The following is a 62,413-nucleotide window of genomic DNA, read 5'->3' on the forward strand; positions in this document are numbered from 1 at the left end:
CAAATCAGATTATCATGTTTTTGCTCAGTTTTATTGCATGAATTTCAGAACCCTAGCTATGTATTTCTTTAGTTCTTAAATTACACATGCTAGGTCAGATATTTCAGTATTCAGTTATACATGTCTCAGTTATTGATGCATCATTATTAGATTAATTGTTGCATTCTTAGTTTGCATGTTCAGTTCGAGCTATCCAGTAACTTACAAAAATTCAGTCATAATGTGTTAATTACTTAATCTATTGGGAGTAGCATAATACCGAGTTGGACTAGGGTTCAGCGTATCCATATAGTCCCAGAACTACGAGCCACGTAGGTGTAAGTCCCCTATGTGGGCAACATAAGTTTAGCTATCACGCCAGCATGCCTCTATACCTCTGGCAGGGTATATTGGGTCCTCTCGATGGGGCGTATACGTTAGACTCCACATTTAGCTCATATGGTTTTATGTCGGTTATTAGTAGCTCCCACAGTTCAGTCAGACTCTATTGCATTGACCATATTTCAGTACAGTCAGTATTCAGTCTCAACATGTTATAAATTTGATCATTGCATCAATTAGCTCAGTATTCAGTATTTTCAGTAGCTATATCATATTCAGATTATTTCATTGTCTAATTGCTTTGTTCAGTTATATGTTATTTCAGCTTTACTCTATCCTGCATGCTCAGTACCTTTCAAGTACTGACGCATACGTGCGCTACATCTTATCGTGATGTAGGTTCATGTTCTCAGCATCCAGATCACGCTTAGATTGATTCCCGATCTTCAGTTCAGCAGCATCAGTGGTGAGTCCTCATTATTCGAGAACTAATGACATGTTTATCTTTATTGCTTTTAGTCTTTAGTTTCAGTTTTACTAGACCTAGTTGGGGCATGTCCCAACATTTCTAGTCAGTTTAGAGGCTTATTTCAGACATAAATAGATTCAGCTTAGTATTGAGTTAATATCTTCCTTGTATTAAACTCATCAGTTTTCATTTATCTTAGTTATAGTATATGGGTATTCCCCATCTTTTCATCTTATTTATGATTTAGCTTCCGCACAGTTTCTATTATTTAGATTATATTTAGTATGCTCATGATCATGCCAGCAGGGTTAGCTTAGGATCACTTGTGGTCCTAGGTCCCTTGTCCGCGTCTCAGGGGTAGCTTGGGGCTTGACATTAACCCTACCTCACAGAGGTAGAGACGTTGTTTCCAAAAGACCCTCGACTCAAATACAACAACTTTATACAAAACGTAAAAAAAGCATAGCAGCTAGTACTTGTTTTGTTTCTGCTTCGTTCTCATTTCTTTTTCGTTTCTGCCCTTTCATTCCCATTGCATTCAAAGCTTCTATAACATCCTTCATCGTTGGCCTTTTGTCTGGACCAAAATCTGTGCAGAGGATCACCAGACGTGTTAAATCAAATGCAGTTAGATGATCAACTTCTTTGAAGCATTCGTGAACCAAATATTTTTTACCATGATTAGCCGCATTTGCAATTAATGTTTTCACATTAACAAAACCATTATGGAAACTAAACTTCATTTTGACCATCAGCTCCAACAGTAGAATACCACAAAAATAAACATCAGATTTATGGTCCTCTCACTTGTGTATAAGAACATATAAGAAACATAACTGTATAAGAGCAAAAAAACCAGATAAATACGAGGATCATGGCAGAGCTAGTTTTTGAGTTGAGGACTTAGTGCACACTAAGAGCATTATAAGTCCTTGACTCATTTGGAGTTTACAATCGTATAATTGCTAACACATAAGAGCTATTTCTATTTTCCACAATTCACTAAGAATATCAACCTTAGCAAGGGAAAAATCGACTTCTCAAATTGTGCTACATGTGTGGTAAAGAAGTTGAGACAGTCAATCATTTATTCGTAAACTGTAGGATCACAAACAAGAAAAAATGGGACATGAATACCAAATTCTTTCGGAGAGTAGCAAACTCTCAAAGAAGAAGTGAACACGCTGATAGAGTGTATGCAAATCCTAACAAATGATGTCAAATTAAGGTTGTTTTTGTAGGATGAGATCGAGTTGCTAATAGATGAAAGAGCAGATTAAGGTTGTTTTTGTAGTATTCCATTCGATTTTCTATAGTTACATTAAGTAGAAGTAGACGATAACACTTAGGTAGACCCTGTCTACCTTCTTGATCAAGTAGGGGTAAGGTCTGCGTAAACTCTACCTTATCTAGACCCCACTCGTGGGATTATAGTACTGAATATGTTGTTATTGTTGTAATTTCTCTACTAAATGTAGTGTTCTATTCTTATATTTTCTGGATGGATACAGGTATACGATCGATGAAATCTGATGTTTATATATTTGGCATTCTACTGCTAAAGTTGATCGCCAAAAATGAGTTTATCTGTGATGGTCCTTATCAGCTGCATTGGATAGTTGTAAAAGAGGATAAGTGTGGAAAAAATATTTGGTTCATGAGTGCTTCAAAGTAGTTGATCATTCAACTGCATTTGAGATCACACTTTTGGCTTTACCAAAGTGGCAATGTACAACTCAAAAAAGGAAATAACAAACGGCTTTATTCCAACTCCGCTGACATGCCTAGTAAATCACTATGCATAATCTCCCTATCTCCTAACCACAATTTGCTAAACTGGATAGTAATTCAGCTAATTCAAACACCTAGCTAGTTTCCCATGCATGCTTGCTCGAACATGAACCTCTTGAATAATCTTTCTCACAATAATATCCTCGCAGCGACATGTATTTTGAAAACTCTATGATTTCCTTCCATCCACAACTCATAAACAGTGGCAGCTAGTGTCATTTTGGAAATAGTAGCAGCATTGCCCTTGTCATTGCACATAGTTTCATATCATTGTATTTCTCCACACAGTTCATTGTTTGTCGATTAATTACTTGCCAATGCTCTTCTCCACACGTAGGAAGCTACAAATCACTCAAAGAATAAGTGTTCTATATTTTTTGATTCAATATCATAGAGAGGACATAAAAGACATACTTGCATTCCCCATTTTAGCATCCTATTAGTATATAGCCTACTATGAATAGTCACGTATAAGATGAACAACCACTTTGATAAGCCTGGATTGTTGCACATTAATCTCCTCCAAGGCACAATAAGTTGGACACCTATCAATTTTTGGTACATCAATTTGATTGAAAACGTGTATATCTATAACAATTCAGTTTCAATCATACCTACCTCCTCAATGTATTTTTTGCGCCTTCAATATCTTATGAACTATCCAACATGCTTGATAAAATTATTACACACATTATTTTTTTAATACTATATTTTATCACAAATAATTAATTTTTCTATATAAAAAAGGAAAAAGGACAAATATACCCCCGAAATATCGTAAACGGTATGCAGATACTCTCCTTCATACTTTTGGGACATTGGTGCCCCTGCCGTCCAAAAACTAGAGCATATATACCCTTTATACTAACGGACATACACGTGTCATAGTCTAATCCATCGACCCGACATTTATTAAATATCGGATCGACGGATAAGATTGCGCTACGTGCCCCTATTTAGTTTTCTGTTAGAGTGAAGGGCATATATGCTCTAATTTTTTGACGACAAGGGCACCAATATAACAAAAATATGACGAAGGATATCTGCATACTATTTACCATAATTCGGTTATATTTATCCTTTTTCCCTATAAAAAATATAATAATTTAGTAAAAATTTGGGTCCTCTTTTTTGGAGGCCTAATGCATATACCTTATTTTGCATAACATAGAGCCGCCCTCCCCAACAGAACGTGCCGCTGTAAAGCAGCCATTAACGGCGAACAGAGGTTTTGTCTCCGGTGAACCAGTGAAGCTTCAAGCTCCGACACGAACCAGCCAGCGAGCTCGAAGCTCGCGCAACCGATAACAACCAAATTTCACCAGTGAACCAGCGACACCAACTCCGGCAAAACAGGTAATCTTCTATATATATATATATATTTAGCTTTGTTTATTCTCTGCGTTTCATATCTGGCTGGAGGAGTTTAAACTCCGGCCATCATTATTGTTATTTTATGTTTTTTTAGTTACTGATATAATTTTCCGATAAAGTTCATCATCTCTGACCAGCTATGTTGAGTTTTTGCCTCAACATTATTTTATTTCGGGTGTTCAAACTGCCATAAGCTTTTCCTGTTACTTGTTGCTTTTTATGGGATTTGGGTGGTTTTTTTTTTTTGTTGTTGTTAGAGATTAATTTGGGCGTTTTTGGTTGGATTTTCCTCAAGTTTTCAGCTGAAAAAAGTGAGCTTGACAATGGAAGAAGATAAGGGGTTGAAGAAAGAGAAGAAAAACATCCCTGTATTGCCATGGATGAGAGACCCAGTTGATATTACTACCTTTGATCAATGTTCTCTAGATCTTTTGCCTTTTATTGATCCCAGGTACTCTTTCCGCATTATTCCCTTGAACCCAAAAATCAACATGATGTTCCGAGTATCTTGAGTTCTCCATTTCAATTTGTTTATGTGGTTTTGACTTGACACGAACTTTAAGAAACTAAAAAAAAAGACAAATTTTGTGGTCAATACATTGAATGTACCAAATGCTCATTAATCTCGTGGTCTTAAACATGACTTGTAGAAAGTTAGAATTAAAGAGTTGACAAATAATTGAAATATTGTATGCTACAAGTGAATATTTGCGCCAAGAAATAATCCAAATTTTAGGATGAAATACCCTTTTAATACAGTTCATGAAGGCTATTGAAGTGCTAATTCCTGGAAATTAAGAGGCGTTAACAACAAAGAAATTGTCAGAGTTATCTTATCAATTCTATCTAGTTCCAATAGGCTTGATGTTGGAAAAATACATTCTTTTTTAAATGGATTAAAAAGGAGATTAAGACAAAGAAGTTGAAATGGAGTGAGTACATCTTTAGAAACTGCATAAAGGTTCTATCTTTTAAAAATATTAGTAACTCGTTCAAACAGTTATATGAATGTTGGCAGAACCAGGTTGTGATCAGAAGATTTAAGATAATTTGGAGGGATCATTTGTGAAGAACTCCATTCTATCTCTTCCTCGTTACGAACAAAAAAATGGAATGAAATCCCAGTTATACACTCCCTTCGTTCTACGAACCCTTGTTGATTCTGAACGAATACCTTTATACATCATGTGGAACATATGGCAAGACATCAATAGGAGATTTATTGTTGATAAAAAGCGTCACATTTCTATTATTATTAAGAATAGATGGTTAGGAAGCTTATACTTTTGGTGTAGGAGTAGTTTGATTTAAATATCCCAGAATTTAGAGATGTTCGAGTTTCTACAAGTTTCTGTAGCTCCTGAAGCTTTTTTGGACTTTGTTAGCTCCTTAATTTTAGATTAGCCTTTTGTAATAGAGCAAACAATGTCTTTTACTTTTCTATGCTCTGTAAATTTTGCATTTTCTTGATAGAAGATGTTTTGAGTTTCTGGGAATGTAGTTTTTGTATGGTTTTCTTGTAATTTTTCAAACCCTGCCTCGGAAGCTTGGTATTTAAGTGGAAAACTATAGAAAAGTGCTACTGCCCTCGTGGTTTCTCAGTTATCATCCTTCTGTCTTGTCATACAATCTATACGACATTCTTTTTGTTTTGGGATGCGGCAAAATCTTTTGGTTCCCTTTTATTAATAATGTTACTTTCTATAGCCTTTTACCAGGTTCAAGTATTCAAATTATTTAACTAATCAAATACTAAATTCTGATGGTATATTGTATGTTCTATTTATCAAACTAACTTTTCAACTTAAAGTACTACTTGTATCCTATACAACATAAACTAACAAGTTAAACTCCATGCACCAAAATGGTGTCCCATAATATGGGAAGGATGGAATACAAACGGGTTGAGAATATTGTGTTGAAAGTATTTTTTCTTAATGGCATCATTTATAATACGATCACTGAGATCTAATACTATCTTACAGCTGAAGAACTATATGACCTGGTGTGGGACGCAATTTCCGAATGTCTTGTTTCCTTCTTGTTGTTATATTTGTACAGACAGATATGAATGTTTCTCATCCATATTCTTCAATCGTTTGTATTGTCTGCTGGTTCCCAATCGATTGCATGGCCAGTTGGCAAACCCCATCTCAAAAGAGAAAAGTTCTCCATTCCTCCAGGATAAGGAATGAACAAAATGGAAATTATTGTTAATGATCACCTCTCAGTTTCGACAATTAATATTTCATTTCTTATCCAAAATATCATCAGTTTATTACTTTGCTTTACTGTTTATAATAAAATTCCTATGATTGCAGTTGAAACATTGTTACACTTATACCTTATGCTTTCTTGACACTTCATACTGAATCTTGTACACTTCCACTCCAACTTACTCTTACCCATACATGTTTCTTCGCTAGGTTAGTGGCGGCTTTGAAGAATATGAGCATCACTTCACTCTTTCCCGTGCAACTTGCTGTCTGGCAAGAGACGATTGGACCTGGCTCTTTTGAACGAGACCTTTGTATAAATTCACCTACAGGGAGCGGGAAAACTCTTGCTTATGCCTTACCAATTGTTCAGATGCTGTCTACACGTGCTGTTAAATGTCTTCGTGCACTTGTGGTCTTGCCTACTAGAGACCTTGCATTGCAGGTTATTCACCGTAGTTTTTTAGTTTTAGTTTTGGAAAATGCACAGTGCATAATTACACAAATTCTCAGTTACCTGTAAATCTTTGGATCAGCTATCTTTCCAACTTTGCCTCCTCCCTTGGCCTTTTCTTTTTTTGATGGACAAGTCAATGATCATCCTAGGTTTTCGTCGCCTTAAAACTATGACTTCATGCTACCTATCACAAAAGAGAAAAAACACTAGAAGTTCATACTTTGGCTGAGTTCTTTTACTTGCAATCTAATAATTGGTGGAGTTTTGTCGTAGTGCCTCAGAGGCTTTTTGTAAGAATACCTCCAACTTCTAAGTGGGTTCTTCACACCAGTGACGTATCTACATTTGCATTTGCACATGCAATTATTTATTTATTTATTAAGGCCTCTCTATTTGCACTTTCACATGCAAAGATAGATAACTAGCTTCTCAGAGGAAGATTATGTTTTTACCATTTGTTTCCGTTCGCAGGTCAAAGAGGTCTTCTCTGCTCTTGCACCTGCAGTAGGCCTGTCTGTCGGCTTGGCAGTAGGTCAGTCATCAATTTCAGATGAAATCTCCGAGCTCATCAAGAAACCCAATGTTGAGTATGGCATATGTTATGATCCTGAAGAATTCTCATACGAGTTACAAAGTGCAGTAGACATATTAGTGGCAACTCCTGGAAGACTGATGGACCACATCAATAACACTGATGGTTTTACGCTTGAGCATCTATCTTATCTTGTAAGCTGCATATATTTAGTTGCTTAGAATTTCTTAGTATGTATATTTACATTAGTCCCCTATTCTTCTGTTCTTTGTTGCGATTAATATCATGGCATAAAGCATTTCTGTCTGAGAATATCTTGATCATCTTAAGAAGCCAAGTGTCCCAGCTAACTTTTTGCTTTTCCTTAGGGTCTGCATGTCTGTTATCTCATTAGTCTATTAGGTCACTAGGAAAACAAAGCGCAGGGAATTACCTTTGATAATTTGAAAGAAGTTTGTTAGAAGTAGGGTGATACCGAGGTAAAACAAACAGACAACTATAGTGCATGTTTTGGCAGCAAATGTGCTGGCTATTTGTCTTTATGTTAATAGATTTCTGATGTCTTTCCACTATCTTCATTTATATCAATGGATTGATCAATCATTAATTACATGAAAGAAATAGTAGAGCTTTTGAAGCAAAAGAGCTGAGTTTTTCATCTAAGGAATCACTTCCTGTTTAATGTATTTTTTGTGCATCCGTGATGTTTCTATTTGCATAGAGTGTGGGTGTCTTTTGTAGAGAATCACATCCTTCTGTAATTACCCTACTTTTTGTATGTGGGAGCTTTCCCATTATCAATAAAATTATATTTACTTGATTAAATTATTAATATATGTTTGTTATTTTATTCACTTCAATACCTTTTTCCTATTTGAAAAGGAAAGCTTGGAATGCTACTATGCTAATAACTCAGACAATTAAGAATTGTTTCAATTTAATCATTAAACTTCAAAGTGGTAGTTGTAGGTCTTGTGAGTGTGAGGTACATATTATGATATTGCTCGTTTTTTCTTCATTATACTTTGTTGAAACCATTTGACTTACATTTTGGTACCGTGTAGGTTGTTGATGAAACTGATAGGTTATTAAGGGAAGCTTATCAGTCCTGGCTTCCTACCGTCATTCAGTTGACCAGCTCTTCTGTTGATGGGAACTTCCCTTCTGCTGCTGATCTTCTTCCTTGCACTTATGGTTCATTGAAGACAATCAGAAGAATGTATGTTGTTATGCCTATCCCCTATTCCTTATGAATTGCTTATATGTGGAATCCTCTTTTGATGCACATCTTTCTCTCAGTCGTAATCTGACATTTTTCTAATCAAGAAGTAATTGTCTGGTTATTCAAGTCTTGTTTGATTCTTTCTTTGACTGTCATATCGTTTTCAATGTTGAGTTGCTTACTCTTTTGATCATGAAAATGTATCTATCCTTGCACCTAAGTGTGTGACCTAGTGGTTGATGAAGTAGGTGGAGAACCATGAGGTCTCAAGTTCAAATTCCAGCAGAGGTAAAAAAATAAAAATCTACTCTAACTTTGATGGGCAGAATTACCCGATACGTGTGGTGACGGGAGGTAGTAGCCTAGCAGGTACCTGGTGGAAAGTCGGGGTGAACACAAGCTGACCCAGACACCACTGCCATCCAAAAAGAAATGCATAACGTATTATTTTGTTAGTGGATCCAACTTTGTTGGAAGGTTTACCTTTAATCAATTGATGGTTCATTGAGTTTGCTCCTTAGGATCGAATAGGTTTAAGTGCACATAGGCATTTCACTGTCTTGTTTTCTTTTTGTCCATTTCACGTGTGGGATTTTCTTAAGCATTGCTTTAAAACTATTGCAGGGGCACTGAAAGAGGGTTCAAGGGAAAAGCCTATCCAAGGCTGGCAAAGATGGTTTTATCAGCCACACTAACACAAGACCCAAGTAAACTTGCTCAGCTTGATTTGCATCATCCTCTTCTTTTGACGACTGGAGAAAGACGTTACAAGCTTCCTGAAGAACTCAAATCATTTAAAGTGGTGGGTCTATACTACTTGAATGAAATATGGTCTATTTATATATTATCTTCTTTTTCCTGATATGCCTGAAAATGCGTTTATTATTGCATGTCATTTATCTTGATGATTGATCTTCTTATTCCAAAAATTATTGTTATTCCATAATATTTAGATGTTGTCTAGGAGGAACTTTGTTTTGTTTTCTGTAGATATGCTCACATAGCAGAAATTACTGCTTCAGTGTGGTCTAAATGTTTGTTAACAGCATATTACTTTATCTAAAAGCATTGGCTTAAACTGTGTTGTGAATCGACCTTGTGGATTGTCTTGAGACATGAGTGTCTCCCCTACATTGCTAAAGTCCAAACCACTGTTATTAGAAACCAGCACTTTGTTGCTGAAAGTGACTGTGCGATGCAAAGTGAGGGTTTGTCTAAAAACCATCACTTCATTGCTTAAAGGGACAAAGTGATGCTGAAGGTTTATCTAAAAACCGATTCAACAGAGCAATGCGAAGTGAAGGTTGTTGCCTCATGAGGAAGCAGTGTTCTTCAGAAAGTAATTTATCTAGTGTGAAGCAGTCGATTATTCAACAGACTTTGAAAGATGAAAAAGAAACCAACCATTCTTTTTTCCTCCTCTTTTTTGCCCAGTTCAAAATAAAATGTGGGGTGGGGTGGGGTGGGGGGAATAGGGATTTTTGCTATTTGAGTATTAGGACTCCTCTCCAAATTACATTTTAATGATGTTTTGTTTGAGCTGTTGAATAAATACTTTCATTGTCGAATTCTGGATGCTGAAGTTTGCAATTCAGTGTTACAAGTACTAAATTCTTTTATACTGGGTAATTTTTGTGCTTTCAATACATTGTGTGCTTCAATTTGAAAAGTTTGCACCTGACGTCTCACTTTTCCCTCCCATTGGATTTGTGCTATTTTGTGCCACACTGTTCCTCACAGGCAGATGATTGATATCAGTGATTTTACCTTCCTTTTGTGTAGCTATGTCAATCAAAGCTTAAGCCACTTTATCTAGTTTCCCTTCTTCAAAGTCTGCAAGGGGAGAAATCAATTGTTTTCACATCATCTGTGGAGTCCACTCATAGATTATGCACCTTGCTCAAGTTTTTCGACAATTTGCAAATTGAGTTCAAGGAGTATTCTCGTCTTCAACGGCAATCTGTAAGAAGGTACTTAGATACATTCGCTTAACAACTTGAGTTTAGCCCTGAGCTGTTACATTATGTAATTTGCTAGAGAAGTTTGCAGTCAACTGTATTATGATGTTTTGCATGAACCCACATTTTACTGAAGCTATCTGAATAGTCATGCGTGGAGCCATCTAGGTTGCCAAAAAGCTGTAATGTACTACTATACTGTTAAAAAATCTGTTTTGTTTAGTTGGTTTCCAAAGTGCTATATTAGAAGTACACAAATATCTGGGGTTCAGATAAAAAGGATAGTTTCCAGTGTTCCAAAATTATGTATCAGAGACAATTTTTGTGATCAAGAAATGCATCAGAGAATCTTTTCTGACCATATGGAATGTCTGCATCCACTGGAAATCTGTCTACCTAATCCAAGTGACCGCTGAAGGCTGTTAACCTTTATAGGTTTTTGGCTTTATCAAAAAAAAACCTTTATAGGTTTCTGGAGAAGAAAGGGCATGTTTGGTATTGTTCTGTCTTGATTGCCATCTTAGTTAGTTTACTAGAGCTTTAGACTTGCAGTTGGATTAATGGAAAAGTTAAAAAAAGAAAACGAAGTACAGAAAAACTAAATATAATTGGTCGTCATATTTATACTTGACGTTGTTGACAGGTGATGTTACGTTTATTTGGGAAACGTTTTGTGGTGAACCACTTGTGTGATTGGTCTTGCATATTTAAGTCTATCATCTTGCAACTTAATATCCTGAACTTTTGCCTTACAGCAAGACGTTGAGGGCTTTCCGGTCAGGGCAAGTGCAAGTGCTTATTTCCTCTGATGCTATGACTCGTGGAATGGATGTTGAAGGAGTGAGAAATGTCATAAACTATGATATGCCTGCATATATAAAAAACATTTATTCATCGGGCAGGCAGAACTGCAAGAGCGGGCCTAAGTGGATGTTGCTTTACGTTAATGCATAAAGATGAGGTGTGTCTTTTTAAATGACGGGGAGCAAATGTTTTAAAGATTCCAACTTTAAATGATCTATTTTTCGTATTGAGACATTAAGTTCTGGCCCCTAAGGAAGCTAAAATTTTGTAAATTACCTGATATAGTAAATCTGACTATAGCATGCTATTAACATAATAAGTACCTTTTTCTTTGGGGTACTTCATTAAATTAAGTTTTGCTCTAACAGTAGAGTAATGACTACTTGAGCTGATTGGTTAAAAAAAACTGACTATTTGAACTGGTTCACTGCCATCAAATGGTCACAAAATTGGGAAAAAAAAAAGGTCAGATCTTGTCGCTCATAAGCTGCCATAAAAGCTAAACACTTCTCCACTCTCAATGTGCTTGTATTCATATTGTTATCCTAACTGTCACAGCACTTGGAGTGTTCAATGTTTTAGGATACTTTGTATGATGTACCAACATACTTGTAAAAATAAATGATCTAATCTCAGACTATTAACTGTGCATACCACCAAGTTTCTCAACCTTTCCGCGATATACTTTTTCGATGGAGGAGTTCGGCTTGGAACTTTGAAGCACTAAACTTTCTTTTGCTTTTGCAGCAAATTCTTGTTTAAATATGAAATTTTCCAATGCTAATTTTTGCAGGTCAAGCGCTTCAAGAAGATGCTACAAAAAGCTGACTGTAACTCTTGCCCTACCTATTCTGCTTCTTCTGAAGTGATAGAGTCACTTCGCTCTGTGTACACCTCAGGTACTTTCTTTTTCCATTTTCAACATGTTTGTAAGTACTTGGCAATCAAAGTGGAGCACTATATGTTGAAATTATGAAGAAACCAGCAGTAGTTCATTTACCTGATCTGATACTTAAACCTTGAGATCTCCTATTAGCCTTTTTTGGAGAAAAATAAAGTATTTGAACTATTTCTGCAATTACTCTTCAGTTATTCTGTGTTTTTAATTGAACCTCTTTTCATTGTTTTCTAGCTTTGGAGAAACTTAGAGAGAATGTTGAATCAGAAAAGTTTAAGAAAAGCAAGATTAGGTTGAAATCTTCAAATGTGAGAAAGGAGAAGTGAAAAGCTGTCCATGGTGATAACTTCCATTTTCCTAGACAGTGTAGTACTCTGTTGCCAACCAGTTTATGATTATATCATGGTGAGTCGCTACATTTTGATATTATTGTGTTATTTTCATTTTTATGTCATTATGTTTCTTGCTGCTTGCCTATAGATTGTTAGCATTGTTCTTGGTTCTCTAGTTGATGCCACACAAAAGAGTACAGAAGAAAGTGTTCCAATGTTGTTTCTCCTGACAGTGGTAATTCATGTTTTTTGTATTATTTTTTTTGCTCTTTTTCTATTGCAGCTATCTTCATCCATTCGATGCAAATATTAAGATAAGGTGGATATCATTCTGCCTTTTGTTTAAAAAGTTGCACTGTTTTTATAAAATTAATTAGAATTTGAAGGTCATATGATTCTAGCGGAACTGCTGGTATTCTATAAGCTGAAAGAGAGGATAAGGGAACTAGACTAGAAAAACTAGGAGTAAGGAGAAGTGGGGAGGGTCGGGTATATTGAAGTTGGAGGGTAAACTGACTCTCCAATTTAGCATATTGTCTCTTTTGAGAGAAAAGCACTAGTTAAGAACAAAGGGAAGCAATGATGTGTGACAACCAGTAGGCAAGTTCTTTTGATGTAAAATTGTTCAGTTGTTCATATAAAGTATGCATGTTTCTACATTCTCGTGTTCTGGTCTAAATGCATGCTGTGGAATAGAATACTTTGTTTATTTATAAAAGAAACAAAAATACTGGCACCCAAGGGTGTGACCTAGTGGTAAATGAAGTGGGAGGAGAACCATGAAGTCTCAAGGTCAACTCCCAACCGAGACAAAATATACTAGGTGATTTCTTCCCATCTACCCAAGTCTTGGTGGGCAGGGGTGCCCCGTAGGTTGGTGGGAGCAGCAGGCACCCAGTGGTATAATCAAGGTGCGCAGAAGTTGGCTTGGACACTGCCGTAAAAAAGAAACAAAGATACTGTGCATAGCAATTTCTTAACTGGACTGAAGTAACTTTGGGAAAATTTAAAGAAGTAGCGATAAGTATTCTGATAGTTCGATAGAGATATTTTCCTTTCTCACATGGTTACATTTAGTCAATATATCTGGCAATAAGAGTTTACAGTCCAATCTTCGCTGACTTTGTAACTAAGAGAAAATTTGCTGAAGGAAAACAGCAAGAATCAGTAGATTGGTCAGGAAATTGAAAATTGAAAGTACTCTCAGGCCTCAGCCAGCCTAAGTAGATACTTTAGCTGCCAAATGCAGAAAGAGGCCTCTGAACTTCTTTGAGAAAAGATTTAGAATTTTTTGCATTTGAAGATAAAGCAGAATAAGTTGAAGATGATGACAGCGAAGAACTCTTCAGTGAGAGTGCCTCACTTGTGCTAGCTTCTCTCTCCTCCTCTTTGATGGTTTCTAGCATTTTTGAGGCTCGGTGTCTCATGACATTTACAAACTGTGGTGGTGCGACCTCTGTAACAAACCTAGCAATACGAGCATTTGCCATCTTCTTAGTAGGTTTTGGTAGAGACTGCAGTTGAGAAAAAAGGTCCAAGATGCTTGGTAGAGCTGTAGAAGTAGTGTTTAAGAAGAAGGTGGGTTGTATGAGTTAAAAACCACCGAAGGGGTGAAATTTATAGGGTTGTGGATTATATTATCCTTCTATGGTCTGGCTTAAATTGAACCAGTCGTCTTAATCGAGGTTTTAATTATTTTTTGCTGTTAGTGCCGTCACTTACTTTTAGTCTTAATTGAACAGATAAAGATGTTATCATCATAGTCATCCTCTTGATGAGACATCCTCATATGGAGCCACGGAATGCAATGTGTCTATGCATGAGTAGAAAAAGCAACACATCTTAAATATGCGGTATTTGTTGCCTTTGAAAGCTTCCAAATTTGAACTTTTCCTTATTGAGCGGGAACCTGCTGATTGAATGCCACATGCCCTTTCTGCATTTAATGATTCACAGCATATGAAAAATTATTGTGATTGGTTCTGTGCATGTAACAAAGGGTTGCACTAGAGACGAGACACATTTTTATCTTTCTAGAATTGCAGTTGGTAACTTGGTTAGCATCACTTAATCCCTCTATGTGGGTTATATACTAGAAACTTGTTCATTATGAAATCTATATTTCAGATACTTACGTATCACCATTCTAACATATATTTCAGATACTTACTTATCACCATTCTAACATATATATTCAGATACGTACTTATCACCATTCTAACATAATGTCAACATCCATGTCTTAACTTGTTTGTGTGAAGAACCTTTAGTTAATGGCATTTTAACCTTAATAATATAGTTCAACTCGTGCTGCTCTGCCTTTTACTTTGGTCAGGCAGGTCCCACTTTCACCATTATTTTGCCCCATCTCTCTCCTGTAATTGTCTTGTTTAATTTCTTGCTTACTTCTCCAGTCTTTCTGTTGGTTTGTAGAATTTTAGCCTCTGTATATCCTTCTATTCTTCTTTTACTTCTTCATTTCTTCTCCTTTACAAACCTACTTTCAAAGTTCAATTTAACTATTTGTTGGTGTTCTGGTTTTAGAGATGTACATTACATTTTTCTGGAGTCTTCTCAATCTCATGGCTTTTGAAGAGGGGTGTGGAATCGCTTAAGAGTTTAAATCAGCCTTTTCATGATATTCTTAAACAAAATCCCAGGACTTCTGGCTTTTCATTCTTTTCGACAAATGATAAATAATTATACGAATATCAATTTTGTTGGGAAAAATTCTCAAATTTGTGGTAAACAAGGAAAATAATCTGATTATCGCTGTTGCTGCTAGTTTTGGAGGAGAAAGCTTTGTGATTCTGTTAACTGTGTTCTTTCTTCTTTCAGTAGATAGGTGATGATGAAAGGTTAGAACAAGAGGAAAATGTGCTAAGAATGGTAGTTGGATCCACTAGTACAGATTAATAATATGAGGATATGTAAAATTTAAACGTTGTTTGATCTGACCTTAAATGAAACAAGACGTGGGACAGGTAGTAAATATAACTCAGAAAAGAAAATGTAACCCAGGATTACGTAAAGCTTTATAACGTCGCTAAAAGAAGAGACACTCACTGTCTTTAGAAAATTTTAGCCGAATGGTAAAACATCACCGCAGAGTATGTTTATGCACGGTAATTTTCACAAATGTCATCAGCAGTTAGCTTTTTGTCAGTCAGAACTTGGAAATAAAATAATCCTTAAAACGTTTCTCCCACGTGTCTTTAGTCTATTTATGAAATTATTTAAAATTTTGTGTTGTTTTTGTTAATTTTCTTTAATGATGTATTATTTAAATGAAAAATTCGGAGGAGGAGGAGGGTGAATTCCTGATAGCAAGGAAACAGAGATAGGAACAGGGGGAACGAGGGAACATTTTATGGAAGGGAGAGTAAGCTTCAAAGGGGTAGACTTTGAGGTAGAAGGGTGAGGGTGGGGTGGGGTGGGAAGGAGAGATAAGGAAGCGGAGAAAAAACTAAAAGTCCAAGTATACTAGACTCACAGAGGAAAACTGCGGGGAGGGGGAAAGTAAGGGAGGATGTTTCTTGTGGTTTGGAGGAAAGCACCTTTTTAGAACAAAAAGGAAGAAGTGCTGGGTGCATGATCAGTTAGTATTATATTCTAGGGAAGGGGGGAGCAATAAGGTTTTTCAAGGTAAAGTTGCTCAATTGTTTGTTTTAGTATGGATGTTACTACATTCTCTCATTCTGCTGTAATTAGATGCATTTGAGTTCACTGTGCTATAGAATGTTATCGTATGCTTGTAAAGCCCTTCCTTAGTGCCTGTTTTGTAGAATAACATATATTAATTATGTATAAAAGAAACAGGATACAAGATGTGCATAACAATTTCATAGCCGTACTGAAGTAAATTTGGTAATATTTACAGAAAGTAGCAACAGAAATTTACTGATAATTCAAAGGAGGAATTTTCATCTTCCCATAGAGGTTACATACAGTCAATACTTATCTAGTCTCAGCAGAGCTTAGACTCTGTCCAAAGCTTTGCGGACTTTAATTTGCTGAAACAAGGAATCAGTAGACTGGTCAAAAATTAAAAGCATTCTTAGCAAGCTAGAGTATATACTTTAGCTGCCAAATACAGAAAACGACCTCTGAACTTCTTTGAGAAAATATTTAGAACTTTTTACATTTGATGATGAAGCAGAATAAGCTGAAGATGATGAAGACGATGAAGGCGAATAACTCTTCAGAGAAAGTGACTCGCTTGTGCTAGCTTCTCTCTCCTCCTCTTTGATGGTTTCTAGCATTTTTGAGGCCCGGTTTCTCATGACATTTACAAATTGTGGTGGTGCTACCTCTGTAACAAACCTAGCAATACGAGCATTTGCCATCTTCTTTTGTAAGTTTTCAAAGAGACTGCAGTTGAGGGGAAAGGTGCAAGATGCTTAGATAGAACTATAGAAGTAGTGTTTTGAGGATAAGGTGGATTGTATGCCTTACAAACACAAATGAGATGATATTTATAGGGGTTTTAATTAGATAATCCTTTATGATTTGGCCTAAAATGAGCCAGTTGTCTCAATCGAAGTTTTAATCATTTTTAGCTGTTAGTGCAGCCACTTACTTTTAGTATTAATTGCAGAGACAAAGATGTCTCTAATCATGGTCATCTTATTGAAGAGATATCCTCCTAGATGGGACCGCAGAATGCAATATGTCTATCCATGAGTAGAAAAAAACAGCATAACTTAAATATGCGGTTTTTGTTTCCATCAATATCTTCCAATATTCAACTTTACCTCATTGAGCTGCAACCTGCCACATGCCCCTTTCTGCATTTCATATCTAAACTGGTTCTTTCGTGCAGATCTGGATGAATCGTGCAGTCGGTGGAGGGTCAAAAAGACTAATCCTGTTTGCGGGATTGTGAAAGCTGGACTTTCCATGAAGGTTCATTGCCAAAATTTGAGTCTCTTACGCTATAACGAGAGAAAAAAAAATCATGTATATAAGCATCCAGGGACGTCGATGGAGACGCCTTTTATTTGGATGGTATGAAAATATTGAATGGCTGGGATTCTTCATTGCTGGTGAAAATTGAAAAAACTGGAGATTCTCATCTTGAACTATGATTATAATGGCAGTCGTTAACTTAAAAAATGACAATACACCAGTTTTTGTTATTTGCTGGAGATCTTTCATACTTCAATTTTATTTATTTATGTTGTATATGGGTGATTCCTCGGGAAACAGCCTCTACCTCCATGAGGTAGGAGCAAGGTCTACGTACACTTTACCTTCTCGAGACTACACTTATGGGATTTCACTTGCTATTTTGTAATGTTTAGATATAGAGCCCTCTTATCGAATTTCACTGGGTATATTGTAATGTTCAAATATTTGCATTTTATCTATTATTAGAGTTGATGGTCAAGAACACACTTAAACTATTATTTTTTCACGAGTTTCACATCCCAACTATTATGTTCTCTTTACCTTACTTAAACTATCATAATCTATGTATTAAATTGTTACGTGATACTTGTAGTGGTGGGAGGTAGCATGTGTCATGTGACATTAGTCGATGTGAGTGTAAATTGGTTCAGACATCACGATGCATGAATTGTTATGCGATGAGTAAGGTTATTTTTCTCACTAGTAATATTATATCTGGTGGCTAGTTAAGACATAAATTATTTATATTTAAAATTGACATGGTGTTTAATTTTGCAATTTAAAAAACTCTATAATTAAATATTTATAAGTTATAAGGAAATTTATTTACTATTTTCTAAGTTATAGTTAAAGATTTAAATTATTTTATATTTCAAACAAAATGGATAAGACTAGAAGTAATTGGGCTCCACAAGTCACGTGTATTTAACATGCACATCCATTTGAAAGGGTACCCTTCTTTGCCACGTTTCACAGGAGATCGGTAAAAAATAATATATGAAATTTATAAAAATAATTTTCGATTTAATAGTTATTTTCTTAACTTAAATTATAAACAGACATAAAAGATTGTTTTTACTTTCAACGCCTATAGGTAAAGAGATATTGTTATTTCAGAAGGATTTTATTAGTGTAACATAATAATGGCCCAAGTGTATAATTATTCGATTGTTTTGGTGCTGCTCCTCAACATCAAATATCGATCACAATGGATTGAATGGTGTGTGACAAATTTGATATCAAAACTTAGTCTTTAGAAATTCGTCACGTGTCTATGGAACCATGTCTAGTGAAGGCTGCACATTTATGAACCACAACATTTTTTATCACGCCAACGGAGCTAAGGTTTCTAAGAACTTTCGAATGTGTTGATTATTCATGCCTTTCAGGAAAATGGCTTCTTACTCGTGTTGATGTTGCTATTCAACTAATGCTAGTGCCTTACACAGTTTCAACTGCACAATCAATCCCACCAACTAATCTTTCGGTTATTCACACCAATGTTGTTATAGAGAATGAAAATAAGACCCAAGTGCCTCCACCAACCCAATCTTCTCCGATTGATCATGTTCCGGAGGTTGGTGATGAATGTTATTCAGTTGCATACCACCTATTATGGTAGTTCAATTTAAACGAGCAAACATTGAAATAACAGTTAAACGTGAACTAGGTTCAAGCATTTCTTGAGCTTGAATCCACATATATTTTTTAGCTCTAAGAACAATGATAAACCTGAAGTACTTTATTGATGGGACTTTCAAGGCTTTTAGGCCTAGTGGGTCTTTTTTGAGTTTTGGTCGAGGTTCCTCTTAGTCGCGAAGCTCTGATTCTGACGAAATCAAATTCTCCTTGATAAGGCCTATCTTTAATGCTTAGAAAAAAATTCTTTATTCACCTCAATCTTCCATTGATTATCACCTATTAATTTCAACGATTTACTACAATTTTTTATTTTTTTTTACTATTTCAATTTTTTCAAATATGTTATGTTTAGTAAAATAAAGAAAAATATATCTATATTTAGTAAGCCCATAAAATTGAATTTATTGGGCTTGGGCCCATTACTCTATTCTAAAGCCCATGAAATTCTATTTTTCCAATTTCTCTCAATTAACCGGTTAAACCCCTGCCGGAAAAAAAGTCTCAACTCTCAAAACCCTACTTCACCGGAGCGACGTTGAATGTAAATGCCGGTTAACTCGTCGTCGGTGACTGCATAGTTTGTCGGAAACCTACTGCGATTGGTAATATGCTCTTACTTTCCCCTTTTTTCGCAGCAATTTTCCATGCAATTGTCTCGGTTTTCGAGGTTTGTATAACGAAATTACTCATACATTTGGTTCATTATTTTGTATATAGGTTGGGAGTTTGAAGATAAATTGAAATTTTGAAGGAGACATTGCTAATTGCAGATCACGAACATGGTAAATATTATTCTGCATTATTTTTCAGTAGCTTGTAAGATTTTAATACATGGGATTCTGAGCATTTTTTGATTTGTGGTAAGCTGAATGTTAATTTTCTCTGTATTGTACTAATTTAAACTTGTCTCAGATTCTATAATGCCTTTACTAAATCAAATTCAATTTTTTTTCTCTCCACCGAACTTAGTCCCCTTGTTAAATTTCTCTGTATTGTGCCAATTTTAAGTTGTCCCAGATTCTAATATGCTTAACTAACCAAAGTTCATCTTTTTATCCACCAAACTAATAGTCTATTTGGCCAAGCTTTTGGGAGGCCAGCAATGGTTATATTTAAGAGGAGGGAGGTGTTTGACCAAATTTTTAGGAGAAAATAAGTGCTTCCAGAGAGTAGTAGAAGTTGTTATTCAGTAGCTAAAAGAAGTTGTAGCTTTTTTCTCCCCAAAAAATACTCCTTTGAAAAGCACTCGTGAGGAACATATACTTAGAAGCACTTCTAAAAAGTTTGGTCAACTACTAATTGCTGCTTAAAAGTGCCGCTCAAACTTATTGGCCAAACTGCTTCTCACCAAAAGTACTTTCTTGAAAAGCACATTTGGAAAAACCACTTTTCATAATAAGTTGATTTTAGAAGTTTGGCCAAACAAACTATTAGGTTTTTTTTTGACATTTTCATAAACTACTTGTGTATTAGAAATGCTAGTATCTTAAACTTCATAGCGAATCATATTTGGGTACTTTGTGCAATTCACTTTTTCCACTATACCTTTTCAAACACATACAGTTGCACACACCTATAGAATATACCTTTAACAGATAGCAAGTATTAAGTCGTGGTTGCTGGGATTTTCAGATTGATGTATGTGGGTTAAAAGATGTGTTCTTCAAATATTTAGAATTTGAGCACCCAAGGGTGCGATGTAGTGGTCATTGGTGTGGGTTGAGCAACATGAGGTCTCAAGTTCAATACCCAGCAGTGACAAAAAGTCAAAAACAGTAGGTGATTTTTTCCCATCTGTTCTTGCCTGGGTGGATAGAGTTACCCGATATATGTTGATGGTGGGAGGTCGTAGGTATCCTGTGGAATTAGTCGAGGTGCGCGAAATCTGGCCCGAACACCACGGGCATAAAAACAAAAATAAAATTAAAAATATTTAGAAATTGAGATGCATGGTTTGAGAGTTTGATGGTATAGTTCTATGTAATACAGTCAGATATCAGGAAATGGTTCATGAAGCAGCATGACAAAGGCACGGGTAATGGGAGTATGTCCAAGAATAGTGCAGCAGAAAAGCCTTCTCCCACTAGTCCAAAGCCAGAAAACCTGGTAAGTATTTTGATTGTGGATCATTTTTCCGAGTTCACTTGCTTTTATATTTACTCTGGTATGGTTGTATGACTTAAGTGTTTGATAATGTTGTTACCGGTTTGTTTCTTATTCTGTTTCTTGGAAACTTTTCTGACTGCCTGGAACGGCGGGGCTGGCTTGTTGCTTCTTTTTGAGATTTCTTGGGACAAATTTATTTTCTATGATTGCCTTGACCCTAGGGTTCTACATGAGTTATTTAAGGAGAAACAGAAAGAATGAAATGGAATGGAGTATCAGAGTATTAGAAATTATGGTAGAAGATTAGGAAGGGGAAATTTAACTAATCATATATATATATAAAAGAGAACCTTAGGCCCGCCTACGTGGTGCCACCACAAACCATAATTCACTTTTAATTTATTTATTTCATATATCATATATATTATATATATATATAACAGAACCTTAGGCCCGCCTACGTGGCGCCACCACAAACCAAAATTCACTTTTAATTTATTTATTTCCAAAACTAGCCTCCTCCTTTCATGAAAAGTTGTGACATTTATGAAAAGTTGCTACTTTAATGAAAATTGTGACTTTAATGAAGAGCTGCAACTTTTATAAAAAGTTGTGACTTTTATGAAAAGTGGTGACTTTTATGAAAGGTTGTGGTCTTTCTGAAGGGTTGCAACTTTCCAAATAGTTGTAACCTTTCCGATAAGGCAAAATAAATATTTATTCACACTACCATTTGTTGTCTATAAATAGAGAGATTTCCTCTCATTTTGAAGCAACGAAAATTCGGAACCTCTTCTTCTTCTTCTTCACAATTAAATATTTGTGTACTTTACTCATGTTGAGTGACTCAGTGACACCATTGCTTATGTTACATATCCTGGTATGTATTTTTACAGTCATTATTTTATGCTTATGTTATTAAGGATAAATGATAAGATGTAGTAATTTTCATTTTCCTTTACATTATGAATTTTTAATATAAGCTAATATAGTGTTTTAGTTTTAGTGGCTAGGTTTTAAGTATTATTTTATATATTCTGTGATATTAAATTCCCGCGCGAAGCACGGGTAATTTTACTAGTTTAATATAATTTGGAACTTCCATGAGAACTTAGTGTTTTCTGCACTAAGAATCTTAAACTTCTGACGTTAACTCCTTGTTTCTATCTTTTTTGCAGTAAATTAAAAAGTGGTCACCATCAATTAGTCCTGTAGAATATGATTGATCTTTGTTGATTTAGAACACATCAATATATGAATTTATCTTTCTAAATACAACAACAAATAAAGAATATGATTGATCTTTAAATTTTTTAATTATCTCATTGTTGGGTTTTTTAGATAGTAGGTAGAGCTTTTGAGATGGTGGAATGTTTCTACAGGAATCATCAAATGCAATTTTCTAAAATTTGAGAACCTATGATAGACATCAGCCTCTTTTTTGTTTTTTTTGTTAATCTTATTTTTTTTCTTCCATTTAATGGACACCAGGTACAAGAAGGACAAGAGACTACCAACAGAAGGAAAACTAGTAAATATTTTGCTACAGACAAGGTGAAGGCAAAAGAAGAAAAAGTTGAGGAAGTGTCAGCAAAAAGAAAAGCTCAAAGTGCTGCTGGAAGTTCATCAGCTAATGAGAAGCCACCAGCTGCAAAAAAAATTCACAAAGCTGAGGATGATGATGACTTTGTACCATTGGTATCTACAATGGGATCCAGAGATGTCACTCCCAGCAAAAAGTCGGTAAGTGGCTCTGGAAGGGGATCTGCGCAGAAAAATGTGATCAGTGATGATAGTGACGATGATCTTAAGAACAAAAAATCTGATCTCAAACCTGGTGGAAGAGGGCGGGGAGGACGGGCAGCTAAGACCAGTGGAAAGGGTGTCCCTCTTGATGAAAGTGAAGATGATGCCTCAGCTGTCAAGGACAACAAATCTGGTGGACGAGGGCGTGGTGGTAAAGGACCATCTGCAGCACCAAGCGGTGGACGAGGTAGAGGTGGTGGAGGACGGGGAGGTTTCATGAACTTTGGTGAAAGAAAAGACCCTCCTCACAAGGGGGAAAAGGTAGAATCGTTGCAGAAGCTAACTTCTTTTGGTTAGAAGTTGTCTGAGTTAATAAAAATGTGGTCTTTCTGCTTCGCAGGAAGTTCCTGAAGGTGCCCCAGACTGTTTAGCTGGTTTGACTTTTGTAATTAGTGGAACTCTCGACAGGTACCTCATTAGTCTGGTTGTATATTGTTGAGCGATAGTCTGGGGATAAGCACTGCACACGGATTTTTGCATAAATTTCTTTATTGCTTATAAGCATGTAGAACCCACTGCAAGAGTGCACTATGTAGTGGGTCAAGTCTTTTCGTCTGTGTTACTTTTTTAACTTATCTCGGGATTTGATATGTGAATGACATAAAGCTTGACATGCATTTCTTTCTCATTCTTTCAGTTTAGAAAGAGAAGAAGCTGAGGATTTGATTAAACGCCATGGTGGTCGTGTCACAGGATCTGTTAGCAAGAAAACGGTATTGTCTTTGCTTACAAATTTTGCTAAACCTAATGGTTCTTTGTTTGCTAAGCCTAAGAGTTTTACGGTGTTCTTCATATGGTTCTGTTGTAGACTTATCTTTTATGTGATGAAGACGTCGAGGGACGGAAATCCTCTAAAGCCAAGGAGCTCGGGTTTGTCCAATGTCAATGCATATTCTAATTTCCCTTATTCATTTGTTACTGCACTAATATTGATATCCTATACTTTTGCCACTAGAACTGCATTTCTCACTGAGGATGGTTTGTTTGAATTGATCCGGTCATCGAAAAAATCAAAATCAGCTACACAACCCGAATCAAAGAAATCTGTGGACATCATTGTTTCTTCTGGAAAGAGAAATTCACAAAATACAAGTAATTCCAAGTCTCTTTTGCTTTCCGTTTTTATTTTGTTAATGACTTGTTTATTTCTAGTGATGATATAGACAGTCTTAAATAAGAGATGAATTGGTTTATGATTTTTTTGAACAGTGTCCTCTAAAGTTCAGTAGGCATTTCAAAAAGAAAAGAAAGCAGGAGAATGTTAGAGTATAAATGTCGGACCGAACTCTTGAAAACAAGAATTACTTGGGAATACCAAAAAGTCTTAATGGTTTACTGAAAGAAAAAGATAGCATCCATTTTTTGTTGAGAAAAGGACCAAAATTGTCCCTTATCTTTGCCTTAAAACTCAAAATGATCCTTACCTTTTCATATGGAGCACTAATGATCCTTCTTCTTTGTAAAAATGGTACAGCTTTAGTCTTTAAAGTATTTTCCGTCTATCACTAACGGAAGTTGGTCATAAGCACGTGATTGCATTAAATTGATATGACCACTCGCTGACAATGAGACTGCTCATTGAATTAAACACAACCAAAATTAATAACTCAAAGTGACAAAATATGAATATTGTCTTATTGATAATGGTTTATTAAATTTATGATTTCGTAAAAATAATAGCTTTCGAAATGAATAATGAAAGGGTAGAGTGTGCACACATCGTACATCTACCTTCTCAAATAAAAAAATTATTTTTGAAAGATTTTTTTCTTGTCTTACCTCTACCTTCTCAGATAAAAATATTATTTTTGAAAGATCAGTTTCTTATCTTACCTCTACCTTCTCAGATAATAATATTAATTTTGAAAGATCCACGGCTCAAAAAAATTTACAATTCGGTAATAGTTTAGATTATAATTATTTTTGTGAATTGTTAATTCTATAATGATTTATGATTTTTCTTGACGGGTAACAGATAATTTGATAATAATTATTATAACTACAATTTTATGCTTAATCGTTAATAACAAGCTCTTATTTTAGACGTATTTTTTTCTGAAATTCTGGATAATTTACATGTTTTGCTTTGTTAGATCAATAGTTACATATTAATAATATATAATATATTTTTCTTTTCATTTGTACTTCTGGATATGCATATTTAATTTGGATATTGATGATATATTTAACTTTATAATATATAATATTCTTGATGTTGCATACTGTTGAATTGTCATTTAACTTGATTATGTTTCGATGTTTATTTTAATAAAAAAAAATTAATAGTTAATTGACAATCAATACATTAATAACCCATATCCTAATTTTTCTATAATGATTTAGTATATTTATAAATTAATAAATCGAACTAATATATGAGGTGAATATTAATTGTGAATACCGTGGATCTTTCAAAATTAATATTATTATCTGAGAAGGTAGAGGTAAGATAAGAAATTGATCTTTCAAAAATAATATTTTTATCTGAGAAGGTAGAGGTAAGACAAGAAAAAAATCTTTCAAAAATAATTTTTTTATTTGAGAAGGTAGATATAAGATGCGTGCACACTCTATCCTTTCATTATTCATTTCGAAAGCTATTATTTTTACGAAATCATAAATTTAATAAACCATTATCAATAAGTCAATATTCATATTTTGTCACTTTGAGTTATTAATTTTGATTGTGTTTAATTCAATGAGCAGTCTCATTGTCAGCGAGTGGTCATATCAATTTAATGCAATCACGTGCATATGATCAACTTCCGTTAGTGATAGACGGAAAATATTTTAAAGACTAAAGCTGTACCATTTTTACAAAGAAGAAGGATCATTAGTGCTCCATATGAAAGGATAAGGATCATTTTGAGTTTTAAGGCAAAGATAAGGGACAATTTTGGTCCTTTTCTCATTTTTTGTTCATCCAAAAAAAGAAAGAAAAAGAAAAGAATATCATCAATTCCCGTAGCCATTTAAATGATTGGGACTATAAGAAACCATCATTTACATTTCAAATTTTGTCTGTTACGAGTTAAGACTTTGAATTGATTCTAATAAAAGACAATGCTTGAAAGTTAAGACACTAAGATAGCGGCACAACAAAAATAGGCTCTCCATACCCTTCGGGGTGGCCCAGTGGTTTGGGCTTGGGACTTCCATGTTGGAGGTCTCAAGTTCGAAACCCCTTGCCAGTGAAAGCAAGGGGTTTGCCTTTTGGGTTGAGCTCGTCGCATCGGGCTTGCCTAGTGCGGGTTACCTCCTATGTGGTTTGCGAGCTATTGCATAGGAGCGGGGGTTTTACCCTGGGCGCACCCAATAGAGCACTGTGTTACTGCCTTTCTGGTGCCTCTTATACTGAGGTGATAGTTTCACATTCTTGACTTTGGGATTTCATGGTCTAAAATGCGACAATGTTGGATTTTTAGGTGATGGAACTGGAAGCACTGCCACAAAGATTCTAGCTGCCAAACAATTGGCACCTAGTGCATCTCCTGCCAAAAGTAGTGGATCTCCTGCCAAAAGTAGTGCATTTCCTGCCAAGAGGAAAACCCAAGCTAAAGAGTCTTTACTACCATGGACAGAAAAATACAGGCCCAAAGCTATTGTAGACATAATAGGAAACAAGTCACTGGTATTCTTCTACGTTGCTTTCTTTCTTTAATGGCTATACTTTTAAATTAAAAGATATCACCTGGAGTAACTTTACCTTCTATGTGGTACATGTTTAGGTGGAGCAGATTCAGCGTTGGCTAGAGAGCTGGGATGAGCATTTTCTAAAGGCAGCTAGTAAGGGTAAGGGGAAAAAACTGAATGACTCTGGTGCTAAAAAAGCAGTTCTGTTGAGTGGTATGCCGGGTATAGGGAAGACTACATCAGCAAAAGTGGTTAGTCAGATGCTGGGTTTTCAAACCATCGAGGTATTTTCCTTCTAAATGGTGAAAATTTGCAGACTGTAATTTAGTCATTTTTCACTTACACTTCCATTTCTGTTGGATTAATATAACAGCACCTTCCTTTGTTTAGGTAAATGCTAGTGATAGTCGTGGAAAGGCTGACTCAAAAATTGAGAAAGGAATTAGTGGAAGTACTGCTAATTCCATAAAAGAACTTGTTAGCAATGAATCTCTAAGTGCTAATATTGGCAGGTATACCTCTACTCTCTTGGATGTTCAAAATCAAAAGTATGATATGCCACAATCCATGCTGATAATTGCAGATCACACCATCAGAAGACTGTTCTGATTATGGACGAGGTTGATGGCATGTCTGCTGGAGATAGAGGTGGTGTTGCTGATCTTATTGCTAGCATCAAGATCTCGAAAATTCCTATTATCTGCATTTGCAATGATCGCTACAGTCAGAAATTGAAGAGCCTTGTCAATTATTGCCTACCAATTGTCTTCCGTAAACCAACTAAGCAGCAGGTTATGTATAACATTTATTCCTTTTAATATTTTCTTGTGGATGTTCCTATGGAACTAGTTATCCTCGTGAGAAAAATATAATGCACAAGAGCAATAATAAGATGGTATAAGTAGTAGTGTTGGATGATATATTCATTCTTCTGACAGTTTGTTATCTTTACTTGATTCGAATTTTAGTACTAAATTTTCGCCAAATTATGTGCTATTCTATGCTAGTCAGCTTACCTTCCACATATTGCCTCGTTATGGACAAAATCCAAACCATCCTTGCTCCCGTAATGTTCTCTATCAACGATGTTTCTGGTGTTCCTTTCTGGATCTTTTATGATAGACATGAGGTGAAAATATTGGTTGAAAATTTGATGGCTAATAGTGAGAGTATTCTTTGACAGATGGCAAAGAGGTTAAAGCAAGTGGCAAATGCTGAAGGCATTCAAGTCAATGAGGTTTATTCTCTTTCAACAACTTGTACAAATTTTTATTAGTACATGTTGAAGAAAATGTTGATAGTAATATTTGGAACTGTCTTGTTGAGTTCAAAAGCCATCATCCCTGATAAAATGTTGTTTTCACTTGTTCACATTTGTGAACTGTTATACTTTGGTTTGATATTGTTGGTTTGTTGAAGTGCATGATAAAGTAATCCAGGTCTGAAACACCCAGATGGAGACCTATGAATTTTTACGGAGAAAATAATAAGAGATCTTTTTTTTTTAAAAAAATAATCAAGTAAGCAATGTCCAATAATAGTTGAACAGTTAAAACCTTTTTCTATTTATGCATGTGGTGGGAACCGCGACATGTATTGGTGACAAGATGACCTGGTTGAGATCTTTCCTGCATAAATGTGTTATAGCATATATAATTTGGTGGTGCTACTACAAAACATTGGGAAAAGAAATTCCTTTTTTGTTGTCTGGACAGATACCCATCAACTTTCTGAGATTCATGATTGTTTTTCTTCTTCTGCCTTTCTAGATTGCTCTTGAGGAATTGGCAGAACGTGTTGGAGGAGATATGCGTATGGCTCTAAATCAATTGCAATACATGAGTCTCTCCAAGTCTGTCATCCAATACGATGATATAAGACGCCGCCTTCTAAGCAGTTCAAAGGATGAAGACATCTCACCGTTCAAAGCTGTAGAAAAGTATGCATGTATTAGATTCAACTTCCGTTTCTAGTATTTTGCCATATAATCGCTAAGCTTTTTCCCACATATGCATTGCTATGTTGGGTTCTCTCAGTGCTGTGTGCAAATATATGTGGGAATCACCATCTCCACTACCTTGTGTGCTATTGAACAGATTAAACAATAATTAGTAATATTTGGAATAAAGCACTTAAAAAAGTATCTACCTCCTCTAATTATCCATATTTCATTCACGGGAGATTCATACTAAAATGGGGTATGGGGTAATGGGGTAGAGCTACTATAAAAAGGTAGGATAAAGGATAAAATATGATTATTAAATAATAAGTAAAACAAAAGGTAACGCCACGATCACACCAAATCGGTCGTTACACAAAATGGAACTTTTCGTCGTAACAGAACGATGAATTCAACGATATAATACAATAAATTTAAGTAGCAATTGTATTTGAACTAACAGCACAATACAATACAATACAATAGGTAACAACAATAAAACAGCTCTGTTTTCATAACCATATACTGTGGTATTTTTTTTTTTGATGACTAGGGAAACCCGCAGTCGCTCCCCTTTGGGTGCGCACAGGGTAAAACCCCTGCTCCTATGCAATAGCTCGCAAACCACATATGAGAGGTAACCCGCACTAGGCAAGCCCGGTGCGACGAGCTCGACCCAGAAGGCAAATCCCTTACTTTCGCTGGCAAGGGGTTTCAAACTTGAGGCCTCCAACATGGAAGTCCCAAGCCCAAACCACTGGGCCACCCCGAAGGGTTACTGTGGTATTTGTAATAGCCCTATAATACAACCTGACCTGTTGACTAAATTCTAAAGCTCAGTTCAATGGCTTTGAATACGAAGTACGTTCTTGATGTTTCACATCACTCAGCATACCAGTATTGCTTGAAACTAAGCAGAAATTCCCTATTAACATGTCCTGTGGGAGTATAGGATTGGGACCTCTCCTTCTATGGACATTGTACTCTGATAGGATTGGTATATTTTGTCACTTGCTTTGGATATTGCAGTTTGTTACAAATTTACATTTTCTTGAAATATGGACTCTATTTAATTGCATTTACTTCGAATTCTGCCATAAATAGCTTGCAATTTCCTGGTGAAAGATCTCACTTTAGTACTTTCATGTGACTACAGCATGCATTTCTATTGCATCGTACTTTCACACTCAGGTCTTGGCATAAATTTTATTTCTTAACTGACCAGTTGTGTTTGTTTCTGTGTTGATAGGCTGTTTGATTTTAATGCCAAGAACTTGAAAATAGATCAAAGAATTGACCTAAGTATGAGCGACCCAGATCTTGTCCCTCTTCTTGTCCAGGTACTTTAGACTCCATAAGGTTACTATTTCTTCTTGAAATTTACTGTTATTTAAGTTAATTTTTTAAAAATGTCCCTGCTTAGTTTTCTCTATATCACTTTGAGACCTTGTAGAACTTTGAGTATTCATTTAAGTAGGAATAATATAATCAGTCGAAACTGGCCACTTTGTTGCTATCTTTTTTCTCTTTTAAGTTTTCGTATTCCATCTTGTCTGTCCTAATTAATTCTCTTATTGGATGAATTTTCCCAGTTTGTTACCTGATCATTCATCTTAAAATGTCATGGCCTGAGCAAACAATTTGGCAGTTTTCTTGTATCTTATATTAAGCTAGTATAATTAGGCCCTCTTTGTTAGTTGTTCCTATTCTCTAAGACACTACTGCTGTTATATGATAGCTATGAAAATATGTGTTAACTTTAAGTCTTGCTTCCATCCTTAATTTGTCTTGCATACTTAATTGTGTCCTTTAGATTGCTTTATTTCCACATATTGATAACTTCGTTGTGTTTGAGAGAAGACAGTTGTCTGTAGAAGTGCTGAAGGGCTTTGTTCCTGCAAGATGTTTGGGCAGTGTTGTATTAGGTTCTATACTATAAAGCTGACAGTATGCTTCAGATGGTTCACTTTACTTTTTTCTTTTCCATGCCCATGCTTCTCTGCAGTATTGGTTTACCTCCTCCTTTTGTTACTCGCTATTGTTCTTGATTTTCATTTGTATCATCTATCCTGTATCAATTGCCTTATAAACGAGTCGTAGACAACATAAAGCTAATATTTAAATGGTATAGGTTTGTCATTGGTATATTGGGATTTCAAAGCTTCGGAGTAAGTGTCAATATGGATTTAAAATATTTTATGAGTAGACCTCCATATGTTTTTGTATAACTGTTTCCGAATGTGATGGCAGGAGAACTATCTCAACTACAAACCAAGTTCTGCTGGCAAAGATGATAATGATTTAAAGCGGATGAGCCTAATTGCGCATGCTGCTGACTCTATTGCAAATAGTGACTTAATAAATGTACAGATTCGAAGATACCAGCAGTGGCAACTTTCTCCAGTTGGTTGCCTTTCTTCTTGCATAATTCCGTAAGACATATTTTAAGATTCTTGTGTTTAGTTGCATTGTAAGTTGACTTTATCTTATTATGTTGGTGGCCTATTTCATCGTTCCTTCTTTTTTTTCTCCCTCATTTTAGTGCTTCTTTGTTGCACGGACAGAGGCAGACTCTTGAGCAGGTGATTATTGCTTCTTGTTCTCCATCTCTAATTTCTGATTTGCTCCTTTCTCTTAATTCTGATGGCTGAATTTAAGTTGGTCTAGAGATACTGTTATACTATTAGCTGTCTTAGATAATTACAGGTGCTTCGGTATTGGTATTTAATGCCAAAAAGTTGAGTTGTATTTCAAAGGTGTTGTCTCAGTATGATCCTATGATTTCTTCTATGATAATATTTGCCTGCCATTTATCAGCTTTGCCAGAGTTTTCACTTGAATATAATTTAATTGTCATCCAATCCGGACTTGTTTGAGGCCTTCTAAATTTCAGTGGGTGTTAAATGTTGCAGGGAGAGCGCAACTTTAACAGATTTGGTGGCTGGCTAGGAAAGAACTCTACAATGGGAAAGAATTACCGGATCCTGGAGGAATTGCATGTTCACCTACTCGCATCTCGTGAATCATATCTGGGAAGGTACTTTCTTCTGTATTTAGTTTAAAACATATTAGTTTTCTTCTCACTTGTCTTCTAACCTGATACAGGTCATCTCATTCGATCTGTGCTTTGAGTGCTTTCAATAATCTGATCTATCAGAGCACATGTTCTCTTTTATTGTTATCACTATTTCCTAATTTTCTCCATCTTATGGTGAATTTAATTTTGTTTCTAGTTCTTTCTAATTTCCCAAAATACAAATATTAAGATCTGGTACACAAGCACATCCTTCTTTCAGACAATTGTTCTAGATTCAGAACTTGTTGAAATTCTTTTTCAATGCCTACATAAGTGTAGTTGAAGTTAGAACTGTACAGATAATCTTCTTAAGCGAATGGGGTTTCCATGATGCATTATCTTGTCCTACTCCTCTTCTGCATGGGTGATAGTGTTAATCGATTGTCGAAGAATTAATGATTGACTAAAGAACTTTTGAAGTATTACCTATGGCAGGATTTTCATGTTTTGTGTACACTTCTCTTCCTAAATTTGGAAGTCAGTCAAAGTTCCTTCCAGTCATTTCTTCCTGCACAGGCAGAAATAGTCTTTATGCATCCGTGGCAGTTGCTTACTATATCTTCTCATACATTTCAGGGCAAACCTGAGACTTGACTACTTTTCTCTTCTTGGAAAGAAGTTGACAGATCCATTAAAAGTGCTGCCTAAGGTGGATTATTCATGCTTAACCTGAATCTCGTTGTGTATATTTGTTTGCGTAGTTATATATAAATGTAATATCCAGGATGAAGCTGTAGAGAATGTTGTTGCTTTTATGGATTCATACTCTATAAGCCAGGAGGACTTTGATAATATTGTGGAGATATCAAAATTCAAGGTATATCATTGTTTTTAGTCTTCACCTAATTTTTGTGATGCACTTTTGAAATCTGCTCATGTGTTGACTGCATTTGCACCAGGGGCATCTGAATCTTCTGGACGGTGTACAGCCTGCTGTGAAGGCGGCGCTGACGAAGGCATACAACAAAGGAAGCAAATCACGTGTAATTCGCACAGCAGATTTAATTACCCTTCCTGGAATTAAAAAAGCTCCAAAAAAGCGCGTTGCAGCAATGCTGGAGCCACTAGATGAAGGTGTAGCTGAAGAAAATGATGAAACACTGGCTGAAGATGAAGAGAATTCATCAGAGACAGAAGACATAGGTATACCCCCTACTCAGCTTGCCCATTAACAGGACGTGTGATAATGTACCATTCAATAATTTTACCATTACTGTTGACTGAAGATTCTTAAAGATAAGATAATTCCTTCGGTATGAGTTGTATCTTATAGTTAAGAAAATAGCAGTTGCGAAGAATCATGTACATTATAGTTTTCTTCCCTAGTGTCTTTGCAGTAAGCATTTTGTATTGTTCATATTTCAATGAGGTTTGTACTTCTCATTAGGGATACCGGTTTTTTTCAGAACATTTGTAGGTCATGATATTTCTCTAATATAGAAGAAGAGTGTAATTCTTTTACCATAACTGGGAGTTGTATTTAATGATGTTATTGCATGTTTCGGTTAACTCAGCAGATGTTGGGAAAAAATTGCAGTCGGATCTTCAGAGTCTCAGTTCGAGAGGTTAGTGACATTCTAGAACAATTCCATCTTCTTCTGTGTTCTGCTGCAATTGTTTAACACACTTTTTCGTCTTTCTCTTGATCTGTTTTTCCTTTACAACAGGGATCCAAGTAAACATGGACTTGAAGGGTGCCGGGAGGTCAGGTGGCAAGACGCCGTCTGCAGGGAGAGGAAGAGGAAGAGGAAGTTCTAATAGCAGTGCAAGCGCTGAATCCTCAGGTAAGAGAGGTGGACGGGGTTCTGGAGCTGCTGCCAAGAGAAAGAGGTGAAAGCTGAAAACATCTCCCTGACCTAATTTTGTCGGTTACAATCATCGGAAGCTGCAGTTTCCCCGGTCTTCTTCCTTGGGAAAAGAAGCATTTAGGAAACTTGTTTTAGCTGTTTGTGTAAAAAAGAGAGGTTCCTAAGTTGATTTATGTATATTCTACTTGAAATTGATGAATGCTTATTTTCTGTTAATAGTTTTGGTTTGATTCTCAAATTTTGGCTTCTCTTGCCATTGTCATGTTCATTCTGTTTTACTATCACTATAACTCTTCATTTGCTGTGGGATGTGGCAATATAGCTAAGTATTTCTTATGGTAATGCCAACATCAAATTAAGGGTTGTTTTGGCTTAAAAAAATCATGTTTTGAAGCTTAAATTGTCTTAAACAAAGTTAGTACTTTTTCTTAATAAACATGAATATCTTATAATTTATGAAAACTATCTAAACTTTCTCAATCCTCGTATGATATGATCTTTCCGAATGAACAAATTATAGTTTATAAAAAAGATATCTGAATATCTTATGGCGTTTCAAACAATAAAATATGTACCTATATGTTTTCTTTTATAAATGTTTGTAATTATATGTTATAATAATTTTTTAAATATCATTGAAATATGTGTCTAACTTTGTTCAAGCTCAAATCTTAAATATCATTGAAATATCAGTCGCGACGATCTATTAAATAATATACTTGTTTTCAAAAGGCGAACAACGATTTTTAATTCATGATTATTATACTCTTTTAAATAACATAGCGCCACCACAAATCAGAATTCCCTTTTAATTTATTTATTTACAAAACTAGCGTTCCTTTTTCATGAAAAGTTGTGAAATTTATGAAAAATTGCGACTTTTATGAAAGGTTGCGACATTTCTGAAGGGTTGCAACTTTTTCAAATAGTTGTAACATTTCTGATAAGGCACAATAAACATTTGTTCAAACTACATTTTGTTGTATATAAATAGAGAGATTTTCTCTCATTTTAAAACAACGAAAATTCTTTCTTCTTCTTCACAATTAAATATTTGTGTATTTTTCTCCTGTTGAGTGACTCACTGACACATTTGCTTATGTTACATATCCTGGTATGTATTTTTACAGTCATTAATTTATGTTTATGTTATTAAAGATAAATGATAAGATGTAATAATTTTCATTTTTCTTTACATTATTAATGTTTGTTACTACGTAATCTTGTATGTAAGATAATATAGTGTTTAAGTTTTAATGACTATATGTTTTATGTATTATTTTATAAATTTCATAATATTAAATTTTTCGCGCAAATAATTTTACTAGTTAATAACTAATCTGGAATAATTATTTATAATAATTCACCCACTTTTAGAAATTTACATATTTTGTATCAATAACCAAAACCCCTTCTAAAACCTCCCACATCCCAACTAAAATCTTATCTCCAAATTTTCAACCATGTCCATGGCTTCTACCAAGAATTTAGTCCCTTCTCATTTTTCATTCTTGAATTCAAATCCCAAATTCACATTCCCAAAAACTCAATCTTTTTCATTATACTCAAACCCCTTTTGCATTACATGTTCAAAGAAGGTAAAAAGAAAAGGAAAATTGAGGTACCCATCTGAGAAAAAGAAGCTAAAACAGCAACAAGAAGCTCAAGTTGATGTTGAAAACAAATTTGAAGGGATTTGGAGGCTCTCAAAGCTTAGTGTTTCAGTTCATAAAGACCCTGGAAAAGATTTCTTAGGTGTTTCAGATGCTTTACTCCAAGAAATTGCTAAAGTTCTTGAATTTCCGGTAAAAAATTTAACTTTAGAATATATTTAGCTTTTTTTGTTTGGTGAAAGTAGTAGAGATTGCTAAAGTTCTTGAATTTCTGGTAAAAAGGTTAACTTTAGAATGTATCTGAGTTTTTCATTGAGCGGAAGTAGTACACATTGCTAAAGTTCTTGAATTTCAGATAAAAATGTTATCTTTAGAATATACTTGAGTTTTTCTTTTGTTGAGTGAAAGTAGTAGAAATTGCTAAAGTTCTTGAATTTATGGTAAAAATGTTAACTTTAGAATATATTTGAGGTTTTCTTGTTGAGTTGAAGTAGTAGAAATTGCTGAAGTTCTTGAAATTTTGTTTAAAAAGTTAACTTGGAATATATTTGAGGTTTTTTTATTGAGTGAAAGAAGTAGAAATTGCTACAGTTGTTGTTCTGGTTAAATAGTTAACTTTAGAATATATCTGCGTTTTTTGTTGAGTGGAAGTAGTAGAAATTGCTAAAGTTCTTGAATTTCCGGTAAAAAGGTTAACTTAAGAATATATTTGAGTTTCTTTTTGTTGAATGGAAGTAGTAGAAATTGCTAAAGTTCTTGAATTTCCGTTAAAAGTTGACTTTAGAATATATATTTGAATTTTTTCTTGTTGAGTGAAAGTAGTAGAAATTGCAAAATGAAAATTGTGTTTTTAGTTTGTGTTTAGTTAGTCTCACTTAGTAGCCTAATTTGATTTTGGTCTCCCATTTGAGCAATTTTTTGTAGAAATAAATTCAGTGAGCATTAGAATATACTTGAGTTTTCTGTTGAGTGAAAGTAATAGAAATTGCAAAATGAGAATTGGTTGTTGAGTTTGTGTTCAATTAGTTTCATATTAAATAACATAATTTGATTTTGGTGGTCCGTTTACTCACTCATTATAGAAATATTTGAAGTCTAAACTGTCAATAGTATGTATTTAGTTAGAAAGGATACATATAAGATCAATTGATAGTCAAATTTATTGTTATGACTTCAAAAGTCAACATTAGGCAGAGGGAGTTTTTGTATTTTAAATTTTGGATTTCTGGTAGATTCAGTCAGCTTTAGATTATTTTTGCATTTGATGTCAAAAAGTGCTCTTCTTATCTATTTTGTAGGTTGCTTCAATGTTGCCACAGGAGGCATTTAAAGTTGTTAGAAAATCTTTTGATGCTCGCAAGGTTCGTTTCCCTCAAAGCATTCTTTTGAAACATTCCCTCTATATCAAGGCTGAGTTTGTTTTATATATCAGCTTGTGTTTTCTTGCTTCTGTATCAAGTAACACGTTGTTTTTTCTAATATTATATATTTAACCATCTTACATTCCAATATAACCACCATATGGTGCTCTAAGACCATGTTTAAGTGAAAAATCTAGACTATGAATCTGTAGGGTCATTCTGTCCATTGTAAAAATGTGCTTAATCCAGAATATGATTTGGCATATCTGAAAACCGAAAAGATCATGATCACATTGACCAGAAAAAAGTTATCCAAATACCCCACCATCTATAGTTTCATTTATTTATAGCAGTTCAAGCTCTTTAAGCTGAGATGCAAGATACATCTTTGCATCCTTCCATTAGAACTTAGGAGAACCGAATTTAGAACTTCTTGGACCAAGCACTAAAGTGGTTCAATAGATTCAAATGTTTCAATCAATTGTCCTTATAAAAAAAATGTTTCAATCAATTGCATGTTTCCAAGTAAAAACTTGACAGGATCTTGTTTATTGTGATCTAATTAAGATATTTAAGTGTATACATGAGGATGAGGTAGCTCCTTAGTATATGCTTTCCAGGTTCTCTTTTCTCCATCATTAGCTCTTTGCTTTATTTCCTTCCAGTTGTCAATGAACATTGACCGTCCTAAGTTAATTCCGCTATAATGTATTGAATTGAAGGAAAGATGGTAGGAAAATAAGAGACCATATTCAGACCTAGAGCATATTCTATCAATGATTTCCGTATACTTATTTCTACTATTTTAGGATGCTCATGTAATTGAGCTTATTATGGGATGTATCCTTGATTATAGTGTAGGACTGTAGGGACGATGATGCTAGTGATTTGTAGCATTAGCATTGAATTGCTTGAAACAAAATATGTAATAGGTACAGTTGTTGATATACTTAACTTCTACATTAACCTTATTGCAGTTGCAAAAGGAACAGAAGTTTGTTTATACAGTTGACGTGGATGTCCATAAACTACTAAATTTAGAGCCTCGTACTTGGGAATTCATCTCTGAATTGGAACCCAAGGTTGGCTTAATTGAGCATTTGCCTCAAGACAGGACTTCTGGTGACATAATGAGCATAGTACATGCTTGCGTAAAATCGGGTCAGGATGCAACTACTTCAGAACACGGAGATAGAAATCTCTGCAATGGATCACATACGAATGCAAGTCATAGAAAACCAAAAGTTGCAGTTGTTGGAAGTGGGCCTGCAGGGTTGTTTGCTTCTCTTGTGCTTGCTGAATTTGGTGCAGATGTTACACTGATGGAAAGGGGAGAAGCCGTTGAGAAAAGGGGCCGTGACATTGGTGCTCTGGTTGTTCGACGGATACTGCAAGAGGAGAGCAACTTTTGCTTTGGGGAGGTTATATCCCGATTCACTTATTTCCTTCAAAGGTTTTTCCAGCTTCTTGAGATTAATTTCTGCAATTTGCCTCTGTTTGTTTTGTGCAACTATCCTTGACTTATATTGTTGCAGCACATGAAAGTATTCATGACATTACAAATATATAATGGGCAAATATTTTTAGGCAAGAATACCGAATAAATGACTGATTTTGATCTTAATGATTTCGAAATACTTTTCAAGAACTAATTTTCGTCGTTGCAATGCCAAAACATGGACACTCAATGTGAAAGCTGACTCTCACTAGATCTGGACGCAAAACTTTTTGGCCGAAGTAGAATTCTTTTGGGGTTTCATTGTATTCCGAATAATACCAGACTTTAACTGCCATAGTCCTTCCTGTTAGACCTGTTTAAATTCTATAGGATCTCCTTTAATTGTAACAGGACTAACATGTCTTGCGCTGCACTTAGATTTTCATCACCTTCAACTATTGGAGTAAAATATGTAGCAAATTGGTTGTTTAAGTTATAGGATAAGATGTTTGACTCATTATTATGCTATTAACCAGTACATTGCCCATTGATGTGAAAACTAGCAGGACTGCCCTCAAACAAATGAAAATATTTTTTCTGTTTATTCTTGAAACTCTTGTATAAATAGACCTATTTGAAGGGGAGCTTGGTGTAACAACCTCTTGTAGAAATGCAGGGTAAGGCTGCATACAATAGACCCCTGTGGTCCGTCCCTTCCCTGGACCTCGCGCATAGTGGGAACTTAGTGTACCGGGCTGCCCTTAAATTGATAATATTTCCGGTTCAGTGTTTCTTCCATACTTCATCTTCTCCTTGCTCTTAAGATGTACATGATGTTGTACAGGCCATATATTAAATTTTGAACAATTTTTTTTTACTTTGAAATAGATTGATGTCAAATCAGATTCTAATCAAATCTGTATTTCTGTACTTGCACTGTGATATTTGAAAAGAGATGTTTTAGTGGTTGGATCGAGTAACTGCTCTCGGTGATTTAGATATGTATGCAATTTCAGCACCTTACTGGTTTTCCACCTCTGGTTTGTGATGTCAAATAGATTGTATGGTGTTACAGACATTGGCTCTCATTAGCTACTTATTTACGAAGGACTTATGTGTGACAGGGTGGTGCAGGTACTTGGAGCGACGGGAAGCTAGTTACTAGAATTGGAAGAAACAGTGGTAGTGTTTTAGCAGTAAGTTGCTTAATCCTGGAAAATTTCACTTTTGATTGTTTACATATGCAGTCTTCTCTATGTGCTCATTAACATGTGTTTATTCTGTCAATTATCCTTATCATTCAACCTTGCTCTTGTTTTCCAGGTTTTGGAAACATTGGTCCACTTTGGAGCTCCACAGAAAATTTTGGTCGACGGAAAACCTCATCTAGGAACTGATAAACTGGTTCCACTTCTTCAAAATTTCCGTCGATACCTTGAAAAATTGGGTGTAAGTAATTTTTAACTTATGCCTCTTAGGAAAGAAATGTGAAAGTTCTAGACTTGTAAGAATTTTTGTTTATTGCTGATATGGTCAGGTCACCATCATGTTTGGAACAAGGGTAGATGATTTACTTGTCAAGGATAAGCATGTGGTGGGTGTCAAAGTTTCTGATGCAAGAGATAACAGCTCGCATTCCATGAACCAGCAGTTGGGGTACGATGCAGTGGTTCTCGCAGTTGGGCATTCTGCACGCGATACCTATCAGATGCTTCTTTCTCATGGGGTCAGCCTTGTTGAAAAGGATTTTGCTGTGAGCTCCTGTCCATAATTAATATATATGTTTAGTTTATATCTCTTTTCTTTCCATTTATAATTTTTGTGTTTTATCTAAAGTGTACATATGCTTATAGCTTTATGCTTTGGTACTGGCCAACATTTCCTTAATGCTGAAGAATACTACTTACCAATTGTCAAAAGAAACTTCACTTGTGGAGTTTAATCCAAAATATGTTTAGCGGAAGTAAGGAAATGTCTGATTTGTATTCATCTTTATATTGTTATCGAAACCTCACTTTTATCAACAATTTGTTTTCTTTTTTCCTTTATTTTTGAGATATCATAATTCCTTGGACTACTTGGTAGCGCATGCTGGGGTTGCAATCCTGTCTTTTTGTTGTGTGTGATCTTGTCCGTTGTTTTTTCCTTGATGTCTTTGGTTCATTAGTATTGACTCTCGTGTTTCTGATTTTTGCTATAATCTCGTTGGTATTCCATCATCGGCAAAGATACAATCATTCTCCTAATAAATCGTATTAATTGCAGGTTGGCCTGCGGGTTGAGCATCCTCAAGAATTAATAAACAGCATACAGGTTTGTTACTGAACACAATCAATCTTTAATTTATTTGTGATAGTATATTAACTTTTTCCCTCTGGCACTTCAGAGTTGTCCTTCGACTTCCTAAGCTATTTCATTATCTGTGAGCAAGTATTTGTTATTTTCCTCTCTAAGTTCAATTATATCGTGGCATTTAACATGAAAACAATTCATGTTTTTGGTCCAATAATATTCAGTATTCTGGATTGGGCAATGAAGTTCAAAGTGGACGTGGAAAAGTTCCTGTTGCTGATTACAAGGTTGTTGAATATGTTAATACAAATGATATTGCTTTGCCTTCAAATTCTGCACCAAGAAATCGCAGTTGTTACTCCTTTTGCATGTGTCCTGGTGGCCAGGTACAACAATTGCTTTTGTTCATAATTGCTGATGACATATAATGATTCGTCATTTGCTTATGCTTTTCCAACTTTCTAATTATATTATTCCGTCTCGTGCTACATAAATCCAATCTGCTTTCTTTATTAGTTGTCATGTTTTTATTCACTGCCGTATTTCCTTTTTCATAACTATGATTTGCTGCACTTGAGCCGAGGGTCTATTGAAAACGTCTGCGTGCATCCTACCCTCCCCAGACCGAACTTACAAACAATGTAGATTAGTGATGACAACAACTAGAAATGTTTATATGCCTATGTTAAGTTGGTGATATCCGAAAGACATGTAGTGTCGATTTCGATATAATTTACTTGGCAAGATTTTGGCAGGTAGTTTTAACAAGTACTAATCCATCGGAGCTCTGTATCAATGGAATGTCCTTTTCCCGACGGTCATCTAAATGGGCAAATGCTGCACTTGTTGTTACAGTCTCGTCAAAGGATTTTGCTGCTTTGGACTTGCACGGACCTCTCGCTGGTGTTGAATTTCAGGTACTCCTTAACTGTCCATACTGGTCGCTTAGAAATAAACATGTAATCATGAACTCGTTTTGGAATTCTGAGGTTCACATCAAACTTCTTGAGAATTAATGAAAATTAAGCAGATAATTACCAACATTTTGGGAAGAACAATCAATTTATAAGAATTCGTCTTTGCCTCAAAGAGAAACGGTTGAGCTGATTGCTTATTTACTTCCTGTACTTTGATTTGATTGGCATGCATCAAATAGAACGAGATCTGAAGATTTGAGTAATTTCTAACATTGAAAGAGAAATAAAGTCAATTTATTTTGGAAAAATTGGCATTATCTTGATGGCAGAAGATAGAAGCCATACCATTATATGGAAAAACAAGTAAAAACTAAAGGCATTTATCATTTGCTAATATTTTACTTGCAAGTATTTACATCTTGACTGTATGATTTTAGAGGATGTTTGAGCGAAGGGCAGCTGCAATGGGCGGAGGCAATTTCGTGGTACCTGTTCAAACGGTGACCGATTTTCTCGACAACAAATTATCAGGTAAACCTCTTTGTTGGGGTTGGTGGCATTATTGGGGGTTAAATATTTGGAGTAAATACCCATGGCTACCACTTCTATTGGTTCATCACTCATTTAGTTACAGTTAGACCCCTCTATCACATCCATCCTCTATAACAACATTTCAGTATAACGGTCAAGCTTTCTTTGTAACCGTCTTTCATATTATGTTACATTATATGTTTCCTATAACAGCATCTCACTACAACAGTCGGAATATATCTAGACAAATGACATCGTTGTAGAGAGGTTTGACTATACTAGACTCACTGTAGTAGTCCGTCTGGCTGCTCTTGCTAACTATTATAGGAGGATGCTGCACCCCTGTTGGGACTACTAACTACACACTTTTTACGACAAGTCCGTTTGAATTGGAAGAGCAGGAAGCTGACAAGAAATACTTATCTGGCTTAAAATTCGTTTTACAGGTACGTCAGTGCCATTGTCCAGTTATAGATTAGGAGTGAAGGCAACAAATCTCCATGAACTATTCCCTAGTCACATAACCAGCTCTTTACAACAATCACTTTTGAAGTTTGACAAAGAGGTATTTTCCTGTCTTGAGAATATGATATATCATTATCACTAAATGTTCATCTCGGAAAATTAACATCATTTCTGTTGAACTTGGAACTACAGTTACCAGGATTTATTTCAAGTAGTGCTCTTCTTCATGGAGTAGAGGTAATGTAATGCATACCTTTCTTTGTGATACCCAACTTATTTAATCATATACTTACTTGCTCTATGTTTCGGAAATTACATGCTTCTAAATTCATTAAGCATGTAATCTATTCTTACATATGGATTTTCGGAGAGTTCATTGCTTAAACAGAACTATAGGAAATAGGTGAACAAAGTCCCTCTTATTTCTTTGGTATCAGAAAAGTCACTTATCTTTTGTTATTTCACTCGAAAGGTCTTTTTTTCTTTCTTTTGTATCTGGAAAGCTAGTACCTTTTGCGATTTCACTCAAAAGGTTGCTTTTTTCTTCTTTTTTTCTTTTTAAAAGTGTCCGGATATATCACTTTCCGGATTGAGACTGACCTTTTGTGTGAAAAATAAAAACTAAGCCACTTTTTCGATACAAAAGAAAGAAATATGACTTTTCGAGTTTATAACAAAAGATTAATAACTTTTCTGATACAAAAAGTAACTTTGTTCACCTATTTCCAATAGTTTGATGACCATTTAAGCGATGAACTCGATTTTTAAACAAAGCATTGGAGTTAATAACTTGCACATTTCTTGCTTCTTGAACCAAAGTGGTAACTTTTCATTTCTTCCTCATTACAGACAAGAACTAGTTCCCCTGTCCAGATCTCGCGAAGTGCTGACACTTACGAGTGCACGTCCTTAAGAGGGCTTTACCCTATCGGAGAAGGAGCAGGTTATGCTGGCGGGATAGTAAGTGCAGCTGTTGATGGCATGTATAGTGGTTTTGCTTTAGCGAAAAGCTTAGGTCTTTTTCATGGCTGCATCGAGTCGATTTTAGGGAAGGCTCAGAGTGCTGGAGTTGCAAAATATTGACACAATTATATCTAGTTTTGTTTTCACTATATTGTGTAAATCATAGGCTGCTCATTGTTGATCTAGCAATTCTTCATATATAGTTCGTCACAATCAGAGGCGAATTCAAGATTTAGAGTAGTCAAGTAGGTTCTAAATGAATGTGGTCTATGTTGTTGATGTAGCAACCTCTGTAAACTCATTCTTCATGTTGTTGATGTGTGGCCATTATGTAATGAACGGAAATGATGTAATCCATCTCTATATTGTCTTGAGATGGTGAAATATGAATGGATCCTTACGATCATAAAATGAAGTCATGGAAAGAGGTCATGAGCCTTAAATAAGATGTATTCATTAAAATAATACGACATTATGAAATGATACGATACGTCACATCCAATAAATAATGATTAAGCCAAAATTAAACTTTTTCACCTTGTTTGTGATGGTTCGATTTTCCACCTCTCATTTTTCCTTTCCCTACTCCCATTCATAGGCATAATAATACATAACCCTTTCACGAGATCTCGAATTTGAACCGTGTGTGCTATAGAAAACGATGGATATGGCGACGGACGGTGAGATGAGAGATGAAGAGGAGAAGAAGAGTGTGTCAATTGAGGCGATCCGAAAGAAGTTTACAGAATGGGGTTTTTCGCCTTATGCGTTCCAAATGTACAACTTGGACGAGGGATCTTTAGTTCTGCCCAGTTTTCCTCACCCTCTCAACAAGCGTCCCAACCCTGACCTTTATATGAATTATTTTCTTAAAGAATGCAAGCGTTACGAAAGGTTTGAATAGTTATTTGATTTGAGTTTCAAGTATTGGTATGGGATATAGGGTTCTGTTCTGTTCTGTTGTTGCTCTTTTGTCTAGTATTTGGGGATACGACATACATGACATGACTTTAGATAGGGAGGTCTCGTATTAGGGCATGCAAAAGGTGGTTAAGCAGGTAGGGGAGTGTTGTCTTGTTGTATGATAAGGAGATAAATTTGCACTACTTTCTTGTAGGCTCTGCACTTTATTGATTGCTATATTTTCCTTGTCTTTTTACTTGGATTGGATTTGTTGCACTTGAGCGGAGTTTCATTTGGAAACAACCTCTCTACCCTCCCCAGACCACACTTGTGGGATTTCTCTGAGTCATCCGTCTTCTTTGGTTGCCAAAATGTAGCTTCGACTTCTCCATCAAGCCAATGATGGTTGGTGAGGTGAAGCATTGCAGCTACTACGAGTTGGACAAGATGACTAATTACAAGAATCGTGCAGAAATTCAAAAGACTCTTACAGGAAGACTGTTCCATGGCACCATTGTTGAAGGAACTGTAACACGACCGGCTATTGTAAAGACATGGGATTATCTCTTTCCTATGAAACCTGAGTGTGCTCCACGTCTATATAAATTTTGTGTATGTTTGTGAGATAGGTCTAAATTTGATTTCTTGTCTATTTTTTTTGTTGGTTAAATGATGTCAGAGGTTCTTTTGTAGGATGAAATCGAGTTATTAATGGATGAAAGAGCAAATAAGCATCCAAATTTGGTGAAGTTATATAGGTACTGTTTTGATACGAGGCTTGCAGTTGTCTACGATGCAAAATTCACCGGAGTGTTGTCGAATGTGCTTCTGGCTGGTACTTACTTCTTTGAGTATTATGTTGAATCTGTTTTGTCCGACTTTTTAGCGCATTCTTTATATTTTCTTTTTCTCGTCTGCAGACGACTTTGGGTGGGATGATCGGATGAAAGTGGCAACGCAACTTGCTGATCTCTTCTCATGGTTGCATGAGAAGGGGATTGCATTTGGTTATGTTAGTGATTCATGCATTATGATAGATGAGGTGAGTTTGATGAACACTTGATCATCGTTTTGACTTTTTATATCCTTTAGATATCTCAAGATTTTTACGCGTTATTATTACATTGGTTTTGGATTGCAGGAAGTAAACATAAAAGTATTTGACTTTGGGTTTGTATCAAATAATGTGAATGAAGATACTGAAATTCCTGTAGAAGTTCGTGTTGGCTGGGAAGGTCCAGATATTCAGAATGGCATGTTTTCTCTGACCTCTGATAATTTCATGCTATTGATTTAAGTTTTTTCGTGTAGTTTTCTCTGTATCACATGATGCAACACTGTTTGTTTTTGAGGTCTAGGTTTCATCACTTTTTTCCATTTCTTTGTGTTCTTCTTTTTGTTGTTCTCTAATTGGAATATATGCCAGATAGAGGCCATGGTTAGTTGTGAAATTATGATAGAAGACCTTTATGATTAAGATAAACCTAAATAGTCAAATGCCTAGCCTTGAAAAGTCCCTAGCCGGTCCCAGAACAAATTATATATGTAGCAAGCTTGGTACATAGAATTTTTATGCACCAGCATTCGAAGGCCTCTTTGATGCTATGTGGCATTACCCAATTAATACCAAATATAGACAAAAACAGACTCCATAAGTCAGCAGCGACTGTACAATGTAAAATAGATGGTTGTTAGACTCAAGGTTTTGTTGGCACATGTAACATCTATTGGCAGTTTGAAATTTTCTTTTCTTAAGCTTGTCTTGAGTGAGGCAGGCTTCATGAAGGGCTATCCAGCTGAAGCATATGATCTTTGTTCCATATCAACTCCGTGACCGGTTACCAAGCAATTCATTAGGAGCATATGAGTTTGCATAGCCTGCTTTCACTGAGTATTTACCATCCGTGTCACTGCCCCACTTTAACTTGTCTGCTTCCTGGACATTTATCACCTGGCCTTCTAGCCTAGAGAACAGGTTGATCACTTCTTCAATTTCCCAGTCTGAATAGTAATTCCAGGTGATGTCTGCCTTGTTCCGAGAGATGGAAGAATTTGGTTCACGTGCTATTTGAAATAGACTTGGGATTCCTCCATCAGAACTCTTCCATAGGCCTACACTACACCATGAGGGGATCTGGACAGCTTGGAGCACCAACGATTTTGGACTCCATGTTTTGCCTTGATTACTTCCTTCCATAGAGTTTGTCCCATCTGAGTGTCCTCCATAACCATTTCATGAGTAAGCATTAGTTGTGAAGAACCAAACCTTTTATGCCCAATCCTCCCGATTGTTTTCGCCTGTGAAACTTGTTGTTACCCTCCCATAGGCAATTCCTCCTGATCCTTATCAATCTGCTTCAGTATATATCTTGCTGGATCTAGGAAATAGTCTCATGTAGTAAGTTGGAATGCTGTCTAACGCGCTGTTAATTAGTATCGATCTCCCACCCATTGACAAATATTGCATCTGCCGTGATGCCAACCTTTTCTCTAACTTCTCCTTGAGCTTTCCCCTTGTGGAGAATATTCATCATGTTTGCTGTTCTATATGGCATAGTAACTTTTACATAGTTTATCTGCTGTCTACTTTACTAGTATATTCTCCTTTTGAAATGTTTTACTTGAGCCAATGATTTATCAGAAATAGTCTCTCTACCTCCTTAGAGTAGGGGTAAGGTCTTTGTACAGTCTATCGTCCCCATTCCCTACTCGTGGGATTACACTGGTTATGTTGTTATTGTTGTAATTTCTGTACTAAATGCGGTTATGTTCTTATATTTTCTGGATGGAGATACAGGTAAACGGACGATGAAAACTGATGTTTATATATTTGGCATTCTACTGCTAAAGCTGATAGCCAAGAATGCGTTTATCTGTGCTGGTCCTTATCAGCTGGATCGGTGCGCTATAAATGAGGCTAAACTTGGTAAAAAATATTTGGTTCATGAGTGCTTCAAAGAAGTTGATTATTCAAATGCATTTGAGATCACACGTCTGGCATTTCTCTGCTTGAATCCCGATCATCCAGACAAGAGGCCAACCATGAAGGACGTTGTATATGCTTTGAAAATGATGCAAGCGAGGGTGAAGAAACGAAAAAGAGATGAAAACGAGGCAGAATAGAATAGTCAAAATATATCAAAATACTTCTACAGGTTCATCACTCATCTCTATAACAACATTTCATTATAGCCGTCAAATTTCCTTTGAAACCAACTTCCATATTATGTTATTTATATGTTTTCTATAACAACATCTCACTACAATAGTCAAAATATATCCAGACGAATGACGCTATTGTAGAGAATTTTTTCTATTATACTCACTACAGTACTCTCTCTGACCGCTCTTGCTGAAATCGCTCAATGGTCACATCACCAAATTCACCCATTAAACGAACTGATGACTTACTTGTACTACTAACTAGTATAGGAGGATACAACACCCCCTCAGGACCACCAACTAACCCATTTTCTGTTGAACTTGGAACTACTACCAGGATTTATTTCATTTTCCATCGAGTTTAAGATCGACCTCTATATGGGTCAGGCAAATATTCTGCATCTGCATAACCAATTAATTGTGAATTGGACCATTTTGAATAAATTAGTTTTTCGACACGTGTGTTACGCGTGATTACCAATTCATAAAATATATGCCATAGTAAATAGTATTTGATTATTTAAGCGAAGATTTGAATAATTAGCTTTGCATAAAATAATATTGCAGATTCTTTAGTGAATGTTCGATGTGGATCGTCATATATATCTCTTATTCACGCGAACCTATGAAGATGGTCAGTGAAAATTTGTATTAGTTAAATGCAATAATGTATATAATTATTTCAATTTGATGAGGTTAAATCATGTAATTAATCGTATCTCACTAATATTACCTTATAGATGATATTTATTGTGTATTTTTTTTTCCATCTAACCAGATGTGCTTTGCACGTGTATTCCACATTAAACTGTTTAGATGTCATATGAACATGTGAAGAGAACAACTTCATTTTATTTTTTTAGAACTATCTTTTGTATATTAATTTTATTTTGTAAGTTATAACATAATAGATGACGTTCTTGTTGTTGACTCTCATATTTGACTTATCGATTGACTGTGTACATAAATCAAATATAGTTATCTGACTATCCATAGTTAACTGATAAAGGCTTCCTTCTTCTTCTTTTTTTATAAAAAAACTAAAAATTAAAATTAAAGAATATATTCTATATGTGAAATCATATATATAATAGCCTGTTTATCTGACACCCAACAAAGATATAGTTCATATACTTGTAAACGATTTTCAATTTATTCTACCAAGCATGATTCGTCCAAGAAAAAATAACAACATCGTGTTATTACATATATAGAGGCGGTATAATAGTATGAAAAATTATTGGTAAAAAGTTAATATAATAAAAGATGAAAGATATAAATAATTAATGTAATAAGTATGAGAATTCATAATAATATTATAACTAAAGAATGTAAAAGAGTGTGAATAATGTTTGCAATAATAAGTCATAATGAAGTGAATTGATAATGTTATAACCAAAGAATTAATGTGCAATAGCTGAATTTCTAATAAATTTTATACGTCCATAAATAAATAGGACTTTTAATTAATGTTACAATTTTTTTTTATAGTTATTAGTTATTAGATTTTAATTTTGTGTAGGGACAAAATGAAAATGTTTATTCCATATTACTGAATATAATTTTTTTTTTGTAAATGATTAATTTTAAATGATTCATATATATTCACATATTTTCACATTTTTTGTTAGTTTTTTATTTAAAAAAGAACTCAGAACATTTTAAAATAATACATTTTGAAGTTAGAAGATCTTGTTAATTTGATAATGCATTCGTGGTATATATATATATATAAGCACTAAAAAGGGTCTGGGGACAAAGAAGTCCATACAAGTTGTGCCAAAGGAGAAACCCAGTCCGTATTAAGTTAAAGAAAACGAGTAAACCCTTCAACCAGAAAACGACCCCCTAAAAAGAAGGATTTATTAAAAAAAGTTGAAGGGCTCTCCCTCCCTCCATCGAGTCAAGTAATTAGCTATCGAAAATTTCTCCGCCGCCTATCTCATGCCATGCTTCTTCTTTCTCTGAATCGGTTCCTAGTGTCAGTCAATCAAGATTCGCCATCAAGAGAGGGAAGAGCCTTGACTTTAGGTTAGGCCGGTCTCATCATTCACGCATATTTGCATTAACGAAAATATTTATCTCGTATAAATTAGCTATTAAATAAATAATAAAAATAAACTAATAGAAAGTTCAATTGACGATATTACAAGTCATATGAATTTTTTTCGTCCAAAATACTGAAATATTAAGATATAGTAAATTAGTAAAACAAAAGGGCAAACTTTATATAGTAATAATTATTTTGAAGCAAACTTCATGACAATCAAAATCACATAAGTAGCATTGATATATAAAGTCATTATTTTGTTTTGAGCATAAAAAAAACAAACCGTGACAATTCTTTAACTCTTGAGAAGTTTAATAATTTTCGAAAAAAATATTCAGAAGCATATATCTACATCACAAGAGAAATTTTTAACAAAAATAAATGAATTTAGACTACATAATGTTAACTTCATATATTTGAACATTACGTACTAATGTATATATTAAGCAAAAAATAACAATTATATCATTAAAATTATTTTCGTCAAGTATTCGATGTTATTGAATATACTTTACTTCATCAGAATAGTGGTACCTCATATTCCGCTAAACTTCGAACTCACGCAACGACAATAAATAACACGAAAATTTTTAAAGTGCAAGAAAAAGAGTAGAAGATTTAAAAAATTTGTGACTGAAAAATGAGAGGAAGCCCCTCTATTTATAGTCAACAAATGATAGTATGAACAAGTGTTTTTTGTGTCTTATCTAAAAAGTCTTGACCTTTTCGAGAAGTCACAACTCTTTGGAAAAGTCACAACTCATTAAAAAATTACAATCCTTTGAAAAAAGTCACAACTTATCGAAAAAATCATAACTTAAGTTAGGGATATTATAGTAATTTAACATTCAAGTTAGGAATTCATGTTTTTAAGGTAATATATATATATAGATAAAGTGGGCATGAAGTGTACTTTATTTTGGAAGAATAGGTATTTGCTTAATTAGTTTGGATTGAATTATGAAACCATAATTGTATTGTGCTCGTTTTTCCTATAGAATACCGGACTCTTCGAATACATGTGTCAATTTATATTTCTTTCTTTACAAAATCAAACAAATATAAATTGGACGGAGGGAGTATAATTGTAATACTTCCTTTTATAGGTGTCAAAATTCAGCCCAATTGTAGGTAATTCGTCCATAACTTTATGGGTTGGACTCAAGATAATTTGAATTGAGTTCAATCTCAATCTCATTCAAGTTCTAACCCATTTAAAAGAACTTTCAATTAAAGTCAATTTAATCTCCAATTTCAACCCGTTTTATTTGTATGTAATGTATGTTCCTATATTAATAAGGGGTCGTTTGGTTTGAATATGAGTTATGATGGGATAAGTTGTCCTGGGATTATTTCTTATTGAGTGTTTGGTTTGTTATATTCAAAATAATATATATTGATAAATTTTAAGAACAAGTTGTTTGTTTACAAAATTACCCTTCACTTTATTTAAACTTTTTAAATTTTTCTTTGTGAGCTTTAGTTATTCATTTTTTAAAATAAAACTTTTATTTTTTTTAACTTAAATATTTTTGTTTATGTATTCCCATGATAAGTACCATGTGTATTTAAAAATATAACTTTTTTCTTATTTAGCTTAAAAATAGAACTTTCCTCTTAAGTTTATTAAAGAGAAGAAAATTTATGAGAAATCAAAATAAAATAAACATAAGAATTAGTCAAATAAATTCATAAATAAAAATTATATTTATATAGTATAATTTTTTAATAGAAAAATATGTATAATTATCATAAAAATAAGGAGTAGTAAATATTATTATACATGGTATTAAAAAAAATGTAAATATACATAAATGTAAAAAATGATATATAAAAAGGATTTAAAGGGACATATTTGTCATTTACCTATTCTATCTCGGGATAAGTTATCCCGGGATTACTATACCACCCATGGGGAGGGATAACTTATCCCGGTACTAATTATTAATCCCGGGATAAGTTATCCCGGACTTGCCAACCAAACAACATAATTTTTTTTTTATCCCATCACTATTTCCTTATCCCATCACTATTATTTCTAATCCCTCACACCAAACGAGCATGAATTACTCAACGACGGCGGTTATGGCGACAGACGTTGGGATGAGAAACGAGGAGAAGAAGAGTGTGTCAATTGAGGCAATCCGAAAGAAGTTTTCAGAATGGGGGTGTTGGCCTTATCAGTACCAAATGTACAACTTACACGAGGGATTTAGAGATATTTCCCGTTTGCCTTACCCTTTGTCCATGAGTTCCAGCCGTGAAGTTTTAATGGATGATGATGATGGTTTTTATGAAGAATGCAAGCGTTACCAAGGGTTTGAATTCTTTTTAGGTTTTATTGATGGATATTTGATTGAGTTTCAAGTATTCGTATGGAATATAGGGTTCTGGTGTTATTCTTTTGTCGGTGTGATTAAATACTAACATACATGACTTTAGATGATTAGATACTAACACATGACTGAGTGGCTTTAGATAGGAAGGTGTGGAGGTCTCGTATTGTATAAATTATTTGTTATGTTTTGATTATCACACTATTTTATTGTTGTTATTATTGTTCCTAGCTATATTTCCCACTTCTTTTACTTGGATTTGTTGCTTGCACTTGAGCCCGTGTCTTGAGCTAGTGTTGAGGTCTGAGTACACTCTACTCTCCCCAAACCCCACTTGTGGGACTTCTCTGGGCATGTTGTTGTTTATGTCAATTTCTCTCTTCTTTCAATTAGATGCACTTCTAATTCCTATCTCATACAATTATAGTTATTTTTCTTGCATCATATGTTTTCGTTTTTTGCTTGCACCTTTCTCACTAAAGCACAATTGGTTCAAGCACTGACGACCTTGGTACCTTTTGATTGGGATTAAATGGTACCTGCTCCAAATTTCTCCCTGGCCTTGAGATGTTCCATTTCACAAGCTAGACATCCGCGATATTATCATTTCTTGTCTCACTGATCTTCTCTGGTTGCCAAAATGCAGCTTCGACTTCTCCATTGAGCCTACGATGGTTGGTGAGGCGAAGCATTGCAGCTACTCCGAGTTGGACAAGATGACTAATTTCAAGAATCCTGCAGAAATTCAAAAAACTTTTACAGGAAGACTGTTCCATGGCATTATTGTTGAAGGATCTGTAACAAGACCGGCTATTGTAAAGACATGGGATTATCTCCTTCCTATGAAACCTTGGAATGCTCCACGTCTAGATAAATTTTGTGTATGTTTGTGAGATAGGTCTGAATTTGATTTCTTGTCTGATTTTTTTGTTGGTTAAATGATGTCAGAGGTTCTTTTGTAGGATGAGATTGAGTTATTAACAGATGAAAGAGCAAATACACATCCAAATTTGGTGAAGTTGTATAGGTATTGTTTTGATACGAGGCTTGCAGTTGTCTACGATGCAAAATTCACCAGTGTACTGTTGTCGGATGTGCTTCTATCGGGTACTATTGTGTGCTTCTCTCCGACTTTTGTGTGCTTTTTAGCACATTCTTTATATTTTCTTTTTCTCGTCTCAGATGACTTTGGGTGGAATGATCGGATGAAAGTGGCAACCCAACTTGCAGATCTCTTCTCATGGTTGCATGATAAGGGGACTGCAGTTGGTTGTGTTACTGCTTCATGCATTATGATAGATGAGGTGAGTTTGATGAACAGTTGGTCGTCGTCTTGACTTTTATATCCTTTAGATATCTCAAGATTTTCATGTGTTATTATCACATTGGTTTGGTTTGCAGGAAGTAAACATAAAAGTATTTGACTTTGGTTACGTATCAAATCATGTGAACGAAGATACTAATATTCCTGTAAAAGTTCGTGTTGGCTCGGATGCTCCAGAGATTTGGAAAGGCATGTTTGCTCTGACCTCTGATAATTTCATGCTCTAGATTTAAGTTTTTTCGTATAGTTTTCTCTGTAGTACATGATGCAACACTGTTTGTTTGAGGTCTAGGTTTCATCAATTAAAACTCATAACTTTTTTCCATTTCTTTGCGTTCTTCTCTTTGTTATTCTCTAATTGGAATATATGCCAGATAGAGACCATGGTTAGTTATGAAACTATGATAGAAGACCTATATGATTGAGATAAACCCAAATAGTCAAATGACTAGCCATGAAAAGTCCCTAGCCGGTGTACAAGTTATATATGTAGCAAGCTTGGTACATAGAATTTTTATGCACCAGCTTGAGGGGAGTGTTAGAATCATTGTGAATATTCTAGAATATATGTATGTATAGTAGGTAGCGTAATTTGCTTCTATTGTAATTAGGGATTGATTGATTTCCTTAAGCCTCAATAGCCCGTGGGAATAATCAAAGCCGAAATCATATCTGAAGCCAAAATGTTTGTGCTGCCACTTATCCGAGTGATAAAGTTCTTCCTTCTTTTGACCAATCTGTATCACTGAGAATTTTCTGAACTTGTGTCTTCAGTATCCGACTGATAGCTTGTCTTACGTGTCCAGTCACTGTATCCTAGGCATAAGTTACTCTCCAAGTCAAACAGTTGGCTCTCGTTGGAGAAGCTGAAGAAGCACAGGGGATATCATGCAAATGGTAGAGGATTTAAAGAGATGCTGCACATGTGAAGAAACAGAAACCCACTATCGGAAAAGTAAGTTACTAAAGAAGAATATTACGATATGTTTGTTAGGACTGAAAATGGACTTGGAGGGTCTGATAGGGAGGTCGTTGGGAAAAAAGAAAAGAAACTGTGAACATGTTTCCAAGAGGGAAAAAGAGAGGCCATCTTCCATTCTTTGCTATTTTCTTGTACCTGCTTTTGTGCATTATTGATTTCTGATGCCAAAAGATACTGCTTTCTTCTGTGATTTCTATTAATTGAGCCCTCCTTTGGACATCTCATTCATTTGATGATTTTTCTTGACCTTCACCTGGAGGTGGGGAATAAGAATGTATACGTCGAACTTTGATGTCTCACTGGTTTAGATACGACGAGATAACTTAAGAGCTAGTGAGGTGCAATGACCCTCATATTTTTATGTATTTGGCTGAAACAGGAAAGAGCTAGTGTGGATACGTCCAAATTAAGAATTATGGCTCCTTGAGCTTTCCCTTTGTGGAGAATTTTCATCATATTTGTTGTTATATATTGCATAGTATTTTTTACATATTGAACTGATTTACTTGAGCCAAAGGTTTATCATAAACAACCTCTCTACCTCCTCGGAGTAGGGGTAATATCTGCTTACACTCTATCCTCCCTTGTACCCCACTCGTGGGATTACATTGGGTATGCTGTTATTGTTGTAATTTCTCTACTAAATGCAGTTCTGTACTTATATTTTCTGGATGGATACAGGTAAACGATCAATGAAATCTGATGTTTATATATTTGGCGTTCTACTGCTAAAGCTGATAGCCAAGAATGAGTTTATCTGTCGAGGTCCTTATCAGCTGGATTGGATTGTTATAGATGAGGCTAAACGTGGTGAAAGATATTTGGTTCATGAGTGCTTCGAAGAAGTTGATTATTCAAATGCATTTGAGATCACACTTCTGGCATTCCTCTGCTTGAATCTCGATCATCCAGACAAGAGGCCAACTATGAAGGACGTTGTATATGCTTTGAAATTGATGCAAGCGAGGACGAAGAAACGAAAAAGAGATGAAAATGAGGCAGAATAGAATAAGCACTAGCCTCTTAGCTGCTTTCACTTGTATGAACTGAACTCTAAGGTACTTGTAGAGAAGAATGTATTTGACTGAATATACCACCCTATGAAGATGTTCTAAATCAGTAAAGCTAACTATTGAAGATATCCTCAACTCTTTTTTATTTTATACAAATTGTGGTTCTCGGGCTAGCTTGCACACATCTCAGCTTATTTCACGGGATATTTGCCACCCCGCCAGCAATAAGTATTTGGTAAATCTGTCTATAAAGGTTAGAATAGATGGAAAGGTGGTGCTAGATGACATTAGCCAAGTCAAGTTTTAAATTTTGAAATTTTCATTGTGTCATCCCCAAATTAAATACTCCCTCTGTCTAACAATAGTTGTCCACTATCGACTTAGCACACCCCTTAAGAATCAATAAATAATAGAGTAATATTGTTATATTATCCTTTGACTTTATTAAATTTAATGCTTTGAAAAATGTATTGGATGATAAATAATATTTAATAGTAAGGGTAAAATAGACATAAAAGGTAAATTATGTTTTAATTTTCTAAATTGGACAAGTATTGTTGGACAACTATTTTTAGTATAGTGAGCAACTCTTGTTGGACGGGAAAGTATAGTATCAAAGAGTAACTCCATGATTTCCAAAATCACGCAACGAGGTGTCTTTAATAACACGACTGAACTATCTCACCATAATCTTTGGTAGTAATTAAAACGAAATTAACTCCGATTTAATTGGTTTGTTTATTTTCTGTCTCTCATCTTAATAATCACTTTTCTTATATTTTAAATTGAGTAATTGATAAATTGAGTATCAAAGATGGTAGACTTATTGATCTTGGCAAGTGTTTCCAGTACACAATAAACAAATGGTGTTGTGATTCAAGTTTAGACCCTTTATTGCGGAGTTTGGATCATAAAAGGGCCATTTTTTTCCTTTAAAATGTATAAAGGGCCATTTAAATTTTGGTTTAACCAAAAGGGATATTTCGTTGTGATTTAACTATTGTTAAACAACGTTTTTTTTAAAAATAAAATAAAATTTATCATCTCACTACACGATCCACGATTTTTTCTCTTCTCGCTGCCTAATGAGCGATTTACTCTTCTTCTTTTTTTCAACATTCCTCCACATTAAGCGTGTTTGTGAATTTTTTCTTAAAGAATCGCCATACTATCAGCTTTTTCAAAGGTAATACCCATTGTAATGTGAAGATAAACTTAACATTTTGATTGAGTTCTTTAACTTTATTGTAATACCCATTTTATTTTTATACTATATCCGTTAGCTACAGAGAATATTATACTCGTACTAATAGCTCTAAATTTTGATTAGCCCTAAATTTTACTGCCACACTCATTCAAAATCCGGGATTGTTAATTATAACTTTCACGGAAGAAACAAAAGGAGTCCAAGTTTCGGGATCTCAATGAGATGTGTACAAAGTGTTTGGGCTTGAACATCAATGGTTGCACATTTAAAGTTTCCAAAGGATTGTCAACGAATAGAAACATGGTAATACAATAATTTCTTTTGTATCTTTAAGTGGCTACAGTAATATCAAAGTGAAAATTTCTTTGTGCAGAGCAACGTGAATGTTTTGGTAAACACATCATATGAGAACATCATAAAAGTACTGCAGAACTCATCAATACAAAAACGTGTTTCTTTGTTATGAAATGGATATCATGAGGAAGTTTGTACACAGAATGGAAGGTATTTCTTACATGATTTATGTTGTCTAGACTTTATGAATGTTTGTTTGCTTGTCAGTTGTATTTTCTTTGCTCCACATTTAAATTTGAGTTGGATAAAAAAAATCAACAACATATGTGTTACATTTGTCGTACACATGCATGTGCGGTTGTGTGGTTAATCTTAAATCACAAAATATCTTATTAGACGAGGTAATGAATTTCCGAGATCATTTTTATACAAGAGGTATATGTATATGTCATTAAAAAGGTCGTGTATGTTTCTTTCGGCAAAATGACAACACAATGGTGTGCAACTTCATATTATTTGTCTATTTAAGGGAAAAGCTTTGAAGATATTTTAACGGGATATCACTTTTACCATGATTCTCACGATTCTTTCACAATTTTGTAAGCTCTAATAAGTTTCTTCGAATTAAACCGATAAGAGAATGAAGAAAGACACAAGAAAATTTGTAAGAAGGTTTTTGTATTGCTTGAAAATTTGTTTGCTTCTTTTTGGTTAAGTTACAAATGAATGCTCCTCTATTTATACTACACACCTAGGGGCTAAGATGTAAATAAAAATTGTAACACAAGTTCATACATAATTACAAATACGCCCCCTACTTCTAAAATTCTATAGAGGCCTATAGTCTTCTAGGCCTTCTAAGAACTCTCTAGGATATTCTAGAGTCTTCTCAAAATCTCTTCATAACTCTAGAATCTTCCGCTAAGGTTAGCTCTCGTATGCTTCCATATGGACAATTTTATGCCTAAATGGTATGACAGTTTTTCAATTTTCCACTTAAAAATTCTATCAAGTTTTATTTAATTTCGTTAGTACGGTTAGTTTAGGGATCAATACAAAACAATCGATTAATTAAAAGCTAGATATACTTAATCGAATAGCACAAGAACCAAAAATGAAATTATGCAATAACTCAAGAACTTATTTATTTCATATATGAAGCTTCATAAGATGTTTAACAAAACTCTTGAAGAGGATTTGTTAATTAATTAATCCTAATTATGAGTAGTAGGCCATGGGGGACAATTTTGTTTGCAATGATCCATTGAATCATAACACTTTACTGGTGTAGTTGAATCACAACACCATTGGTTAATTGTGAATTGGAAACACTTGCCAAGATTAATAAGTCTCCCATCTTTTCTCCAATATTTGATACTCAATTTATCAAATACTTCTTCACCTACATTAAAAAATAAGATAAAATTAATTAAAACAAAAAAAAATGATTATTAAGATGAGAGACAAATAAAAAAACAAGCCAACATAATTAAATCAGAGTTAATTTCATTTTATTTACTATCGAGGATTATGGTGAGACGAACAAAATTCCTCTACTAATCTCAATCGGAAATGGGTTCGAGCTTTAATTAGGTTATTGGTGGTGGAACCGAAATTTTCATTTAAAAAATTCAAAATACAAAGAACTAAAGAAATCAAGAAGCCAAAAGATTTAACTTTGTATATATAAATATGAAATAAGTCTAGTAAGGAGTATTGTTATTTGTTCCTTTTAATGGGCCTGATGAGAGCTACAATACTAATACCAGATATCGAGTGAAAAAATAAAATAAAACACTAATTTTATCTTGTTATATATTAGGCAATCCTACTAGAAAGACGGGAAGTAGCATGAGACAAATTTTGTGGCTAAACAGTAAAGTTTGTTGCTAATCCTATTTAGCGACATATTATCATAACATAATTATGTCAGCAACTAGCTAGCAATCTAACAACGAAATTCGTAGCTAATTCTAATTTCAAAGGCATAATGAAGAATTAACTTTTTTTAATCATACTTACATTCATGAGCAGGAAAGATGACAAAAATAAGTAAAGTGAAGAAAATCAAATGCTTAGTGATGGACATCATTTTTTTCTCAAATAATTTTGAGTTCTTTTCTGAAACTTTTTTTTCATACATATTTATAGTGGGTTGAAAATTAAAATTATTTTCCTCTTTTGGTTTAAAGATCTTTCTTTTTTTCTTATAGGGAAATTCTTATCAACTCATTTCCCCTTTTTGGATTAAAGATCATTTTGTTACTTAAAACATTATGACATTTTACCAATTCTAAATTTGGACAAAATCAATTCAATGTTTGTTGAACTCACTGACTATTAACATCATTTATTAGTTGACTAATCATTTTTCTAAACATAAAAAATAATTTATTTATCTTTTTAAAATATGGGTAAAGTTGTGTACACGTTACTCTTTTAAGACTCTACTTATGGGATTGGACTGATATGCTATTGTTATTATTATTGTATATCTCAAATTATTTACTTTAGTTGAGGGTCTATCAGAAATAGACTATCTACCTTTTAAAATTAAAAGTAATATTACGTATACACAACCCTTTTCAAATACTTCTTATATAATATTATTGTTATAGAGTAGTTCACACATCCTTAACAATCTTGTAAAATAATTGAATAAAATAGGACACCCAAAAGAAACTACAAATGCTATTTTTTGGTGCCACCTTAGTTATGTATAATAGCTCGCAAATCACATATGTAAATTGTACTAGGTAAGTTCAACATGATAAACTTGACTGATTTCTAATTTTCTTTATGGGATACAATTGGATGCACCGATTCGACTATCCTTTTATAAATAAATAAATATATATATATATATAAATATATATATATTGGTCAAATTCCTCATCTACTCTTTCAAGTTTAAAAGCAAAAGGAAAATTTTTACTTTCCTTTGAGTGATGACATTTTCCCCTTTTGACCAAAAAGGAAAAGCATATTTTTCATTTTTAGGGAAAGTACAATTTTAAATTTCAAGTTATATGCAATCATTAAAATGGTTAATAGGTAAGTTTTGAGCCATTAACAATCATGGTTTTGGACCAAATGTTTTCCTATGTGCCTTTTAACCTAAAGTTTCATACCTAAAAAAAAACTCTAAAATTACATAATTTTTATTAGAGATTTGAATCATATTTTTAGCATATGGCACAAACTGAAATGATATTGTCAAGATTCAAGTCCATAACATATATTGCCCTTTCTAGTTAAAAAACCTCATGAAATATCCCTTGACTTGCGTCATTATTAAGTTCAAAAACGTGCATGCATTGTGAACCCCTTCTTCAAAAGCTTTTCAACTTAAAAGTCGATCCATCCTTCTTTTTAACTTATTCCTTATCGGCCCACCCTTCGTCATGAATGTCACGGATACCATGAGGGTGAATATATTGACAAATAGGCCTATCAAGAAAGGGGACAAAAATCCCACTTTATTAATTGAAAGTCACATTACATATGATAGGTCTTGATCATACAAATTGTGGACAACAAGCCTAGTCCCTTTTTGGACAAAAGAACAAATTGGCAATTTGTTGTTCTTTTGCTATGGGTTCATTGTACATTAATAACATAAAACATGGGCATTTTGAATGATTTTGGCAGTAAAATCAGAAGATATATATTTATTGTTATTGTCTTAATTCCTTCTTGAGTTTCCAAACCAGAAAAATAGTAAGCGTAGTCGTGATGTAGCCAACTTGAGATTTTCTGCGAGATATGTTAAACCGTCGGTTTTGGGCCAATTTCCTATCCGGCCCATAGTAACATAGCCCAATTGAGAACCTTCAAGAAACTTAAATTATCAAATTTTATTTAAAACTTTTATAGCTCCAAATTAATTATTGATATGCTTTTTTTTTCATAAGAAAAGTGACAAAAAAAAAATTATTTGTTAGTCCTTTTAATATTTACCAAGGTAATTATAAAGTGCTAATTATCTAGCTTTGCATTTACAAGAACTTACAAGTTATTAAAAAGTTGTTGAAAAGGAAAATTTAGTTATCAGTAAACAATTATTTGTTCTTCGTTAATAATGTAGACATTCTGGTATGTTTCTTTATGATTATTCTATGGATTGGTAATCAAAATTAATTAATTCATCATCATAAATAATCAATTTTATTAAAAACTAGAAACTTAATTTGGAAGATACAATGATGATGTGATTAAGTGGGAAGAATTACTGAATATTTGATTTTACTTTCTACTGTTATATTTTAATTATTTGAAGGATAAATGTGTCAGTCATATATCTAAAGGATCAACATTTGATTTTATAAATAAATGAGGGATCATAATTGTTAATTTTCTTATTTATATGACATTAGATAATTCTCGCTTCATGAGCTAACTTTAATTTGAGTTAGCATCAAGTCCATATTTTCACACAATATCAAAGAGAGATCCTTCCATTATTGAGTTTTTCAATATTTTCATGATATATGTTATTCACACTCTAGAGATTTGGACGTGTGACAACATTAAAGTATCTTATATTGGTAGAGAACTAATATACAAGTTTTTTTTTTTTTTTTATGATTATGGGTGCTTCATGATATTTGAGTTAGTCATATTCTAATTCTTAGTTTATCTGATATTTGAAATTCATATTATATTGTCAATCTTTAGTCGATTGTTCTAGGCATGCAAGAGGGGGTGGGGGGGGGGGGGGGGGTGGAGGATGTTAAGTTATATCATAACGACTTTAAAGAGACTTTTGTTTCTTTTTTATGATTTTGAATAATTTCATTTCGTGAATTAATTTTTTGAATTAAACTTAAAATTCACCTTCATATATTATTCATATTCGACGTATCAACTAATTTTATTTTTTTTCGATTTGTAAAGAATAACTTGATAGACTTGTATAGAAGAGAGAAAAGTCTCAATTTTGAGATAATTAGTTGAAGTCATATTTTCCTCTTAGTACTATAGTGTCAAATTTTTAATGATTAGATATCAAAATTTATATGTTTATTTATATGGTGGAAAAATATATTATAAATGTAATTTCCTCACAACTTAAGCTAGCACATGGACCAAGCCACATAAAACAAACAACAATAATCATTAATAACCCCAAAAAAAAAGAGAGTAAAATGGCAAGAATCATGAATAATTAAAATTACTTGCAAGAGCAACAAAACAAGCATCCTTCTTTATTAAAAAATAATTTAAAAAGTGAATAACTTTCTTTAATTTTCCCCTCCAAAGAAACAAACTCCACATGCTACTTCTCATACAAAATAATTTAGTTAATCTATTATAATATTTTTAGTAGTCACTAGGTTTTCGAACTCTATTTATCCGACTAATTTGAATTCGTTGAATAAATCAATTAAGAGGGTAAAATGTTTCCTTTCAAGAAGTTGATCTCCGTTTCTAAAGACGTTCAGAGAGCACTCAATCATGCTTTTGATGGTTAAGTTTTTTAATCTCCATTTTTGGTGTCCGATGCTAGTATTAGGACATGACTAAATTCATATTTATGTTGGAAAGTTTCACGTGAGAGGGAGGGGGAGCGATATTAAATATTTTAACATAAGTGATTTCATAACCAGAACTCAAATCTGAAATCTCTAATTAGGAATAAAAATCCACTTACTACCACCACAACTCTTCTTAATTGGTTATATATTATCCTTAAAGAGGATGTAACAAAGTCTAGTTTAATTAAAAAAAGTCATTGAATAATCAAGAAAACTATAGAAGCCAACATGTTTGAGGCAATAAAAAGACATGCAAAAGCATTGGCAAAAATATAAATTAAGTTGATTTGGTAATTAATAATTGAGTTGAAATCATCAAAGCACATGACTACTCATCACTCATTTTGTCCTTTTGGGTGATTTTATTAACTTCTAATATTTATATATTTAATTAGATTGTTTATTTATATAGAATATGTTTATGCATGATATAAAATATGCATTAGTTGTATCTTTATCCATTGCTTTATCCACTTTTTCAGTATTATTAACTGAACAAGAGTTTGAATAATAGTATTTTAGCTTTTTATGCGATCGAATATTTTTTACATACATGAATTTTATGTAAGGTATCAAATTTTACATAATTATTTAGGTTATTTATTTTTTCTTATAATTGTACTTAATTATTTCACAAATTGCCTTTTTTAAAAAGAAACATCACAGCTTTTGAACTAGGTTGTAGATCTTCTTTTTTCTTTTCTTTTTTTACCTTTTTCCCTAATCTATTT

At 34.3% G+C, this 62,413-nt stretch overlaps 3 protein-coding genes across 5 annotated transcripts; all 3 read left to right on the forward strand.

Moving 5' to 3' along the window:
- Positions 1–3,781: 3,781 nt before the first annotated feature.
- LOC125824575 (DEAD-box ATP-dependent RNA helicase 1-like) lies at positions 3,782–17,761 on the forward strand. The gene is given in 12 exon segments (XM_049503975.1): positions 3,782–3,937; positions 4,251–4,406; positions 6,382–6,616; positions 7,100–7,354; positions 8,225–8,379; positions 9,007–9,184; positions 10,165–10,352; positions 11,096–11,219; positions 11,221–11,301; positions 11,938–12,043; positions 12,277–12,447; positions 17,197–17,761. Coding segments are annotated over 10 exon segments (1,542 nt in total). The 5' UTR covers positions 3,782–3,937; positions 4,251–4,278; the 3' UTR covers positions 12,369–12,447; positions 17,197–17,761.
- A 1,882-nt stretch (positions 17,762–19,643) lies between these two features.
- On the forward strand, positions 19,644–33,427 carry LOC125824573 (replication factor C subunit 1). 2 transcript variants are annotated; one of them, XM_049503971.1, is made up of 22 exons: positions 19,644–19,708; positions 20,916–21,032; positions 22,524–23,099; positions 23,179–23,246; positions 23,476–23,551; positions 23,647–23,708; positions 23,794–23,930; positions 26,264–26,469; positions 26,567–26,755; positions 26,862–26,983; positions 27,055–27,262; positions 27,655–27,708; positions 28,241–28,410; positions 29,660–29,750; positions 30,661–30,842; positions 30,953–30,992; positions 31,323–31,447; positions 32,063–32,135; positions 32,211–32,303; positions 32,386–32,629; positions 33,001–33,051; positions 33,154–33,427. In XM_049503971.1, exons 1-22 carry the CDS (start codon positions 19,706–19,708, stop codon positions 33,318–33,320), a joined length of 3,054 nt encoding a protein of 1,017 aa, XP_049359928.1. In that variant the 5' UTR covers positions 19,644–19,705; the 3' UTR covers positions 33,321–33,427. The 2 variants fall into 2 exon arrangements, with proteins under 2 accessions (XP_049359928.1, XP_049359929.1); XM_049503972.1 differs by having other exon boundaries at positions 19,652–19,708; positions 33,004–33,051.
- A 1,281-nt stretch (positions 33,428–34,708) lies between these two features.
- LOC125824443 (uncharacterized) lies at positions 34,709–43,296 on the forward strand. Of its 2 annotated transcripts, none has more exons than XM_049503816.1 (13): positions 34,709–35,099; positions 36,206–36,268; positions 37,246–37,689; positions 38,831–38,902; positions 39,030–39,155; positions 39,244–39,459; positions 39,972–40,019; positions 40,223–40,384; positions 40,754–40,915; positions 41,353–41,446; positions 41,893–42,011; positions 42,104–42,148; positions 42,761–43,296. In XM_049503816.1, exons 1-13 carry the CDS (start codon positions 34,758–34,760, stop codon positions 42,992–42,994), a joined length of 2,127 nt encoding a protein of 708 aa, XP_049359773.1. In that variant the 5' UTR covers positions 34,709–34,757; the 3' UTR covers positions 42,995–43,296. The 2 variants fall into 2 exon arrangements, with proteins under 2 accessions (XP_049359773.1, XP_049359774.1); XM_049503817.1 differs by lacking the exon at positions 34,709–35,099 and adding an exon at positions 35,548–35,590 and having other exon boundaries at positions 42,761–43,109.
- Positions 43,297–62,413: the final 19,117 nt, after the last annotated feature.

This window comes from Solanum verrucosum, unplaced genomic scaffold, assembly GCF_900185275.1.
Source record: "Solanum verrucosum unplaced genomic scaffold, falcon-dt-bn FXZP01000022.1, whole genome shotgun sequence".
In the NCBI taxonomy this organism is placed as follows: domain Eukaryota; kingdom Viridiplantae; phylum Streptophyta; class Magnoliopsida; order Solanales; family Solanaceae; genus Solanum; species Solanum verrucosum.

Excerpts from the sequence above, each read along its gene's own strand:
- LOC125824573 (XM_049503971.1), top strand. Across the intron at positions 31,448-32,062 it reads CGTGAATCATATCTGGGAAG|GGCAAACCTGAGACTTGACT; the intron begins GTACTTTCTTCT and ends CATACATTTCAG. Across the intron at positions 32,304-32,385 it reads TGGAGATATCAAAATTCAAG|GGGCATCTGAATCTTCTGGA; the intron begins GTATATCATTGT and ends CATTTGCACCAG.
- LOC125824443 (XM_049503816.1), top strand. The coding sequence starts at position 34,758 with ATGTCCATGGCTTCTACCAAGAATTTAGTCCCTTCTCATTTTTCATTC. Across the intron at positions 35,100-36,205 it reads CTAAAGTTCTTGAATTTCCG|GTTGCTTCAATGTTGCCACA; the intron begins GTAAAAAATTTA and ends TCTATTTTGTAG. Across the intron at positions 38,903-39,029 it reads ACAGTGGTAGTGTTTTAGCA|GTTTTGGAAACATTGGTCCA; the intron begins GTAAGTTGCTTA and ends CTTGTTTTCCAG.